Source organism: Beta vulgaris, chromosome 1 (genome assembly GCF_026745355.1).
Source record: "Beta vulgaris subsp. vulgaris cultivar EL10 chromosome 1, EL10.2, whole genome shotgun sequence".
In the NCBI taxonomy this organism is placed as follows: domain Eukaryota; kingdom Viridiplantae; phylum Streptophyta; class Magnoliopsida; order Caryophyllales; family Amaranthaceae; genus Beta; species Beta vulgaris.
Window position 1 is genome coordinate 19,058,565 of NC_079202.1, and position 72,089 is coordinate 19,130,653.

The following is a 72,089-nucleotide window of genomic DNA, read 5'->3' on the forward strand; positions in this document are numbered from 1 at the left end:
TTGGTGAAAAAACCGCATATTTGTTGGACATGAAGGTTACACATAACTTATAGGGGCATGTATAGATGCTAGACATGAAGGTTACCTCGTGTGCTATTCCTTTTCTTACTCCTTAAGTATCATCATAACTTAGCCTCCAAGAATCGTCATACATATATCCTCCTCAAAACATAATCAATGATTAGGAGATTATCTACTACAAACATTCCTTACTTAATTATCCATAAATTATTATCATTAATCTAATGACCACTAATATATTATGACACTTATAAACTAAATATAAAGTTATTTTTACAAACTAAAGTGTTCCTAGTATTCAATTATAAAATTAAAATTATATGAACTAGGAGTTAATTTAATTAACATAACATTTTAACTAATGCTCAACATAATAATCAACCCAGCTAGTTAAAGGTTTAATCTAAACCAAGTGATTTAATTAAATCCAACAAAACAGTCCACTTAAGCACAATATATCAAAGCAACTAAATTAAGTTAGATGACTTAACTTAACAAATCAGTTTCTAAGCCCAACAATTATGTTTAACTTAATAAAATAAACTAACATGGCTTAACAAAGTACTAAATCAGCTTTAAGTTAACTCCATTAGGCCATCTAATATTAAGTATCTTAACTAACACTATAAAAAGTCAGATTTGAGCCAATTAATAAATATACAACCATTGAATTGGTTTAACTAAACAAATTTGGGATAATCTAACTAGTTTACAATAGTGAATTTGGGCTAAAATTCAAAGTTGAGAGTTCAGAATTCTAAGGAGAGAAAACTAATTTATAAATGGGTGGGTTTCTTTTACCTCTGCTTCAAGAGCAGGGAAGAAAACAGAGGCGGCAAGGAAGGAGAGAGGTGCTCTGGCGAGCAGTTAGGCGACACATAGGAGGTCGGCGGCGGGAAACCGCCCAGATTCGACCGTCGGTCCTCGGAACTCCGGCAGCGGCAGAAGGCAGGAGCAACTGCAGCGAGCGACGTAGAGGAGTGAGCGAAGGAAAGAGGAAAGAGGAAAGAGAGTAGCGACGACGGGCTGCAGGTGCGACGTGGGTCGCCGGCGAGGGATTGACGTGATTTCATCGGTCAGACCGTGGTGGCGCGCAGAAAGTGGTGCGCGCACTGGTGGTGGCTCGATGGTGTCGAGAAGAGGAATGATAGAAGAAGAAATTTTGTGATTTTTGTGGTTTGAATTTTTGATTCATGGCTCATTTCCTCTGTGCATTTATAGGCAAAGGTTTGGAGATAAAAATGAAGGTGGTAGATGATGAATGGTGATTCACCATAGGGGAGGTTAGAGTAAGGAACAAGGAGGGAAGTAGGGGGAGGTCGTGGTCGGGTGACCGGGGTGTGAGGGAGGGATTTTGCCTCTCTCTCTCTCTTTTTTGTTTAGTATTCTAATTTCTCTTGGTGACTAAATGACAAGCTTTGAGTCAATAACAAGGATTGAGTTTTAAAAATCTTCAACTCAAAAATCATACAGGAAAAATTAATAGGATTTTCTTATTAAAATTCATAAACTATATTATAAAATCATTTATCATAATAAATATATATTTTTTGTAATGTTAAGATAAATAAGTTTACTTTAGGAAATAATCTTAACCATAATTATTTAGGAAAAAATATAGGACGTAATTACGCTAATAAACATAATTTGTAATTAATAAAGCGAGTTTAAGGTTCGGGGTATTACATCAACTCGTGCCTCCACATATTCTACTAACTCGTGCCTCCACATATTTGTTAATATGCCATGTATTTGTTAATATTCTACTAACTCGTGCCTCCACATATTTGTTAATATGCCATGTACAAAGAAGGTGAGTAGAATTTGGAAAAACCTGACTAATGGGTCTAATCAAACCCAACTCACAATATGTAAATATGACATGCATGATGGCCAAGTAGATCATGTAGGCACTCAAACACCCAAAGATAACTCTATGCAGTCTCATCCTTCAGTATGGCATATGTGATGAGGAATTTCATATTTGTCGGTGCCACCCCCACCAACTCAATGCAACGCATACCGTGTCGATTCGTTTTATACGTTGAATCGATGCCAACTACCCAAGGATATGTAAGAAATGCGTTCGTACCAACAGGATGAGACATGAATGCATGAGTAATATCATCTCGCAATGACTATGACACATAGTTTTTCAACCTAGCAAGGTGCATAAAATTTTCAGTTGAAATCCGCTTTACACCCTTCCATCTTGTAAAAATAACTCTCGTTGTATATATGTTTTCGTTTGGTGAAGATGCGGGTATGCCTCTATTATAGCAACTTGAATGTTTCTGGGTGCCGTCTCATCATCAGTCATTTGTCGAACCATCCGCCTAGCATCATCATCGATCCCACTGGTCCATTTCTTGCCCTCTGGGTATACTATATTTACTATTTGGAATAAACACATATCATTGGTCCCTCAAAATCAAGTTAATCGTAAATGGACATCCACAAAACTTTGTCGATGCATTAGGCCGTTTCACCTTTCTCGGGTCTACCTTATCCCCCTTGTATCTCGTTCTCCAGAAACATTTCAAATGGCAAATGCAGGGACCATTCGCATTCTGCTTATACGAGTGAATAACCAATTCAAATCCTATGGAAACTGCGATTTCATTAAGATGATCAGACGCCTCTTAAACCGTCGTGAATCCATCACTTACCCTAAATCTACTATGACAACGAACCTCGCCCCCCATCATTGCTTGAGTATGGAACCTATTAAAGACTATACAAGTAATATAAATTGTTTAATATTATATTAAAATTACAAAGTTAAAATCCAGCGATAAATTAAAAAATAAACATGAGAAAAAAACTTGCACATGCATCTAAATTAGGCGCCTGCACCATAGGCCAGACGTCTATGTTAGGCGCCTTCCCAATGGTGCAGGAGTCTAATTTAGACGCCTGATTTGTGGTGCACGCGTCTAATTTAAACGCTTGACAAGTGGTGTAGGCGCCTTTATTAGATGCCTGTAGCATGGAATAGACGTCTAAACGAGGCGCCTAGAAATATTTTTAAGCGAAAAAAATAAAGTCCATATTTTTATGCATTTCAATTTAATGTGAGCTTAAAACCTATTCTAATATGCAAAATAATATTATTTACTTATAGTTTTCACTATTTAAATAGTTTATGTCTATTATATTACTCTAATATGTTAAAATGTAAATATATCTATCATTATATGCTAAAAATTTACATATAGTACATCATGTAAATTCTACATTTAATATCTTAAAAATGTAAATATAATTATTATAATATGCTAAAAATCTACATATAATTCTACATTTCTTCTTAAACATTGTAAATTCTATCATATAAAGATATTATTCTACTAGATATTCCAAATTTTAAGCTTAAACTGATATTTTAAGCGCCTAAGCTAGATCATGCTTTTACAAAAGAAAATTATCAGATCCACTGGTCAGACACCTAAGATAGGCGTCTAACCAACCGATCAGGTGTCTAAAATAGGGGTCTAACCATCTGGTAAGGCGCCTAAATTAGGCGTTTAACCAGCTGGTTGGGCGACTAAATTAGGCGCTTAACCAGAGTTCAGGCGGCTAAGTTAGACGCCTGACCTCAGGATTAGGCGTCTAACTTAGGTGCCTGACCAGCTGGCCAAACATCCCAGTCGAAAAAAAACTCACATTGTTTGCCATGATGTTGGAGTTGATTCTTCTTGATTGGTCAATGCTGACAAACACCTTAGCTTGGTCAATGCCGAAAATCTTTTTTTTGACCCATATGAGCCACGAAGGCGATACAAAGTACAAAGAAGAGGAGAGGGATTCGAACCTGTGACCTATCATTCACAGTACCTCAATCTTAACCATTAGGCCAAGACATCTTTGGTTCAATGCCGGAAATTTTGATAGAAAATGAATAAAGAAAGTTTGGTAGTGGTTTGTGTGAAAAACATGAAAAATATGGTGATTGAAATAAAGAAAGGAAAAGAGAAAAGGAGGGAATGCCATGTATTAAATATAACTCATATATTTATATACAAAAATACAGAACATTAGTAGGAAATTTCAGGACGAAATTTAACAAAACCCTTAGTTTTTTAAGGGAAAAATTACCAAAATTTGAGTTACGGGCAATTGCAAATAGCAAAGCAACGGCATGCACTCTTCTAACAAAAATAATTATGCTCAAATCTGCCTACACCGCCTTCGTCCTAGCTGTGCACTTTTCTCTCAACACCCGCACACACATACACCCCTTCTTCATTCCCTCATTTTCTTCAACTCTTTTAACAGTCCCTCTCTCTGATCTGGTTTAGCGCATACACAAAAGGGTGTAACTCAAAAATTAACCCTTGAAAATTCATAAATTTGTGTATCATCAAATGCCGAGATTATTTTGAGATACAAAAGAATTGGTTCAACGAGATTTCTGGGTTTTTTGAGGCATTTAAAATGGCGGGTCAGAATCAAGGAGGAAATTTGGATCAATTTGAGTCGTTTTTTAAAAGGGCAGATTTGGATCAAGATGGTCGGATTAGTGGTGCTGAAGCCGTCGCTTTTTTTCAAGGATCTGGTTTGAATAAACAAGTTCTTGCCCAGGTTACTTTTATTCATTTTACTATAATGTTTCATAATTTGAACTTATACTGTTTGTATTGATTCTAGGGAATTTTTTGTGAAGTGGGTTTAATTGTTATGGACTTATGGTAGTAGTTAATTTCTTGATAATGTAATGTGAATTAATGAATTATGGTTGTTTTGTTCATATTTTGATTAGCAAGAGATTGTGGCTAAGGATTTAATATCTCAGTAATTCTCAAATGGGAGATTAATTTTAAAAATTAGTTTAAAATTTGTTCGTTTGTGATTTCGGGTTTGCAATGTTTCTCCTTGATCCGCTGCTCTTGGAATGAAGCCATCAATGTGCAGAATTTCGGGTTAATGCATATATCTGTAATTCTAGTCTAAAATCTTAAGTGGGTTAGGAAAGTTGCAATTATACCGAAATCTGATAATCAATCGATTTTTTTTGCTTATTTGATGTGCTCTTTCTATTATAGGCAGCTGTAGTTGTTTCGTTGTTAAAAGAGTGCAATTTATCTCAGAAATCTGGGTATGCTTGTCTATGAGTGAAAATCATTTTGCCACATCAGATATTTTAGCTTTCAAGAGGTCATTATTTGAGAGAGAACTGATATAGAGCAGGTATTTTCATTTAGGCTCCGTTTGGTAGGGTGTAAAATATTTTCCATGAAAATGAGTTTTCCTTTTCCTTTTATTTTCCGTTGTTTGGTTTAATAAGGGGTGTAAAACAAGATTTCCATCAAGGGAGCTTTAGGTGAAAATCATTTTCCTTTCAAAATGAAGGGAAAACACATATTCCTCCCTCTTCCTTAGCAACCTTTTACTATCCTCTTATCCATCCTCTCCCTTCCCCTTCCATTTTTCTCTTTTCCATAACTTTTTTTACATTGAACCAAACAAAGGAAAATTAGCTTTACATTTGAATTTTCCATTGTAAAATGTTTTACATGAAAAATCATTTTACATTGAAAATGTTTTACATCCAACCAAACGGAGCCTAATGTGAACACGTATAATCAGGCTGGTCTTCTCCTGTATTGATATGGAGGTTGGAGAGTTCACTTCATCATACTTCAATAGTTGGCGACTGATATAAATCATTGACTCTGGTTGCAGATATGGATGCATGCTGATGAGAAGCGTGCTGGTTTCCTTGGCCGTCAAGAATTCTATAATGCCCTCAAGCTGGTAACAGTGGCACAGTCTAAGCGAGAATTGACTCCAGAGATTGTCAAGTCTGCACTGTATGGACCAGCATCATCGAGGATCCCTCCCCCACAAATAAATCTTCCACCCGCCCCTACATCGCAGCCATCTTCCGTGTCTAGTTCACCTGCAATGCAGATGGGTGCTGTGACACCTACAGCGTCACAAAATCTAGGTTATAGAGGACCTGTACCTCCTAACCAAAACATGCAGCAGCAATATTTCCCATCTCCAGGGAATCAGTCAATGAGGCCTTCTCAAGCTCTGCCAGCTAGTTCTGCTTCACTTCCTTATCAAAGTGGTCCTGGTCTTCCCAATTTGGGCGTCTCACCTACTGGGCTCCCAAGCTCTGGATTTTCAATTCCTAGTCGTCCAAGCTTAGGCATGTCGACACATGGTTTTCCAGGTTCGGGAATGTCGAGTCCTGGCCTTCCGAGCTCAGGCATGTCGACACCTGGTGTTCCAAATTCAGGGATGTCTCCTACTGCCGTTCCAGGTTCAGGAATGTCAGCTACTGGTCTTCCAAACTCTGGTGTGTCAAACAATTGGATGGGTGGAAACATGAGCGGAGCTCCATATGGACACATGTCTCAGATCCCTAATAAGGGGACTATTCCATCTACACCACAAAATACAATAGTGGTCTCCCAAGCTGCAAACAACAATTTTAAAGCAACTAATACTTCCGTGGATGGGTTTTCTTCCAATTCAGTAGCTGGAAGTGACCCTTTTTCTGCTTTTTCAATGACTAAATCAGGTGCTTCTCCAGCGACATCTTCAGTGGCAACTTTACCGACCTCCTCCGCTATTGTTCCTGTTTCTGCTTCATCTCCAGCATCCTCTGTTCCAACTTCATCGGCTATTGTTCCTGTAACTGTGTCTCAGCCTCCATTAAGATCAAGCTCTCTTGACTCGCTACAAAGTGCCTTTGTGAAGCAACCTCTGGGTGGTCAGACACAGCAGCCACATGGTTTCTCAAATCTGTCTCAGTCTGTACCTCAAGTCTCTTCTTCCGGTGTTTCACCTGGACCTGGTGATTCTACATTAGAACAATCCCAGCCATCATGGCCAAAAATGACAACTCCTGGTATACAGAAGTATACCAAGGTATTCATGGAGGTGGACACTGATCGAGATGGAAAAATCACTGGTGAGCAGGCACGCAATCTATTCCTGAGCTGGAGACTACCAAGAGGTAGGAAGTTGTTCCTCTGATTCTTGTGATTGAGATTTCCAAATTTAGGTGATTAGTTGTTATTTTAATGTCTTTCTTTTTGCTCTGTGTTGCGGTCCTTGTCTTCCAGACTTCGAGTTTTTAGATTGTGAAAAGTCATTTTCAGCGCATGGTCGTCATACTTATGCGTAAAATATCCTAGTGGAGTAATAGGTTTCAATATCCTTGGAACCGCTGTGCCACTAACTTATTTTATCTGGGCGCTCCTTATCTGAATACTTAACACTGAGATTATAAGATTTGGGTTCTGGTTTTAATGGTTTCAGGGAATAATGCTTGTCTATTTTCTCCATCTATCAAGTTGATGTGGTTTCTCTTCTTCTATTAGATTATTCTCTTTTGGGAATGAGGGTGTTTTGTCCTAATTGTAATTCATTTTTTTTTGGGTGTTGGCATTACAGTAAAGCAAAGTTTTATCCAGTTTGTTTTGATGTGTTAAAAGTGTCTTCTTAATGTTTTCACGGGGTTGATGTTTGGGAACATATCATGGCAGTGCTAGTGGCACGTAAGCGCTTGTGGCATTTAGTGTGGAAGGTCAATGTGCTGCTTTAAAATGATGTATGGTGCAGTCTACGCTCGAACTTTGAAATTAGGGGATCTGTTACTTTAGGCAAGGGAACGAGTGTCTCTTTATTGGAACAAGGTCATATCCCAGTGTAAATACTTAGGGCTCAGTACCACGAGGACATAGTGTAAAGTTGCACATTGGCTGGGGACATGGCATGATGGCATGAAACATAATCTTGATAAGAAGGCATTTGGATGTGCTGCTCTCTTTTAAATGATGTTTTTACATATTTCAACTGACCTATTTGGTAGTTCCTGTTAAAATTCTGATCATTAACCTATTGTGAGCATATATATTATATTTTCTACTTTCCTCTTCCTAAGGCTTTTTGGATGTGCTGCTCACATTTCAAATGCATATTTACATATTTCAACTGACCTATTTGTTAGTTCTTGTTAAAATTCTGATCATTAACCTATTTTGAGCATATGTATTATATATTTTACTTTCCTCTTCCTCTATTTAGACTCTTTTTCTATATATGAATTTGTGGTTCAATCGGGGTGTAAATTGATGTGCTGAACGAAATGAAGAGCTGAAGTAATATAGAAAAGGGGTCGTAATGAACTAATTCAATATGGGATACGACCTTGCAATTGGGGAAAGGAAGGGATGGACTGACACTTGGACTCATGCTGCTGTGAATTAATAAGGAAGTCGATGACAGTGAATATATATCTTGTGGAGATGAGAGAGAATGAGTGTGCGTGGAGGGAGATGCTTTATAATGGGGGTGGGGAGAGGTGAAGGGCTGTTTTATATATGGAAAAATTCACATGAATATTCCCAACTTTCACCCTTCTCAAAATAATCCCAACTTTATATTATTCCAAAATAATCCATACTTTCGAGGGGACTTTCTCAAAATAGGCCAAACTCTCTCTCTTTTTCCTTGCCTGCACTAATCCATTTTAGGTCTATAATATGTTGAAAATTAATAGTTCGGATTATTTGAGAAGGTACACCAACCTAAAGTTGGGATTATCCTAAAATAATTCAAAGATGGGATTATATTTAGAAGCCGATGAAAGTTGGGATTATTCATGTCAATTTTTCCTTTATATATTCTATCCTCTTTGGAATTGTTTTTTTTATCTTTATTTTATGTAAGATAGTCTGTTTTCTTTTATCCTCTGTTTCAACGTGTTGCGGTGGTGGTATGTTCTTTCTTTGTTTGTAAGATAGTCTGTTTTCTCATAGTTGATTGAAATAGATTTCCAGATTATGCTCTTTTGGTCTTAGCTGAACCTTGAAATTTATTATACGTAACAAAGATAACTCAAAGTTGGTAAGTTGCGTGTTATTGTAGATTGCTAAGGATTATAAATATATGCTATATAACTGCATCATCTCTTTGTGAAGGCCATGATAGTTTTTGAATTTTTTGACCAAGCCATGTCTTTAAGCGAAGTCCTTGTACAGTTGTACCTTGATTCTTTTTCATGCAGCAGATTGGATACTTAGATCTACATCCTTGTCCTATGCGTAACCCCAAGTCATTTTGAAATTGGCGCGGGATTGTGTATTAAAAGTTGATTACCGGTTTTGTTTAGGGTAGCAACTGTATACCTTAACCGTGAGATGCATGGAGTTGAATAGATGCAGTTATACTTTTTTCATTAGTCTGTTTAGCATGCTTGTAGGGGTTGAAACTTTCAAATTTTCGTGTAATACAATTAACACTGTTAGATGCAGTATTTGTGAATTGTGAGCATGAAGAAGAAATAGGAATTACAACTCTCCCCTTCCGTTAGAAAACAGTCGTTCTTATGAAATCCCGTTATAGAACGCCATAATAATAATCACATACATATCATTGCATTGTTCGTTCCGTAATGTGAACTCGTTGCATCATAACATTTTATCCCCGTTACATCCGTTCTTTTCAAACATTAGCCAAAAATATTTTATGAATTAATTATATAGTTGATGAAACATGATATTCTAACTTTTTGAAAAAATTTACGCCACATCGGCTGCGACCCGTTCTATTCATTTGTTACAAGCTGCTTCCACGACAACGCAAGCGTTACCGCGGTTATGATTGCATCCGCGATTTTCTCCCTTGGCTTGGTGCACTGTGGGGGGTGAGGGGTATTATAATATGTAATGTATTTTGAGTTTTCTTGAAGATCTTCAATTCAATGTAGCCTATAGGCAAAGTTAAAATAGATCAAAATTTTGATAGTGAATTTGCTTTGTAAATTGAATATCAAAATGTTTAAGCTATTATAATGGAAATAAGGATAAAAAGATTGAGAAAGCTCCACGTACATTATGTGGATCAAATTTATGAATAAATTTCCTTAATATAAGATCTTAACCTGATTGTAAAGAATTAAGTTCCTAGTGTATTAGATCTCAGCTTCAGTTGTTCCATTCAGTGTTACCTAATTCGTTATCTAATTTGCCTAAAATGGACCAAAAATGAACTGAATCGACCGTAATTCGCTTTTCTCAATTTGAAATTCATGGGGGAGTTAGGGAATTAGGTAATATTGGTTCCATTGTACATGGTGGACTAATGTTTAGCATATCTGCAAATGTTGAAAATTCCCATTATTAAAACTATAAAACGAAGCAATGGCACTGTACAACTACAACCACCACATCCCCTCCTCCATCCAGTTCTACTCCTAGCTTGGAGAAGGTTTAAGGATAAATATTAATCGATCATGGATCGTGCATTGGGATACGAACCACTATGTCAAACCTAGTGATTGTATACTATTATCCATGAAATTCTAGCCAGTTTAGTCTTGATAAGCAGGATTAATTTCGGATCTAGGGGTTAGATGGAAAACTAATCCAGATATGAAAAATCAAAGCATCTATTGAAGGATTAAAATGCTTATAGTATAAGGATTCTTCAAAAAGTCAAACTCATTAGCTCATAACAGGGCATTTCTTCACTCTCTTTGTAGTTCGGAGGAAACTGAGTAGATCATTTACTTCACCAAGTTCACTCACATGGCATTAGAAGAGAGGGAGTATGTACCTTATCGAGGTGTTCTAGGGGGTGGGGGTGAGGTAAGCATTTCTTTTACCCTTGCATACATTTACAGATTGCTACTCTCTCCTTTACAAAGATACCGATTATCCTCTTTAGTTTATAAATATTTCCTCCAAGTTTCAGAATAGTATATTATTTTATTTTTCGTTTTTCATCTTTTGCTATCTATAGTATAGTGTGTGTTTGTACCTAATTCACCAGAGGAAGCGTTTTGGCGGTTCCCATATACTATGTCGAGTTGAATCCCTTGCCATTTAACACCGTTCAATTCTAAGAAGACTCCAAAAGGTCCTCATAAAGTAGCATGAGAAAGAAGCAAGAGAAACAGCTGTCCCACCTTATATTCTGGTTACTTGGTATTGTGGCATTCTTGTTAGAGAACTGGATTGGTAAATGGGTTGGGTTCAAAATGACATCTCTCAAAGTGTTGCATGGTGCTCAAAAAATTATTGAAGCTGCATTTGGGAGTAAAGCAACGCAACCTGTTATCCTTGAAATATACTTCTTTGTCAAACATTCCTCAGTGAAAGTGCTTTGTTTTCCGCATTCCATTCTAATGTGTGTAGGTTAACTTCACTGATGCCTAGTTCTTGCTCTTTGGTTCTTCAATTAAGTCTATAGTATGGTCACTCTTGGTTCTCCATCTTCATATTCATCCAACCTGAAATGGTAATAGTGCAGTTCTTTCATTTTGCCGTCGTTTTTCAAATTTTTTCCCCCTTAGAGATCAGGTATTTTGAAAGTAGACAATTATTTTGGTTAATAGTTATTTGTGATCATTGAAAGAATCCATAGAATTTATGCTTTATGTGCTAACAAAGTAACACAACTTCATTGATATGAATATAAAGAGAATATGTTACCAAGATCTTATAACCACTAGTGACTCTGAATCATATTCTCGCTCTGTGCCAAATTACTTGCTACACTAGCTTTTGGCACAAATATTTATAGAAGTAGAGAGAATTTAGTGAGTAGGTGGGTGTAAGGTCCAACTTCTGTGATCTGTCAAAAGGTAGAGTTTAAACCTTGCCGAGAAAAGGATGCAGCAAGTAATTTGTGACATCCAGACAAGGAATATGTAGCAAGTAATTTGGGATGGAGGGGAGAACATTATGCAATAAGATTGAGAAAAGTGATTACTTTTTATAAATCCTTATAGTGATGCCTTGATGGTGATGTTTTTAATGATAGAGGGACTAATATTAATGTTAGCCTTTTGTGGTAGGATAAGTTTTTGATATTTCGGAGTTAGGGTAGGGTAATAACTTTTGATGCAAGGATAGTGGGATTGTTGATTGAAGGCTTTTTGGGGGTAATTATGAAAATTTTATTAATCCTAAAAGGGATGTTTTATACTTAATAAAGGCAAATAAGGGCTAACTTGCCTTTGTGCCCATACACATTTGCTATAAACCAATGATTAGTAGTTTTGGACTAGAATATGTATGAATTAAGATAGATAAAAGAAGAAGAGGAAGATAGAGGAGGTAGAGAGAACTCAGAGAAGAAGGTAGATATAGTAGAGAGAGAAGAAGATATGTATTTATGTTGCTCAGTTCAAAATGATCCTTTTCTTACAAGCTGCCCACATTCGAGAGGTGGGTAAACTCTCCGAATTCATCTAAGAGTAAGATTAATTTCTGGTTATCTTCCTATTCCTTCTTCACTGTCTCAAATTCATTCTGTCACTTTCCCCCCAAGTAACTGGGTCAGCTGAGAATCAGGCTTCCTTCCTGCTATCAGTCACTAGCTATTGACTGGATTCCCCTTGTAAATTCTTCTCTCATATGCAATTAAGGCTTTGGCCTGTGTTGATTCCGTGCAGCGTACTATGTATATCCATCAATACAATTCCCGTGAATTCGAGACAGAAAAGGGCCGCTTATAACATCAGGGTCCAAATCACAAAGACTCATCATGTGCGCAGGTCAAAAATTGCCGGAAACAAAGTGATACCAGATAAAAATTCAGAAATATGAAGGTACTGACCCCTGAGATACTGGCAGCTGTGGGAAATATTTCGTCTCTCAATCCTAGAAGTTGTTAAAGAAATTGTTCTTCCTGACCATTCAAAGTGCACAGCTTTGTTTCGATTCCCAAACAAAGTGAATTAGCCAAAGGGTCCTAAAGTACTTGCTTTGAGCTGCTTCTAGGTTAAATCTCCTCCACTGCCAGTTACCATTCATGTTTTGCAAAGACCTGGCTGTCAACTGATGTTCAGCAATGTCAACATTTATTGCCGAACTGAAGTATGAAAATCACTATAGAACACAACGCTCTGGATACTCTCATCATTGCACAAAGGAAAGAATGAATTCCACCTCAATTAGATAAAGGTGGCAAGTTTATTGTAAGCAACACAAGAAACTATCTGTTGCATGTAAAAATTTCTATCTGATGTGTCAGTGCAAAATAGGCCAGTAGTCGAAGTTAGAAAAATTTATAGATTTGTTATGTGTGTGTTACTGGCCTGATCATCAGCATAATTCTCCCTCTCTTTTCTTGTCTTATTTCCTTCATTTTAGAGACAACAATCTTTGTGATCTACACTTATGCTCTGCTCATTTTTTAATTCAATTTTGTTTCTCAGAGGTTTTAAAGCAGGTGTGGGACTTAGCTGACCAGGACAACGACAGCATGCTTTCACTAAGAGAGTTCTGTATTGCCCTATATTTAATGGAGCGATATAGAGAAGGGCGTTCTCTTCCGACTTCACTTCCCAATAGCATTATGTTTGATGAAACTCTCATGCGGATGACAGGTATTCCAAATTCATCGCATGGTAATGCAGGATGGGGAGCAACATCTGGTACTGGTATGGTTAACTCTGTAATACTCTAACCTTGTCCTTTCCTCCTCTTTGTGACATTTCTCTTAGCAGTCTTCCTTTTTAAAAAATTAGGTTACAGGCCAGTGCATGGAATTCCAGGTTCCCAACCTGTGGCTCCTACAGCTGGTCCAAGACCAGTCATGCAGTCAGCACCCCAGCCCAATGCAAAAATACAATTCCAGCAGCCAAAATCAAAAACATCTGTCTTAGATAATTCCCAAGCATTTCAACTCACTGACGGCGAGCAGAATGTGCTGCAATCAAGTCCTCCGGGAATCATTGATGCAGAAAATAAGGTATTGGCAACATGCAAATTACACACCAATAAATCGCTAAATAAGTAAATATTGATAGTTTCTTTAAATGCTTTCTCGTGCACTCATGGGCAGCTCCCTTGGAGTACTCCATTTCATGTGGCAACAAACTGTAGTACTAAGGAATCGTCCTTTGTAACAGATTGTTTATCATCTGACCTCTAGTATTGCTTAGAAGTTAGACATTGCCATTTGCAGTTTTGCTTTGATGGCAGACCATGTTTTTCTTGTCAATGGAATAATTTGTGGCCCTTGCTGGACCCTGGGGATGTTTAATATAGCTAGGCATTAGATTGGGGAGGAGACACCTTTGAAGTTACAGCAAGCATGCATGAGCTAGATTCTTTTCATACTGTACCTCAGACACCCTCATGCGCAAAACATAGTTTGCATGCATAATGAGCTGGAATGCCTGTATCTCCAAGTAGCTATCTAAAGTACTTCCTTTTGCAATATGAGTTTTTAATTCATATGCTTTTGGTAGAGATGCACTTGACGATACGTTTTTGGTGGAGGATTTTGAATGCAGTGTGATTCACATGTGACGATGTCTTCTTCAGTCTCTGTTTTTTCAGCACCTTTTTTCCTGTCAAAAGATTGTTGCATAAAGTTTACCCTGATTTTTTAATTGTAATTTGTGAAATTTAAAAAAATGGCATGGAATTTCTTCGCGTATGATTTTGGATCAACCTGGATTTGAGTCACAAAGTAATGAATCCTACTAGGCTTAGAGAATTTGGTTTTAAAGGTAGTAGAAAAATAATACTTCGACCAAGAATGTCTTCGCTTAGTGATTAAGGAGAATGTCTTCGCTTAGTGATTAAGATTGAGATATTATGGACACATTAAGATTGAGATATTATGAACAATAGGACACAGGTTCGAATCCCCTATTAATCCTTTGAACTGCCTTCGACAAGAAAATATTTTAAAATACTTTGCCGGTCATTCTCTTTTTTTTGCAGGTTTCTAAATGTAGGGGTGCGGTCCCCTCCTTTACCTTATTTTGTATTATTTCTTTCTTTTTCTTTTACCCTTATTTTCTTAACTTCTCCTTACTTTACCCTTCTTTGAGGTAGGTAATCAACTCAAAGAAAAAAAAACTTGAGGGTAAAAGAGAGAAAAGATAAGAGAAATGGAAAAGAACTGATGGAAAATAAGTTAAAAAGGGGAAACACATACCTGAAAGTTTATTTTGGCGATGAGAAGACCCTAATTGACCGCTAGACCTTTCCAAAGTATTCTGTTGTCACCCATAAGGGGATATTTTAAAGTATCTATTTTGTTATTTGGCCGAAATGGAATCGCTTCTTTTAAACTGGACTAAAGTTACCAAATTCGCTCTAGTTTTTAGATTAGACATACCTATTCCCAGTTTGCCAGTGCTTCTAGTGGCTTGAGTATGCAATATGGATTTTTGAAAGGAGTCAAAATTGATCTTTGGACCATTGGACATCTGTTGGTTGGTGAAGGTTGAATTTGTTGGTTCTTTTTTTGTTCGACTTTAAGGAGAGGAGCTTAGATGAAGAATGTTGCATCTCTAGGCTTTAAGTATTAGAACCCTTGATCTGCCAGTTGACAGTGCTGTTCACTAATCTGAGGGATTATAGAAACAGAAACTGGGGTTCCTTCTTCTTTTTCTTCTTCTAGATTCATATTCTTCCCTTCCTCTTCCTCTTCCTCTCTGTTTTCAGAGGTTCGGAGTAGATGGGGGAAGTAATGTGAATTTCTGATTTGTTCCGCATTCTTTTCGCCCTTTTCCCCCTTTCAGCTGCCTATGACTTTTCGTCTTTTGCTGAAAATCATCTCTATGCAACCAATTTACCTGAATTACTAATGAACAGTGAAGAATGAGTGCAAATTTCTTTTTTACAGCTCTTAATGTGGCTGTAAATTTATATGGGAAACCATATCTATTAGCGGTAATACGTTGTTTTATCTGTACATCTAAATTTCATTAGGTTGGAAGGGATAAACACAATTTTATAAAGCTTTAAGCAGCACACTTATTTTATGTGGAACTCCAAGTTGAGACCCCAGCATAGCAAATTCACTCTGAGAAGTGAACTGCGTACCTGTACAATGCTAGCCAACTGAATGTATCACGAATTAGGTAACCCTATACTAGACTTTTTTTTCTTTTTTTCTCCCTATACTAGACATATTCCTATTATTTTTGCTAAAGTAGAGGAAAAGCGTTGCTGGATGACTGGATCTAGATGAAGAGGTGCTTTTTAGTACATTTTCTGCAATCATATTTTCTAGTCTGCAGTCAATTTTCTTGGGAATAGATTGTTTTCACATTTGAGGCTGCATAAATTGTGGGGGTAATAATGGTATTTGTGGTTGAAGTGGTTTTTAGCTCATAAAGAGATTATAATATATGAATCTCTTGAGAAGCTTAAAGTAAAGGGGGACTTTCATGGAGCCAGGGGCCAAGAAAAAGGAGATGCTAAGCTCTATATGATGGTGCATGGATGATTACAAGCTCTTTAGTAAAGACTTTAGTGCAGAATAGTTTAGAGGAGCTTATCCTTTGTGAACAGTGTTGTAAGCTGAAGATGAAGGTGAAGTGGGAAAGGAGGGGGTTGTAATTCTAAGGAGGGCAAATAAGCTATGGGGAGATGTTTGTGGTTGAAGTGCCTTCCACTTCATAAAGGGATAGGAGTTCTCGAGAACTGTGAAGTCAAGAAGAGACTTCGACGAAGTCGGAGGCCAAATTAAAAAGAGATGTTAAGATCTTAATGATAGTGCATGGATGAATACTTTGTAGGAGCTTATACTTTTAGAAACAGTGTTATTAGGTGAAGACAAAGGTAAAGTGGAAAGAGGGGTTTGTAATTCTAAGCTACTTCATCCGTTTTCTTCTAGTTGTATCCAATGACACACATATGTAGAGTAATATAAATGTATGTTGAAAATTAAAAAAGAGATGTTAAGATCTTAATGATAGTGCGTGGATGAATTCTTTGTAGGAGCTTATACTTTGAGAAACAGTGTTATAAGGTGAAGATAAAGGTAAAATGGAAAGAGGCGGTTGTAATTCTAAATTACTTCCTCTATTTTCTTTTAGTGGTACCCAAAGTTAATGGCACGCATATTTAGAGTAGTTGTGTAAATGTATGTTGAAAATATTAAACAAAGCACATTTGAGGAGAAAACCTTTCCCAACAAGGAAATGGTACAATTAATTTTAAAGCATCCCAAAAAGGAATATGGTACAGATATTAAAAAGACGGAGGTAGTATTAAAAAAGCTACTTATGCAAATGAATTTTAAGAGTCATGCTTGACAAATAGCACATGTCAGCTCGGCATTACAAGCACTCAAATAATTTCTGCAGATTTGTTTACAGTTTGGTAGTCTCTTCCATTGTGCTCTCATTGCTGATGAACTTGTTGAACTCCGTAAGCATTTTTATAAGTGGATAGTTTTAGCAAAGGACAACTCACTAAGAAATGGAGGGAATACGTTGCCATTTTCTTAAGTTGAGGAGCTTCAATTCAGCTCTTTACTTATGCTTGACGCCTTCATCTACGACCCCCTGATTTCATGAGAATAGTGTCTGGATTATGTGTCCATAAATATGGCTAAAGTTTATCTTTATGTACTTCCTCCATTTCTACGTAAATGCAAACATTTGACTTCAACGTGCCAACACAGATTTTTGACAATTTATATCATTAATTATCAATTAGTAAATATCATAAAAAGTAAATATTATGAAAAGTTGGTATTATGAGAATATACATTGACACTAATGGAACAATAGTTTACACAATGATACTTATTTCTATAGATTCGTAAAAAATATGGTCAAAGTTGGTATATGAAAAGTGCAAAAGTCAAAATATTGCATTTATTTAGAAACAATATAAGTATATGTCTATGCCTAAAAGGAAATTTTTGTAAAGGAAGTCCCAACTATGGGCTCCCATGCAAAAACATTCGCAACTTCAAATTAATATTGTTCACTCTCAACTTTGGGGGTATTTTACAATGGTGGTCCCAATTTCTAACTTGTGTAGCAGGCAAACTTTGTTAAAGAAATTTTCTTATTTCTTTTCTTTCTCCTTCCTCTCCTGCTCCCTCCTCCTCTTCCCTTCCCCACTACCCCCTCCCCCAACTGAATCTCCTGTCTCCCCTGCCACCCTACGTTCCCCACCACCTCCCCCGCCACCCTATGCCCTGTCCTTGAACTCCCCTCCCTTGTTCCTCTAACCCTTTAATGCCCCTAAAACTCCCTCCCCTGCCCTTGCCACCACTCCCTCCCTTCCCCCACCACCACCTGAAACTCCTTCCACGACCCCTAAAACCTTATCCCTTCCCCCGCCCCTAAAACTGCCTCTCCTCCCCAGAAACTCTTCTCTTCCCCCCGCCACCACTCCCTCCCCTGCCCCGCCACCTGAAACTCCTTCCCTGGCCCCCGAAACCCCTCCCTACCCCGCCATGCCTCACCTGCCCCTGAAACTCCCTCCCTCATCCCCGAAAATCTCTCTCCTACCCTGCCACCCCTTTATAATTGCAACATATATTGTCGTGGCACACTTAAGAGAAAATGAAGGAGTGTTAACACAATTACAATTCCAAATAAATAAGGTTGCAATTATTTTGAGACTTGCACAAAAGAAATATGTTGTAATCATGTTGGATGGAAGGAGTAATTATTACAGGATCATAGTATAGCATTAGCACGTTAAAATCTATGACAACTCCATTGTGGTTGTATTTCTTATATCTAGTTCGGATTAGATCTTTTAATTCAAGTACTTGCTTGATTACAATCTCATAAAAAACTTTGTATGACCACTGTAATTCTGTGTATAACTCAAATATGTGTAAAGTATATAGGTCACTTGTGTTTTTAGCTTAGTCGCGTTTACATGCCCAAACAATGCTCATATATTGTCGATTTTAGAATCTTCTTTGCTTTTACTCTTTTTGCCAACTATTTTAGAATCTTTATAAATTCTGTTATTGAAGGTTGGAAAGGTGGAGAAGGTAATTTTGGATTCTAGGGAAAAGCTCGAGTTCTATCGTACAAAAATGCAGGAACTTGTGAGTAGCTTCTCTCTATTCTTAATTTTACCAACACTTTGAGGATTTATATTGGCTCAACATACTGGATATTTATCTCCTCTATGTGCATTTGTATATTCTTTCCTTTAAGCAGAACCTTAGTAATAACTTGTTTACCCTGGGCTACATGAATTGAAGCTTAGTAAAAGTATAAACAATTCATTGGATTATCTATATCCTACAACAGCTTATTATTTTTTGTGTCTATATCTATTTTTTCCTATGTTTTTCTCTTTCTGTTGTTAGTATTTGATGTTGTCTTAAATTGAGTTTTGTCTCAGAGTTTATTTCGTTCGATCATCACTTGACATGATATAGAATCCTCGAGGGGTAAAATTCCTGAAATTATGTTGGAATTGTTGGAATCGCTTATTGATTCGTTTATTCTTAAGATCTGATGAGTATTTAGGTAAGTGATGACTGTTACAGTTACCAATGGCCAAGAGAAAATATTATACCATCATCCCAGTTCCCAATGCTGAATCTTTTTTTGTGGGAGACAGAGGGGGGGGGGGATGTATGCAGTCTTACCTGTACAATCTAGAAAGAGGATCTACCCCTACCATCTAAAATAGATGGTTTCAGATTGACTCTTCATTCAGAAGGCAACTGATTAGCTTACTACTTCAGACCAATAAGTAAAGAATAGTCTAGTAAGATATTTGACATAGTCGATAATTGATTATAGTCCAGAGTTTTGAAAGTTGCCTTTAGAGAATCTTTCAACTTTGTTGAAATTGGAGGTAGAAATCCACAAAGCTCTCCAAGAAAAATTGTTGTCATTGCTGTTACACAATCTAGGGAATTTACTCCAGTTTTGCTGTATCAAGGATAGGGCTTGCAGTTAACATCTTGTAGGGTCAATTAATATTGCCAGTGATATTATCGAAAGCCTTTGATTTGTTTCGTTTAATAGGAAGCAGACGGAGAAGAGAAAAGTGTCTTGTCAGTGCTAAATAATCTGATGTCCATATCGATCTCTATTAAGGCTTTAAGTATCTAGTTCATTGGATATATATTACTGATTATGGGGGGCAGTTGTCTTCCTGCATGTGAGCTGACATATCCTGATAAGAGGCTTTTGGAGGCACAACATACCCCCTCTGGCAGGCCGTAGGACATGCTTGGCCCCGTTGGCACTTGGCAGAGACTGGCATGGCACTGTATGCTGTACGAGGCATGAATGCATGATGGTCAGCTGGTGAACCGCCATATCAATCTATAACTACAAAAGAATAAGAAGATAAGGTGGAAAATAGTGGGCATGACCCAGCATGCTCTGCCATGGGGCCTAGCCTTGGGATGCCAGCCCGGCACGGCCCACTATCACCTTTTGAATCCTAACTCTTTATTGAGCAGTCATAAAGCTGCCGGCTCTGTTTCTGATGTCTAGTATCTTTAGATTGTGGTTGGGAATTTATTTTTGTCCATAATATGTACACTTAAAATGCCGTTGTATCTTTATCAACTTTAATATATTTGTTATTATAAATATTGATCTTGTATCATTATCTAGGTTTTATACAAAAGCCGATGTGATAATCGACTGAATGAGATAATTGAGAGGGCATCTGCAGACAAGCGTGAGGTATAACATGTGTATGGAGAATCCCTTCTTGCATTGCACTGTCATATAACTCTCATGGATTTAACAGATTGATTATTCCAGGCTGATCTACTGGGTAAAAAATATGAAGAAAAATATAAGCAAGTAGCAGAAATAGCCTCAAAGTTAACTATTGAAGAGGCTAAATTTCGAGAATATCAGGTAATGCCATCTTACAATTGACATATTAGTGGTAACTTAGCCACTTATGGAAGTAATTATCAAATATTTACTATGAGGTGTTCAAGATTGGTGGTTTTATATGGCTTTTTGTGCAAGGCTTACTGAATCTGTTACTTACCATCGTTGCCTTCTGGAGGGTTTTTTGCGCCTTTGGTAGTCTGGCAGCATAAAATATCAGTAAATAACTTGTTGTGTGGTTAGTGTCTCATTGTGTAAATTCTGTAAACCTTTCTGTCACGTGCTGTTGAAGCATTAGGTTTACTTGACTATTATATGGCATGGGGTCATTTTCTTAGTGATTTCTATATTGCCGTAAGTCCTGCTATTCCTTTCTTCCTTTTTTTTTCTCACCTCTGCTTTACAGAGAATTTTACTCTCTTCTCTATCACTCTTCTTTCACAATGTTCAGTTTACTTTCTTCTGAACTGCGAGTTGCCTGTTTAACATAATGCTTCTTCTGTTTTAACCTGTTTGTTTAGTCATGCTTGCCAATGCAGAATTTATATAATTTATATCTTTCATTTATTAAAAAGCAAAAACTATAAAAAGATGATATTTGGAAATACATTGAAACAAATCCAACAAGATTCCACATGACTATATTTTTCTTGAGTATAAATAAAAAAAGATAGTCAGCGCATGAATAGTGACAAAGTCAAAACATGTCAACTAAAAAGAAATGAAGTATGATTTTACTGCTACTGTTCTGTGAATCATTGTTGTATATAGCCTTTTGGCAGCGCTGTTAGGAATATGGTAGGCTGTGTAGCCACAAAAGAATCACTGAGTCTTCAAGGCTCAATCATATTCTTTTTGAACGGTTGTCTTTATTCTGTTCATATGGCAGGAGCGAAAAACAGAGTTACAGCAAGCAATTCTTAACATGGAACAAGGTGGAAGTGTCGACGGTATTCTTCAGGTAGACTTCAACATTTATTCTATGATGATTAAGATAATAGGTCATGCCTATGATTTTTGATTTGTATCCTTGAGTTGCGGCTTTTACAGGTCCGTGCTGATAGAATACAGTCAGATTTTGAGGAGCTCCTGAAGGCTTTGTCTGAACGCTGCAAGAAACATGGAATAGAAATTAAGTCAGCAGCATTAATGGAGCTTCCTAAAGGTATTTTAATAGTCTCTTTCTTCTCTGTTAACCTCATGCTTTCATATTGCTTCAGGAAACTTTCGTAATATATTTTTCTGAATCATATCCTAAAATTGTGGAACGCGTAGCTGTCTTTAATTAGATGACAAAAGTACTGTCAGTTTGGCTGAATCAAGCTGTTAATTGACCTGGATGTTTTGATAATCTTAAGGCTGGCAACCTGGGATTCAAGAAGGAGCTTCTGTCTGGGATGAAGAATGGGACAAGTTTGATGATGAAGGTATGCTGTGCAGGACTTCTGATGGTCACCTTTTGCAGAAGGGACCCCTTGTATTGCAAAATTCTTTACTGAACGCTTGACCCTCCTTCCATTCTGGGCAAGAGAAAGGTAGAAACTTATCATTTTGATTATTTTTTCAGGACTCCTATTCGATAAGGAAGTTGGTACAAATGCACAAAATGGCAAGCCTTCATTGTTCGAGAATGGAACATACTCTCATGATGATGTACTCAGTCCTGATTCCTCATCAAATGTGGATGCCAAGTCCGAATTGCAATCCAGTAAAGGTGAACGTGCACTTGATAGTGAATCTGGATACGCCTATAGTGAAGATGATTCTGCAAGAAGCCCACATGGAAGCCCAGCACACCGTGCCACACTGGAAAGCCCGTCACAGGATTTTTCAGATATTTTTGCAAGGAGCGAGGCAGATACAGATTTCCATCGGTATGATGCTATAATATGCTTATTGTTCGTTCTCTCGCTTGGCATAGTTCCTCTGATGTCATAAATCTAAAATATCCTTTGTCCTCCACAGAAGCTTTGATGACCAGGGTTGGGGAAATTTTGATGGTACCGATGATGCCGACTCAGTTTGGGGATTTAATTCTAAGGTAGGCCAGTTGTATCTTTGAGAACTATGGATTTAAATATTCTACTCCTGGAATTAATTGTCACATTGTCCAACACCACATAATAAATGAAGGCTTTTGTAAATAGTTGAATAGTTCTCAATTTTATCTCCCTCATCACTTCATTTGAGTATTGACGTGCTGGAAATCTGATCATAAACCACTGCAATAGTAATAAAAGTTATTTTTTCTTTTTTAATTTGGACATCTTGCATTAGTAGATCTAATTAGCATGTGACAATTGATTCTGGGACTACAGATTGTATTTCTGAATTTATCTTCATGCATGGATTTGCTTCCTTGCAGGACCAGCATGGTGACCGCATGTTTGAATCCAGTGGCTTCGGTTTAAGTCCTAGAACAGATTCACCACAAGGAGACAGCAGTTACGACAAACGAAGTCCATTCAATTTTGCAGACTCTGTGCCAGGAACACCATCATTTTCCAAGTCTGGTAACTCTCCAAGATATAGTGAGGCAGGGGACGGCTTCTTTGACAATTATTCGAGGTTTGATTCCTTCAGCGTGAATGAAAGTAACAGATTTTCTCCACCACACGAGACCCTTACGAGGTTTGACTCCATAAGTAGCAGCCGAAGTGGGTTTGGTGGCCATAATAGAGGATTCACTTCTTTTGATGATGCAGATCCCTTTGGGTCCTCCGGGCCCTTTAAGGTCTCCTCTGAAACACCAAAAAAAAGTTCTGATAATTGGAGTTCATTCTAGTTCCATCTTCCATCAGGTTACTACAATCATCTCTCTTCTCGGAGTAAAGTGATAATATATAGTCCATTTTCTCGTGTGCTTGTATAGCAAAAAGATTAATATGGTGTTGTAAATTGTTTATTTTCGTATTTGTTCCTTTGTAATTGCATTGTAGACTCGAGCAATTTTTGTTTTCTCCTGCCAAACGAGCGGAAAACATTGTGCATGTTTGAATTTGTGAATTATGTGTGCTCTCTCCCTCTTTGTAAAGAAGTGAGAGTATAGGATCATAGGTAAGGTAGATAAAGAAACACCATTGGATTTATTTGGTCCGTGATACATCTTCGAAAAGCTGAATGTATTGAATTCTTTGCTTTAGATGATTTAGTTCTTATATCGTAAAATGATTGTTTTTTTTTTATATATTTTCGGGGAAACACGATATGAAGATTGGGGGTTTATTGTGTCTTTTTAACCTGGAAAGATACAAGAAATAAATTTGGATCTTCCTTCTCACAAGTACCAACTTATCAAAATTATAGAGATTGCGAAAGGTATCATTAGAATCAATGTTTGTCGCCTTGGATTGGCCTGGAAAGACCCAGTTCTGAAAGATAGTTGGCTTGATTAGCCTTTTGGAATATGCACACAAATTGACTCTAGTGGAGGTGTTGGATGAGGCTCTTGATGTCCGCAATGATGGTACTTATTTCGGTCTAGAAATTGAGAATTGCTGAGTAGGAGTGAGCCCCAAGAAAATGAGGCCCATACCGCCCGAGTGGATGCCAATGAGTACTTAGCCATATTTGGGCACTATAGAAGCGACTTCTCCTATTGGTTGAGTGGGGTGGAAGCCACTCGAATGAGGGGCAAATGAGCCCCAAGATGTTCGAGTGGGTATCAATTGATACTTAGCCGTATTTGGCTAGGTATGGAAGTGACTCGGCCAAGGAGAGGAGATCTCCCATTGGCCGAGTGGGGTGGACGCCACTCGGATGAGGGGCTATTGAGCCCCGACCGTACGAGTGCGTACAAGTTGATATTTAGCCTAATTGGCTAAGTATGGAAACCACTTGATAAAAGAGAGGGGATCTCCCATTGGTCGAGTGGGGTGGACGCCACTCGGATGAGGGCTAATGAGCCCTATGCAGTACGAGTGGGTACCAGTTGATATTTAGCCATATTTGACTAAGTATAGAAACCACTCGGCAAAGGAGAGGGGATTTCCTATTCATCGATTAGGGTGGACGCCACTCGGATGAGGGGTTAATGAGCTCCGGGCTGTCCGAGTGCGTACCAGTTGATTCTTAGCCATATTTGGCTAAGTATGGAAGCCAATCGTCAAAGGAAAGGGGATCTCCTATTGGCCGAGTGGGGTGGACGCCGCTTGGATGAGGGGCTAATGAGCCCCATGCTATACGAGTGGGTACCAGTTGATACTTAGCCATATTTGGCTATGTATGAAAGCCACTCGGCGAAGGAGAGGGGATCTCCTATTAGCCGAATGGGATGGATGCCGCTCGAATGAGGGGCCAATGAGCCCCAGATGTCCGAGTGGGTACCAGTTGATACTCAGCCATATTTGACTAAGTATGGAAGCCACTCGGCGAAAGAGAGGGGATCTCCTAGTAGCTGAGTGGGGTGGACGCCACTCGAACGAGGGGCTAATGAGCCCCACACTGTCCGAGTGGGTATCAGATGATACTTAGCCATATTAGGTTAAGTATGGATGTGACTTCGGCAAAGGGGAATGTGTCTGCTGTTGGCCGAGTGGAGCATACGCCACTTGGATGAGGGGCTAATGAGCCCCAAGCTGTCCGAGTGAGTTCCAATTGGTAATTAGCTGTATTTGGCTAAGTATGGATGTGATTTCGGCAAACGAGAAGAGGTCTCCTGTTGGCTGAGTGAGGTGGACACCATTCAGATTTGGGGCTAATGAGCCCCAAGCTATCCAAGTGGGTGCAGATGGATATTTTGTCAAATGAAGAAACAACGCTTATTTGGTCCGAGCAAGTGTATCCGACTCCAAGTGGCACATGACAATCTTGGATACTTGGGAATTTGGGGTCCCTCCTTTGGGTTGAGCTGACTGGACATTTATGGAGAATTTTGACGTTTCGGCTTCCTTGGACTATGGCCTTTGCATTGAGTTGGTCCATTTGAGACGCCTAAAAAGCCCATTAAGACGACGCGGACACTTCCCCTGAGGAGTGTTTATATCGCAAATAAGTACATGCACCCAAGTGCATGTAGAGCATGGTGCACCCTTTTCTAAACTACGCCGTTTTATCATTTTTAGAATTTATAATTTTAAAAAATTATTGTTATTTGCTTCCGTAAATTTTGCAACTAAAGATTCCTTTTTCGAATTTAAATTTAGAAGGTATATGTTCTTTTACCTTAAGTGTATATGTTCATTTACCATATGTTCTTTTCATTATAACCTTTTCTCTTTTATAAATATAAATTTACACGTTCTTTCTTTTAAGTCGTGTGTTCTTTTTTAAAGTAGAAAAGTTGTTGAGAAAAGTTCATGTTCTTTTATATAAATGATATGTTCTTTTTGGGTACACAATGAGCATTGTGCACCCTAGTGCATAATCCACGCTTTGGTGTTTATATAATGAGGGAGGAGAGAGAAATCTGGATCATTTTCTTATTTCTCAAATTCTCCTCTCTCAAAAATCTCTAACTACTCTCAACTTCTAAGTCCATTTTTTTCAGTTTTCTCTGTCCGACCAAGTATGATCCTGATTTCTTTTTAAGTTTCTTTTTCTTTCAAATAAACTCGACCAACTCCCTTGTCCATAAATAATGGTAGATTCGTCCGAGTTAGTGACACCAACGACCTCACCTCCTTATAAATTGTCCGAGTAGGTGAGGAGGATGGGAATAACGGTAGTGTCGACTGTAATAAGTTGTCCTGACCCCTTGGCTGTCCTCTACACAATCTCTCTTCCGAGTCCCTCGTTGTTAGTGGAGGAGGAGGCTGAGGGCATCGTTCCCTATCCTTGGGAGGTGTCCCTAGCATTTCTTTCCTCGAGTAGTTACTTATATAAGTATATTTCCAATGGTGTATTAAAGATTGCTATGTCGAGTGACGAGGAAGGGTGTCAACCTCAGGCCGATTGGAGTACTCCGACCTAGATCTGAAAGGGGGTCCAGGTTCACAATTCCCCCTCCCTTCCCTGATTAATGGGTTGATGGAGGATCCTCGGAGGCAAGCAGCTAGATTTAAAATAAGAGACTCGTATAATTATCTGGTCCGACCAGAGGCCTTTTACACAATTTTAACTCCTCCTCCCGCATGTACTACCGCGGTGTACTACAAGGCCATGGATATGGGGCTCCGTCTCCCTTTGACTCCCTTTGTCAAGGAGCTCTTGAATGTCTACAACGTGACACTTACCCAAATTTCTCCCAACTCTTGGGGAGGGATAGTAGCAGTTCAAGTTCTTTGTGAGATGTTTAGTGCCCAACCGGCTCTCACTCTTTGGCGTCATATGTACAGATTGATAGAGATGATGGCAGGGGAATGGTCCTAGATGGTGGTGCTTCCAAGTCCGGCAGGGGTACCAGACTGTGCTTGACCTTTCTTCTTCTCGGAAAGGTTTTCAAAGGGAGTTCGCCTTCGTGTATTTTGGCAGAGAATGGGAGATTCCAACGGTACGACCAGATGTCGAGCCTAACTTCAGACTTAACTTTCGAGTTCCTGAACTCTCAAAGGACTATCTTGTTGGCCGACTTGGCCTGTCCATTACTTTGTGGTATGTGGTCTGGATACGACAGAAAACTTGGTCTGTATTCCAAATTGAGAGCAATACTCCTGAGTAGGACCACTGTTGAACTGTCGTCCATTGTCGAATATCAATGTCCTTGGCACTCCAAACCTAGTGATGATATTCCTCAAAATGAAAGCCTGAACTTGCTTATCCGTTATTGAGGCGAGTGGCTCAACCTCTGTCCACTTGGTGAATTAGTACATTGCCACTATAAGAAACTAGAGTTGGCCTGAAGTTGGGGGGAATGGTCCGAGTTGGTCCATACCCCATTTGTCGAATGGTAAAACTGTCTGGATGGTTGTCAAAGGAGAGGCTGGTGCTCTAGGTATGTCTGAGTGGATCTGGCATGGTGGACACCTCTTGACCAGTTCTTGGCGTCTGACTCAGAATAGCCCAGTAGTAACCAACTTTGAGAGTTTTTCTAGCTGTGGTCCTTCCCCCTTGGCTTCCACTGGCGCATTGATGGATTTCCTGTTATGATTTAGTCTCCTTCTTCAAGAGTTACACATTTGAGTAGAGGGTGGGTGAAGGACTTCTTGTAAAGCTAGCTTTCGTGCCAATAAAACCAATTTGCTTTGTGCTTAACTCACTCGGCTTCTTTGTGGTCCTTGGGTAGCATCCCACCTCTCAGATACTTGACCACCTGTTCCATATTTTCATCCATGTGGATGTCCGATTCAATACCAACTGTACCTTGGCGTTAATGTAATACCCCATATTTTTATACAAGGTTAGTATTTATGTACATTAAATTATTTTAACAAAATTATTTAAAATATTATTTTATTAATTTTTCCTACACTTTGAATTTATCTTAGAAATTGCCCAAAATCTATTCATAGTTTGACTAGATTAAGTACCATTAGGTTTAGCTAAATCAAGTTATAAAAGAAAAGAGAAGGGAAGAAAAAAAAAGGCTAAACAAATAAAAAAAGGAAAATGATATACATAGCCCTTAGGGCTATTAAAATTGAAATAAAATATTAAATCAAGCATTTATTATCTCAATTGATGTGAAAATGCATCTTGAATTCTTAAACTATTTCCATTTAAAGAAATGTATTTAATACTTATATATAGCCCTAAGGGCTACATATAACATATAAAAAGCAAAAAAAAGTAAACAAACAACAAAGTTACCATCTCCACCAGTAACATTACTCTTCGACGCCAACCAACCATGCCTCTTCTAATCTTTATCCTCCTTCATCGTTCTTGCTTCATCACCATTAAAAAGCTTCAGATTTTTTTTTAGCCATTGTCACACATCTTCAAGCCTACACCCATCACCATTATCATCACTCGTATTTTGGGCATCGAAGAGGGGAAGAGGGATCGTTGTGGCTTGCGTTTTCGAGTCAAAGAAGACGAAATATTGGGTATTTATTCTTTAGTCTACCTTCCAATTACTTCAATTTATCAAGTAAGATTTATTTTCATGTTTTAATTTCAATATGTGTTGATTTTCGGATTAGGATTTTTTTCTGAAATTAGGGATATTGAGTAAGATCAAATTGGGGAACTTTATGTCACATTGTATAATGTTTAATTCGACTTGATTAACATGTTTTCGAGTTTAGATTTCAAAGTTTATTACTTTTAAAACTTTATATGAATTATTAGTCATATATTATAGTTGTTTGATAAATAAAAGATGCATCTTTTAAAATTTGCTTAGAGTTCTGATTATAATTGATAGTTACTTTCTTAGTTTGATTAGGCAAGGTATTGATAATTAGTTTTCTGATTTGGTTATTAGGCAAAGTATATGATGAGTTCACGTTTATGGTCTGAGTTTGTTGTTTGAGTCGAACGTAAAGGTTTTGTTTAAGAGTGTACAACTGCTGTCAGAGAGTTGTTAGTGCAAATTGTGGTTGTTGGTGGTGTAGGTTGTTGTGGTTGTTAATAATCTAAGATGGATGATAAGGTTTTCATATAGTTAGGCTATGTTCAGTTCACCTTATTTTTGCTTATTTCAGATCTAATCAGATCAGATCAGATCAGATCAGATCAGATCAGAAAAAATAAGTTCAGATCAGATCAGATCAGAAAAAATAAGTTCAGATCAATCAGATCAGACAGATCAGATCAGATCAGATCAATAGACCAGATCAGATCAGATCAGTTCAGATCATATCATGCTTATATTTAAAAACTCATTATTATTAAATATCTTTCACTACATATTAATAAAAATTATAATAATTGAATATTAATAAAGTACTCATTGAGACGAATCAAACAAGACCCAACATGACTATATTTTTTCTTATATATTGAGAAAAATCTAAAAGATTATCTCTAATTGTGAATAGTGTCAAGATTCTAAGTGAAAGATAAAAATACAAAGGGAGTATTATTATTTACTAGTACATTTGTTCAAAAGAATTATTATTGTTGTTGTTGTTGTACTTATTAATTATTAATATTGGTAATTATTATTAATCTTGTTGTTACCATTATAAATGTCATTGTTATTATTATATTAAGTTATTTTGTTGTTATTAAATAATAGAAAATTAAAAGCCACGTGTTAAGAACATAAGATTGACGCAAAAATAAGAAATATATATAAAATATGATATCTCAAATTCATGACAACGAAACTACTAAGTTCGGATTACATTTCAAAATAAGCTAAGTGTGAGATACAAATTATAAATTTAGATTCGGTATACCTTTCCTACCGAATTCCAAATCTCTCTAGCTATTTGAAGTTGCACGATTTATATTTATTTTTTGCTCAAGTCATAGTTGTTTGTATATCTTATTCTATTTTATATGGAAAAAAAGAGTTGAGTTTGCCGACTTCTCAAGTGTGAAACTTTTTTTTAAGGGAAAGTGTGAAATAACATTGTATAAGTGCTCTTATAAAATAATGACTTGAGTTATATAATTATTTTTAGTAATAATATAATTATGATTATAATTTATTTTGTGCTTATAATATGATAATAATAATAATTATTATTAATAATAAAAGTTGTGTAAAAGTTGTAATAGAAATAAAATGATAATAATAGTAATACTATAAAGAAGATCTTATAATGTATTGCATAATAATGATTTACAAAGTAATAATATAATAGTAATAATATATTTTACATAAGATAAGTTCAGATCAGATCAGATAAGTTCAGATCAGATCAGATCAGTTCAGATCAGATCAGATCAGATCAGATCAGATCAGATCAGATCAGATCAGAAAAAATAAGTTCAGATCAGATCAGAAAAAATAAGTTCAGATCAGATCAGATCAGATCAGATCAGATAAGTTCAGATCAGAAAATTTCAGGTGAACTGAACATAGCCTTAGTAGTCTTTATAGTTTGACTTTTGTTGACTAATTTGACTAGTTTGACTTATGTTGATTTTTGTATTCTTTTTACGTTGAGCCATTTCCAAAACTAGTTTTCTCATTAATAATGTAAGATGGATACTGTTATTATGTTGTAGATTGCAGGTTCGTAGAGGAACCTTTTTGACTTGAGATTGAGATTTATTGACCGTGGTTGCTGATAAGGTAATATTTTTTACTTTGCTAGTACATATGAGTTTGGAGATTAGTTTACATTATTTGGATATTTATTTTAACAACAAGATTGCTTTATGAAGCTTATACCTTGACATTTATATTGTTTTCGATATTTATAGCGAAAGAGTTTATGAGATTATTTATGAATTTATATTTAAAAGGAGGAAGTTCCTCATTTGGGTTGCCGATATGCGGTATTCCTCGAGTATGGAAGTATGTTGAGTTAATAGTGTCTCAACAATTTGATTTAATATGGAAGTATGTTTAGTAGTTGGGAGTATATTGATCAATACTCTTGCCATTTGTCTTCCTTCTTGGTACGTTATCAAATTAGGGGTATGCATACTAGGGACTTTGATGTTTACCTTGTCTAGTGAGCTTAGCTAGATCATTGGATTTATATTATTTCCTACTCACAGATTACGAAAGGTTATATTTGAAAGTTTTATAGAATAGTTCAGAAAGAAAGAAAAATTATTGGATTTGAGGTTTTTAGAAAGTTGATATATTATATATATAATATGTACAACTTTTGAATGAATTTGTAAGATATTCCTATATATCTTACCTGCATATTGATATAGTTGTTTTATTACAGCATTAAATCTTGCTCAACCTTTGATAGATATTACAATGTTTAATGTGCAGGGACTTGAAGATAGTTATTAGCTTCTGGTTGGGTAAAAGAGTTCGTTGGATCTCTTTGTGATAATAATTTAATAATATTTTCACTGTTATTTATTTGGCAATAGGATTTATATTCTGGTTTGTAATAGTTAATTACTATCTATCAGTTGGTGTGTAATAATTATTTAGAACTTATTATTTATTATAATTTTTAATTAGAATCATTAGCCTTGCAGTTATTATTATTAATTATCGCGGCGTAGCACCTCTGGATTTCCGAGTTTATTTATGTTAAGTTGTTTATTAATTATAGAGGGTTTTCTTTGTGAAAAAGAAGGATGTGAGTCTCTATCTGTGTATTGACTACAGAGAGCTCAACAATGTTACAGTGAGAAATAAGTACCCCTTGCCAAGAATAGATGATTTGTTCGATCAGTTGGTGGGAGCTGGAGTTTTCTCGAAGATTGATCTAAGATCTGGATACCATCAACTTCATATTGCAGAGAATGATATAATTTGTAGTTACTTTCTTTGTTTGATTAGGCAGAGAATGATATAAATTGTGGGGTTATCGGTAAGCGATATTCCTCGAGTATGGAAGTATGTTGAGTTAACAATGTCTTAACAATTTATTTTAGTAGTTGGGAGTATATTGATCAATATTCTTGTCATTTGTCTTCTTTCTTGGTACGTTATCAAGTTAGGGGTATGCATACTAGGGACTTTGGTGTTTACCTTATCTAGTGAGCCTAGCTAGCTCATTGGATTTTTATTACTTCCTATTTATAGATTACGAAAGGTTATATTTGAAAGTTTTACAGGATAATTCAGAAAGAAACATTGGATTTGAGGTTGTTAGAAAGTTAATATATTATATATCTAATCTATCAACTTTTAAATGAATTTGTGAGACATTCCTATATATATTACCTACACATTGAGTAGTTTGATTTTATTACAATATTAAATCTTGCTCAGTCTTTGGCTGATATTACAGTGTTTAATGTGCAGGTACTTGAAGATAGTTAGCTTTCGGTTGGGTTAAAGAGTGTGTTGGATCTCTTGTAATCTAATAAGACTTTAATAAGACTCCCGCTGTTATTTATTTGATTATAGGATTTATATTCTGGTTTGTAATAATTAATTACTTTCTATCTAGTTGGTCTGTAATAATTATTTAGAACTTATTGTTTATTATTATTTTTAATTTGAATCATTAGCCTTGTGGTTATTATTATTAATTATCGCGACTTAGCAACTTTGGATTTTCGAGTTTATTTGTGTTAGTTGTTTTTAGAAGTATTGAAAATTCAAGGTTGTTACAATTAATGCTTAGCTGATGTAGTACCTCCCATATGATGGTCCGAGGAGCTAACCCCTCTGCGGAACTAGTCATCCGAGCAAAGACATCAGCTTGTTGGTAATCTGATCATGGGATCTGAGTGATGTTGAATTGAGACAACTTCTTGACCAAGTACATTCTAATGTTATCCTCTTTGGCCTCATATTCGCCTGATAATTGACCCACTATGAGTTGTGAGTCAGATTTTGCTCTGACAGATGTAGCCCTGCCAGGATGCAGAGTTCGAGCCCAAGTATGAGAGTTTCGTATTCCGCTTCGTTGTTAGATCCCAAGAAATCAAACTTGATGTTATACTCCATTTTTTTCTCCGACCAGAGGCTTTTTTTTACCAGACCGACTCCACATCCTGTTTTAGTGGACGACCCATCCACTTGCGGCTCCCATTATACCTGCTCGCCGACCATGGGTCTGGTGGTGCACTCGGTGATAAATCTGCCAATGCTTGGGCCTTGATCGCCCTCCATGGCTCATACTCTAGCCTGAACTCAGCGACTTAATCAGCCCAATAGGTCATCCGATTGGAGTGATTTTGGCTTTCGATGACCTTCCTCAGGGGCTGTCCGGTAAGGACCTTGATTTGTTGGGCTTAGAAGTAGGGTTTGAGATTCCTGCTAGCCATTATTACCAAGGCAAATACCATCTACTATATCTTGTTTTACTTGGCTTCTTCCCCTCGGAAGACGTGACTTATAAATTAGATCGGGTGCTGCTTTTCTTCTCTCACAACTATAAGATTAACATTGAGTGTGTATTCTGATACAACTAAGTAAATGAACAATGTTTCCGCCGACAAGGGAAAGATCAATTTTAGGAGAGTTGATAGGTGCGTTTCGAGGGATCAGACGAAGGCTTATTCAGCCTTGTCGTCCCAAGTGAACTCTTTCTAGTTCAGACTTCAGAGATTTGAAAAAATACAAGCTCTTGTCTGCTGACCAAGCGAGGAAACGTCCAAGGGCCACCAAGCAGCCGGTTAGGCGCTGTACAAATCGTACATTTCGAGGGGATTTCTTCTCCACTATAGCTTTAATCTTGATGGGATTCGCCTCGATTCCTCTCATATCCACCAGGAATACGAGGCACTTCCTTCCTTTCACTTCGAAGACACACTTCTTCGGATTCAACATCATGCGAAACTGTCATAATGTCCTGAGTGTTTCTCTTAAGTTTGAGGGGTGATCCCCATGGGCTTTGCTTTTGACAATCATGTAGTCAACATAGACCTCAATGTTCCGACCCAGCTGGTTGCTGAAGATCTTGTTAACTGTTTGCTGATATGTAATCCCTGCATTCTTAAATTTGAATGACATCATCTTGTAGAAGTACTCCCCTTGATTCGTGACAAAGGCAATGTGGACTCGGCCGTGCTAAACCATTGGGATTTGGTGGTACCCTGCGTTTGCATACATGAAGCTCAATAGTGAATGCGCGACAGTTGAGTCAACCAACTTGTCAATTTTAGGGAGATGGTGGTTATCTTTTGGATAGGCCTTGTTCAAAATCCATGCACATCCTACATGCCCCACTCGACTTTTTGACCAATACCACGTTGGCCAACCATTATGAGTACTGACATTCTTCTATGAAGCCTGCCTCAAGCAATATTTTTAACTTACACAGCTGCTGCGGCGTTCCTCTCGGGGCCCTGGTGTATCAACTTTTCTTGATTGGCCTAAACCCCTCTCGATGTTGAGATCATGGCACATGATTTTGGGATCTTCTCTTATTTGAGGGTCCATGGCCTTGCCTACCCTTAGAGTATGGCCAAGCTCCTTGTCGATAACTACTATTTCATCATCCTCAGCTGGCTGAGGGTACTCGTACTGCTTGGGGTTTCAGTGATGCAGACCCCGAGGCCACTTGAGGGTCGACTTTGTTCTCGCTTTCTGTTTTTCGAGTCCTCTTGGACGTCATTCTTGCTTTTGAGACTGTTTACATAACACTCTCTTGCTGCTTGCTGATCTCCTTGGATCTTTCCAACCTTACCCTCGTCGGTTTCAAACTGCATGAGGAGCTGATAGATGGAGATTGCGGCTTTGACCTTGTTCGTAGTTGGTCTTCCCATTATGATGTTGTATAAACAGAGAGATGTCCACTATTAGAAAGTCAATCAGTAGTCTTCTCCCCTTGTCTTTTTTCTCCCATTCGAGTGGGTAGCTTTATCGAGCCGACTGGAAGTAACGAGTTTCCCCCGAAGCCTATAAGTGGCTGATTGACGGGGGGTGACATCCCTTTCGATGTATTTCAACTTCTTGAGGCGCTCTAGTGTGATTATGTCGGTCGACGATCTAGTATCCACAAATACTCTCTCGACTCTGGTATTTGATACTTTCAGCTCGATCGATGACCAAGGAGTCATCGCGGGTGTGTGAAGGGTCCGATTCGACTCCCCAAAATTCATGATAGGATAGTCAGGTCGAGGATGGTGGACTTCAAGCAATTGGTGGTTGAGACTCTGTAGGTGGGATTTTCGTGATCGATCGGTCCGGACTCTCGACGCGAAGCCACCTACTATAATCCCAATGAAGCTTTTTGTATCGTCGTTGTTCGACTGACCTACCTTATGTTTGCCTTTCTCCTTGCTTTTGTGCTTGCGGTAGCGGTTTAGCTTGCCTTGATCTGCCAGATTATCGAGGGATTTCTTGAGGTACCTGCAATCCTTAGTGATATGTCCATGTTATTTGTGGTACTCACTTCACTGACTCTTCCGAGCGAATGATATTCTGATGGGAGGTGGGCGGGGAAGCATGGACTTGTCTTTTATGTCCAAGTAGATTTCTCTCTTGTTTTTGCTGAACAGGGGGTTGTGTCGATGGTAACTGAACCTGTCTCACTAACAACCCATTTTTCGCTGTTTCGATTGGTCCTTGTGATTTCCTTCTTCCTTTTCTTGCTCCCATCATCCGAGTGGCGACATATGTATATCGCCTGGATGAATTTTTTAGCCTTGCTCATTGCCTCGGAGAAGGTTTTTACCTCGTCTTCGGCCATATACCATCTCAACCGACCAGGTCGGAGTCCTGACATCAGGTCGACGAATGCTACTGCATCCTCCAAGTCTGAAACTTTCAGTGACCCTTCATTCAATCTTTTGATGTAGTCGGCCAGGTTTTCATTCTTCTCCTGTCTGACCGCCTTCAGATGGAGGCTCGTCTTTTTCTGCCTTTTGCCTGCGACGAACTAATAGAGGAATAGGTCTTCCAGTACCGAAAAATCACTTATGATTCCATCGGGTAGTTCTTGGAACCAATCCATGGCAAGGCCCTTAAGTGTCGTCGGGAAGAAACGACACCAAGTGGTCTCGTAGCTGGTTTGAACGCTCATATGAGCTTTCTACATGGCCATGTGATCATCTGGGTCAGTTAGTCCCGCAAATGGTTTAATGGTTGGCGTTCTGATTTTCCCTGGACTTAGGTGCTTCTAGGATTTCTTGGCTGAATGGGATCATGAACTTAAGTGCCCCACTGTTGATCCAAGGGGGTCTAGACTGGGCTGAGTCCCCCTACCCCTCTCGTTGAGCGACTTTCTTATTCAGTAGATATGTGACGTCATACCCCTGGCTGAGCCGGTCCTGTTGAGGAAGTGTCGGGCGTTTTTGGGTTTGTGTCTGACTTCGCCTCTAGGAGACTTGGAGACATGGGTCTCTTCCCCACGCCGAGTAGATTTCTCTTTAGGTGGGTGTCCCTCGTCTTCTCCCTACCTAGATCTCTATCGATCATGTTGGCTGGGTTCCATCGCTCCAGATTGTTGTCGGCTAGGCTGACCATGGATTGAGCGAGGGTCCTGCTCTTCCCTTTGGGAACGTACCATGGCTTATTCCTTAGGGTTGGGTAGGGAACGAGGGTCGGGCAAAGGTAATTGGGACCATAAACGTAACTTTGTTTGTAACTTCATGACAGGCGGTGCCAAATTGTTTCGGTCTAGAAATTGAGGATTGCTGAGGTGTGCTCAGTAGGAGTGATCCCCAATAACGTGTGCCTGAGCTGACAGTCTGTACGCCGGAAACCTAAAAGACAAGGTTAGACTACCCCGAAGTTGTTCTGCGATCGCCTCTCTGACGCTCAAGTCAATTGAGGTAGAGAGAGATGCTCTAGTTTGTTAGGTTAGAATCGAATACCCCTTTATTGATGAAACTAATGGTATTTATAGCATTGGGAATTCCTAGATAGGTAATATGGATGGGATGGGATTTCTTGGGATCAATGGCTAAGTTGCTTTTTCAGGCAATTGGCCTTTTGATCCCCATATGTGAATCCCCAAACAACATGTAGTTAGGTCAACTAACAAGTGAGACCCACTGTGTCACCTGTCTAGTAGCTGCTGATGACGAGGCATAGACATTGGGTAGACCCTTTATTGAGCCCAAACAGTACTAATGCACCATGGGAATTTGTAAACTTCTTTAATGATGATGATTACCGCAATGTTCTCTCTTCCAATGAGGAGGTTCCTTGATTCCCATATGCTTCAATTTAATCACACTGTTTCGAAGGGTGAAGAGGTATGATAAAATGATAATAGTTGGTGGACAACTTGTCTACTAACAAAAAATAATTTTATTCTAATTTTTAAAAAGTTACCATTTGTAAAAATTATTTTTTGTTAAAACAAAAATTTATAAAAAAGTTACTTTTTGTCAAAAAAGTAAACACGTGACCTCTACATAAAGCAAGAAGTTGCATTAATTTGCATACCCCATTCAATATTTCCACCAAAAGTCTAATTGGTTATTGATAAAAATCCCTATTTGTGTGTTTGAAACCCTAGTTATTGTTATATTAACCCCTGTTTGTGTTTTTGAAACCTTTGTTTTTATTAAACCAACCCATGTATGTGTATGTAAAAAAGGTTGAAATTTACTTTTTGTCAAAAACTAAACATGCGCTCTCTGTCATAAAGCAAAAAGTTACATTGATTTGCACGTCTCGATAAGCTTTTCCCTCAAAAGTACAATTGATTTTGATAAGAACCCCTGTTTGTGTATTTTAAATCAATTATTATTAAATCAACCCCTATTTGTGTGTTTGAAGCCCTTGTTTTTGTTAAACCAACCCATGTTTGTGTATGTAAATATGTTGAAATGACAATACTATCCTTGTTAGTAGGTAAGTTGTCCACTAACTATTAGCGCTTTATCACCTCTCAAGGGTGACTGTTTCAGTTAGTGATGGCCACTGGTGCGGGCTGGGCGGGCCGGACCGTGGGCCGAAGCGGGCTGGGCTGAGATTTCACGGCCCAGGACCGGACCGTGAAATTCATGGGTTGTGTGGGCTGGTCCGCGGGCTGAAAAGTCTTGGCCCACACCGGTCTGTTACCGGTTTTCACGGTTCGATAAGCGGTTCTGGCGGTTCGTGGTCTAGTGGGCTGGACAAGGCTAGCGGGCTGGCATGAGATATTTTTTTTCAAAATTATTTAATCATTGAAATTATTCATTTTTGTTATATAAAATCTTTGTAATGAATAAAAATATATACAATTATTAAAATTAATGAATAATTTCATTATTTTAAAATTTGATTGAATTATAATATATGCAATTTGATTAAAATATATACAATTTGATTAAAATATACACAATTTGGTTCAATAATAACTTGGACTGGGCTGGTCTGGTTCATGGGTTGGGCTGGACCGGTTTCGTGGTCCGGGCTGGGCGGTTGTAGTAGCGGACTCTAGTGGGTTGGGCTCAAGAAATCTGGCCCACGGCCCATCCACCAATTTCACGGTTCGAGCTGGGCTGGACCGGGCTTTTTGCAAGCCCGACCCACACGGTCCACGAGGTGGGCTGGGTTGGATGGGCTGGATTGGCCCGCACTGTTGGCCATCTCTAGTTTCAGTTATCAAAAGGAGATGAAGGGCCTAGAAGAACGAGGTGGCTTTGACGGCATGGCTGTAGGAGTTGTGGACCGTGAATCATGTGTTTAAGAACTTTTTTGTACAACTCCGGTTCTCGTTGTTCATCTGGAATTTCTGCTCTGACAATTATATCGTAGTCATCCGGAGTGGTTAGCTTGTCAGTTTGTTCGAGGATCAACAACATATGTACATGCGGAAGACCCCTCTTTTGGAATTCAACTACATATACATAAGCAACCACCTTTCCAAGGATTCCCCTTTCTAGAACATCTTTTTTTAACTCTTCAAATTTAGCATGAAACACCCTTGTTAGTAGATCTAGCCGATCATTTGGAACTTGTTTAGGCAATAGTTCTGATTGTATTTTCGACCAAGATGGATTGCATGTCATTGTCGGAAATATGTCTGGCTTGCCAAACTTCTGTATCATGGCCATGGCATCTTGGTACCTCTAGTGCAGATCTCGTGGGCTTCCTACGAAAGAAGACGGTAGTATCGTCCTTTGAGCAACCTTCTCTGTAGATGAAAAATAAAAATAAAAAATTAATGTTAATTGAAGGTATTTATTTCATAAAGCGACTATAAGAAGGTTAATCAATTTGAACCTGTGTTTTGCTCTCCAACATTTAGAGAATCCTCTAAACCCTTGTACAAATCAGCACGTATCTTGTCTTGATTGAGTGCAATCCATCTCAGCTTGGATGCTTGCATTTTGACACAGTTATCAACAATATATTGTTGGAGTAGACGACCACCTCTTAAGAGTAGAGAATCAAGATGTTGTCGCATCTAAGGAACATTTTTTTTTGTTGTTGTTAGAATGATATGAGTATGAAGCTGTAGGAAAATAGGACATACACATATAGAATTTCAAAACAACTTTCACCTGAAACATATATGCATAGAATTCTCGGCATGTCAGCTTCCTGCCAGTAGTAGTACAACTGTTTAAATCCCAACCATAAGGGCCATAAGGAAATAATAGAGGATATTGTAGTGGGTCGTAATAACCGACCGTATCTTTGATATACATTAGTTGCCCATTGACAGACTCTATCATAATATCTCTCTCTTTTAGATTAGCCATGTCATCCCCTCCAACGACGACGGCTGCCACCTGGGATGCTGAAGGCATTGAGTGTTGACGATTATTAGCAGGTTGCTCTTTGATGACAAACTTGCATTCGTGTATGTCCGTACGTTGTGCAAGATGGCGAAGATTATGAACAAAAGGATTATGGGCATTTAGAATATTCTTAATTCTGTCCATGATGTCGATCCGTAATGAAGAATTTTCAGCTACACGATTTTCATTTTCATGATCAGTGTCATAAATGTAGAGATGAAGGAACCGAGGACGATCATTTGAGTTCAAAGGCAGAAGAACGCATATGCGATGGTAAATATACATTTGAGCGCGATATGTGTACACCCCTTGACGTGCATTGGCCAATTCATCATCTATTTATACTCCCATTGAAGTGAACGCGAAGACATGATTATACTTACGGATCGTCTGTCTAAAGTGAATCCCGTTATTTGATTGATCAGAGAACATTTCAAGTAAATCAGTCGACAAAGGTAACTCAGGTAGATTGACCTTTCCATTTAAGCAGCAAAGTTCGGGAGATTCAGATCTAAACAGGCGTACTTGACAATGTGGATACGTTGTCATTGTAAGCAAATTGAATATAGGCACCCCCTGTGACTCGGTATAATTTCTTGCACAATTTCGATAACCATGTCTCCCCACTTTCCAAACCCTTACATCATCAGAGATCAGACTTGATATATTGTTCGCATGGGATCTCATGTTGTTATCAATTTCAAACAATGGATCAGGCAAACAACTGTCTCTTTCGGTCTCAACTAAGTGTGGAATGTCTATTGCATCGGTTATGGGTTCCAATATATCTGCATTTGTTCTACTACTTTCTCCTACACAAAAGAATGGATTGGGCAAGTTGCGGCCATCTTCGAAGTCCCCGTAATTTTGATTGGGCATTTGAATATGATTTTCAATGTTTGCGCGTGTGTCGAGTGAACGGAGTTCACCAATGGGGTGTGCTGTATGATATATTTTTATAAGTACATTAAATGGTGTTTCATATATTACTAATTTTTAATCTGTTTACTTTAAAACTCTTATAATTATGTATTTGTCGTCCATCTCCATTGACAATATGATCATAGTTAGTAATGTCCGTCATGGGTCTTCTAACTTGTGAAGAGTTGGAAGCATCATTACGATTTTGAATCATGCCGGCCATATCCTTGTCCAAAGGCTGTTTGAGGTCGAATTTCTTGAGAAGCATCGACATTTTCTCGGATTACACGGGCGTAATTAGATTGCCTTTTTGCTTTCTCATGTCCTCTTTGCTCAGGTGTTAGTGATTGCCTTTGACGTCTTTTCTTATCACTCCATTTCCTCCGTTGTTGTTCTAGCTTTTCTTTTTCATTTTCATCCATTATGAAACTACAAATACCAATCTTAACTTTGTTATTATAAGAGGAGTAGTGTGATGATATTTTATATGAATTCTTTTGTGTGTAAATTTTTATTCAAAAACTTATTTTCTTATTTTTATGTAATATGTATCTCTATTCTATCAATAGAATTTCAAGATATCAACGCATACAAATTTCTCTCTAAGTCTACTTTTGTTTCTAAGTTATTTAACATTAATTAGTGAGTACCCTTTGAATGGTAGTTCATAGAGATTTTATATTTTTTATTTAGCAATATTGAAAATGATTAATATGAGTAAGCTTTTACTTTTTTTTATGTAGTTCCTTTTGAATGGTAGTTCATAGATTTATGTATGACATGACAGTTAAATATAAATTCTTATATTTGCATGATGTATTATTACAGATACTTTTACAATAACAATGCTTACACATATATATAGCTGTGTATCACAATATAGCAACTTATTACATTTTACTTCTGTCTACATTAGAACAAAATATTGCGAGTGGTGAAATCAGAAATATAACCACTATAATTTGCAATACATTGTGTACTCAAATCTTTTTGAATCATAATATTCCCTAGTTTTGGTGATATGATATCATGATAAACATTACAATACTAAGCATAACAAAAAAACATTACAATACTATCATTAAGATAAGATTTTGTTTGTTTTTTAATAAATAAAAAGCCCATCCACAATGAAATAGTCCAAGCTTTGTTTAGTCAAGCGTTTATGCTCAAGAGTCAACACCTCCTCTCTATCTAAATCCCCCATGTATATAATCTCTATTCTATAGTAACTTTATTAAACATTGTTAATAATGCTCAAGAGTCAACACCTCCTCTCTCTAAACATGTCAAGGTTAATGCATACACCTCCTTCTAGCATATCTTTGCATTTCAATTAGAATAACCATAAAAATATTCTACATTTGACTTAAAAAATATTCGTGCAGCATTGCGGAAAAACATTTCAAGGTAAATTTTAGCCCATCTCCCTCTCTCTAAACATTTCAATTATATAATTTTTATATATCCAATTCAGCACATCTCCCTCTCTATCTAAATCCCCCATGTATCGCATCTACCACCACCGTATCACCACCGTACCACCACCATACAACCACCATCGATTATTCTTCTGCATCCCTCCGCTTTTAACCCCGTCGACCACCATGCCCCTATATCTTTTATCTCTCTAGCTCTTTAAATGGAAAATTCAAGTCTTCCCATATTTCTAGCTTGAAATGAAAATTAAGATTTTCTTTTGAAGAAATTTTTGGGTCAATTAAACCATCTTCTCTATTCTATAAGGCTAGTTGAGAGAATTGAAGATGGAGGAAGAAAAAATGGGAGAAGAAGTATAGATTTCGGATTGCATTTGAGGAGGTGAGTTTGAAGTATCTTCACTTAATTATTTGCATGCGAGAAAACCTCAAAAAATATATGTATTGAAGATTTGAAGTGTCCGTGTCTCATTCGAATCAATATTCCCTGTAAAGAATTTTTTAAAAAACAAAACACTATAAATAATCCATGGAAAGATATTTTTTTCAATTAGTATTCCATGAAAAAATTGAATTTTGTTTTGATAAATTAAAGTTTTGTATTGCAAATTTCGGGTGAAACGTTTTTTTTTTGGGAAATTTCCTCAGGTACCCCTGAGGTTTGACGTAATTCCCAAATTACCCCTCACATTTGGGGAATTCCTCAGATACCCCCGAGGTTTGTGTTTGGGTCTAAAATACCCTTACTCTTGACGGAACCCTAACGCCGTTAACTTTTTTTTCTCTCTTTCTTCAGTTTCTCCCCTTCCTCCCACCCTCCTCCATGGATGAACCTCCAAGCTTTCTCTCTCCATCCCCAATCCACTGCAACCACCACCCTTCTTCACCCACCACAGCCACCTTCATTCATCTTCACCACCACCCCTTTAATCCACTGCAACCACCCAAACCATTCAACCCACCCAACCCAGACTCTTCGACCCACCCAAACCCTTCGGACCATCGAACCCAAGCCTTCAAACCCCTGTAACCACCCAGACCTTTCAACCCACCCAACCCCTTCGAACCCAACCACCCAACCCTTCAATCCCTCTCTTCGAGTCGTAACCCCTTGGAACCCCTTCCCTTCGAACCGAACCACCCAAACCCTTTTGAACCGCCGTCAAACCTCCGTCGAAGCTCTACCCTACGAACCCTAACCCCCATCGAAGCCCAACCCTTCAAACGCTAACCCGCTGCGAACCCCAAACCCGTCGATTGATGTTGCTAGGGTGGCGAGAGTGGTTGTTCGAACCCAGCAACCCCCTTCAATTTGGGTTTCGATTAGGGTTGTTTGAGGGTGGGCGTCGAATGATGGTTGTTTGAGGGGTGGTTGTTCGACCCTTCGAAACACCCAAGCACCACCTTCTTCCTCGAATTGGGTCAATTTGGGTTATGGGGTTTATTAAGTTGTTCGATTGGGGTCGATTTGGATGGTGGGGGATGGAGAGAGAAAGCTTTGATGTTCATCCATGGAGGAGGGTGGGAGGAAGGAGAGAAACTGAAGAAAGAGAGAAAAAAAAGTTAACGGCGTTAGGGTTCCGTCAAGAGTAAGGCTATTTTAGACCCAAACACAAACCTCGGGGGTATCTGAGGAATTCCCCAAATGTGAGGGGTAATTTGGGAATTACGTCAAACCTCAGGGGTACCTGAGGAAATTTTTTTTTTTTTTCGAATTATTATTCCATGAAAAGATTGAATTTTTCTTTTGATAAATTAAAGTTTTGTATTGCAAATTTTGGGTGAAAACAATTTTTTTTCGAATTATTATTCCATGAAAAAATTGAATTTTGTCTTTTGATAAATTAAAGTTTTGTATTGCAAATTTCGGGTGAAAACAATTTTTTTTCTAATTATTATTCCATGAAAAGATTGAATTTTCTTTTGATAAATTAAAGTTTTGTATTGCAAATTTAAAATTATATGGAATTTTTCTTTTTTTTTTTGCAAATTATTATTCCATGAAAATATTGAATTTTTATTTTGAGAGATTGTAGTCCTGCATTGCAAGATTTGGTGATCGTTTTTGTCGAATTATTTGGGGATGCACTATATGCTTTCGAACGAATTATTTTATTGATTGTAAAAAATGTTTAAAATACTCTGTAATTAACCGAGAATGATTATTTATAGTTTCATTCGGAATTGCTATAAGTACCAAAAAAAAAATGTTTGTGGCGAAAAGATTATTGCAAAATCATTTTTTGCAATTATTATGTATATTTTGTAATGTTTCTTGCAACATAGTTACCCAGTTCTTTATTTTAGATATACTCAGTTCTTTTTTTATTTTAGATATACTCATCTCCCTTTGGTTCCTTACTAATTTCCAAAAAAAAAAAAACCATATGCAATTGTTGTACCTTTTTAACTTGTTTCTTGATTCACCTTGCAGGTGCTTTTTTTTTGTTGATATTTGCTTCACGAAACTTGGTAGATTGCACTGATTGTGAATGATATTTTTTCTCTCCTTCTGTTGTTAATAAAATTAGCACAAAAAAGGTTATCAAAATCATTATGGTACAATATTAATCAGATGAACAATAACACATAATTAGAAGTAAGAATTACCTTTTGTCACTTTTTTTTTGCTAATATTTGCTTGATGAAACTTGGTAGATTGTACTGATTGTGAATGATATTTTTCCTCTCCGTCTGTTGTTAATAAAATTAGCACCAAAAAGGTTATCAAAATCATGGTAACAATATTAATCAGATGAATAATGGAACATAATTAGAAGTAAGAATTACCTTTTGTCACTTCCTTTTTTTGCTTGTTACTTGGCTTGGTTTTTTTTGAACTTGTGGGTTTTGTTGAATTTACATGTAGTGTGTTTTTGGTTTCCGATTATGGAGAAGACAAAATAAAGAACAGTCAAAAATTCTGGAGAACACTTTTTGGAAGTTGGAGGTGGAAACTAATATCAGAGAGGCAGTTATTCATCTTTGGGAAATTTGGTTTTGATAATCTTTGGGAAGTAACTGATGTAAGTTGCCGGTGTAACTGCTGGTGTTGTATTTTTTTTTGTTTATAATTAATTAGGGTAGTTACTTACGTGTGAATATTGTTTTTGATTTTTTTATTAGATGTGTAATTTGTTGTATTTAGTGAGGGTAAAATGGGGCTTCCATTATTTTGGTGTCTCCCTTCTCTTCCCATATATAATAGAGATATTTTATCATGAACTTACCTCTAATTCTCTATTTCTTGTGCACATGCTTTTGATAAGATTTTTCGAGCTTTGACAACTTATGATTTGACACACTGATTTGGACGGAGCTAATATTACAATCAACTAGCAAGGATACCGATTCAGTTAGAGGATCACAATTCAAAGTGGATGGCATGAGCAAATGCTTAAACAATATCTCGAGTTGTCATACCAGAACAAGGAAGAAAATGTGGAGGGTTTGCTGCTTTACAAAGTTGAATATGATAACTGATTTTGCATGTGTTGCGTGGATGTACCTCAACATCCTCCCGGGTAAATTTATTCTTTGTTTATGCCTATTTAGTCTATTTTGGTTCTAATTATCAGGAATAAAGTCTATGACTACTTCGTGTGTTTTTATTTTCAACTTCTCTCTCTATGTTTAAGGCTTATATTGAGGCCAATGTAAGAAATAAGTGCGGGGAAGTGGCTATCACTTTTGCTAATTTTTGCTTGCTTTGATTGGATATATGCTTTGTTTGTGCCAATATATGGTGGGATTATCTTGGGTTATGTTGGTTATGTTAGTTGAAGATTATATACATGATTTATAGGTTATTTCAAAAATTGGATTAGTCATTTTTATAGGGAGGTGCTGCCGAAATTTCTCAAAATAGACTTGTTTATTACTTTGTCTAAGTGTAATTTACCATATATTATGGATGCTTGATGTTGTTGTCTTTTGTTACTAGTGTGCTGCAATTTCATTATACTTTATCCATTAGAAATATGAGTGCAAATAAGCATAGCCACCACAACACATTTTTTAGAAGAAACGCTCTTTGTAAGGGTACTAAGTGCTAATGTACAGGAAAAGTAAAGAAAGTCAACTTTAACAATAATCAAGTCCGACTAAAGTACCTCGTATTTGAATGTCAATACACTTGCACTTGAGCACCTAGATTACATGTGAGATCAAACAAATTATTAGATGTTGCCTGAGTGTAATAGCTCTATTGTGTTCATATCTTGCTAACCTAACGAAAACGTTTTCATGACTAACTTATGATTTCTCAAGTAAAAATGTTTTAGTCAATTGTCATGCTTATGAGTTTAGTTTCACTTAAGGTTGGGTGGTTAACTAATGTCTTGTTTTTATGATACACTTAGTTTCATATATTATTTTGCTCGAGATCGACCACAGACTAACTGTCGGGGAGTTTGACTAGCTTATTTTATTGCATATTTTTATCTCTATATTTTAGTTATTTGAATATATTTTATGTCTATATATGGGTTTTTCGGATGATTTAATTGTTGCGTACTTATTTATTTTAGTTATTAATTTTATCACCTATTGAGCTAAATTAGTGTTTTATTTTATGATAGGTGTTTGGTTTAGGAAAAGTAAGTACAAACCCAAATAACAAGCAACTAAAGCCAAGATACGATGAAATAAAAGTTCAAACCCACTCATTTACACAAGTCAAAAATACTAAGAAAGGTGAAAGATACTTCTAAGACTCAAGAGTCAAGGGTTACACCTCTCTACAAGCAAAATCTGAAAGATACGAAAAATCAAGCATATATTCAATCTCCCTAATTCCATTATACTAAGGGGGCGGAAACACAAACAAAACTTTTTAGGTTTACTTTTTGATTAAGATTTTGGTTGTTTGTCTATTCGTCGCCTCGTCGGTAACAGCAGCGGATGTACAAGTGGTTTGATTTACTGTTGTTCTTTATTATTCAATTAAATTGCAAGATTTCTATTGTTTTTGTTCCTTTCCTTTAATTAATCTTAGTCTAGTTTTGCTTTATCGTTTAGTTTGTTATTCTTAATTATTGGTAAAGCATTTTGGATTTTGGTAGTATTAAAGTTAACTTTTGATCTAGGTTTGTTCCTTCCTAATTTGTTTGTTGCGTCAATTGATCTCTATTTCATTCATCATAATCTTTGGCCTTATACTTGCATCTTAATTGGTTTATGATAGTTGGATTTTTGTCGGTTTTGTCTTATCTCAATTTACATGATGTTAATGTTTTTTAGTACGCATAAGTCTAGTTGCTAGTTTATTAGTTTAGTTCAGAGTAGTGTTCCATTATTAGTTGTTTCTCTTTGGATCGGATTTGATAGTTTCTTCAGCATTTGCTATATTTTTATTTTTACTTTTAGTATTAGTTAATTAGCTTAGTTAATTTTCTTGCTTTATTTCTAATAGATGATTTCTTGCTATAGTAATTGTAGTCGACTCTAAGTGGATAAATTCATATAATTGAGCGGGTAATACGATTTAATAACAATATCCTTGTGGATTAGATTCGATCCGTATTTGTTTTTTTCAGGATCCATATTTGCTAGTTGTGCTATATCGCACACCGTGCACTTGCGGTACTAGTTTTTATTCTTACATGTATCATCTTGTCTACACGATCCTTATCATCATCCTGCATATCCACCATCCCAATTCTCATCCCCGACCGCATCAACGAGCTTTAAATCCATTTTTCTTCACATACATCATTCATTACTCTAGAGCTTCCCATATATATTTCCCGTCCTCACCATGCCAAAACTCGTACGTGGTATTGAGACCTAAACCACGGCGAAAGACATGATCACTAAGCAAATGAATACTACTAACCTTGCTCACATTTCCACAATTGGTACAAGGACAATAAAAGTCGACTGCTCCAAATGATGCTTTACATTGTAATCCAAATTTACAGAATTCTGAGACACCATTCACAAACTCAATCGATTCACGACTACCATACATACAAGTACTATTTATCTCATTCAAGAAGACCTTTAATTAAACACAACCAATTATAATGTATCAATCATTATTTAAGTACATACACATGCGAGAAAGTCACATAAGTTAAATCACACACATACACATGCAAGCTAAGAGAGTGACATGTTCAAATGTATGCATGAAGCCGAAAGTCCTTATCACTCCAACCTAACCCATCCTTAGACATTTAATCTCACTAGTGAATATATGTCAACTTTTCAATTCTAAGGAAAGTGCGACAGAATTTCCTTACAGTTCTCCATGTACATAATGTTGATAATTTGCTTATCTATGTATGTACCCGGAGAACAATGTAGAGAAACGATAAGCCAAGACTTTTCTTAGACTTGAAATGAAGACACACATTCACCACTTAAGTGAAAGCAAACGTACAAGAACAACCCCAAATGGGGGACTATTCAAGACTTACTCATAATGAGTAAGTCTTGAACGAGTATCTAGGCATATGATGATGATTTATATAACTTATACATTTCATAGCTCAATTAGATTGTTTTCATCCAATCTCTTATCAAGAAATATACATACATTATAAGAAATATGTATATATATATATATATATATATATATATATATATATATATAATATATATATATATATAATATATATATATATACATTATCATAACTTATCAAATTGAAAAACATGATAACTTTGTCTCATCAACAAATCAAACAAAAAAACAAGGAAATTAAAGTAGTTACCTCTTAACACCAATTATGAGGAGCAATGAGGAGAAAAGAGATAGTTAGAACTTTATGTGCCGTCCTTTAGACTCTTTTCCTACAATTAACAAAACTCACATTGCACATTAATCATTTAATTCAATTAAGAAAAACAACACTAACTTAATAACAAGATTAATTCATACTTAACTAAGGAAAACTCGGTATAAGAAGAAAGAGTAGGGCAATGGTGGTGGTGGAGGTCGCTACTCTTCATGTAGAGGAGCTCCACACCTATCCCCACTCTCTTTCCTCTGCCCCACTGAAATCAGCAACCGGTGGAGTGAAGAACCCCCACTAAAATAAGCCCCCAACAACCGGTGGAGTAAAGAAGTTGATGAGGTCTCTTTGAGGAAACAACCCACTCGAATGAATGAAGGAGAAGAGAAGAAAGTGTGGGTAGTGGGTGCGCAATGCAGTGGCGTTGAGGGCGGTGGTGCGCAAGGCGGAGCACTGGTGGTGCGAGCAAATGGAATTAAGGGAGGGAACTAACGAGTATTAATGTTGTATGTGCACAAAAGCTTAACAAAAGTGTACAAAGGGATACAGTTTTTGGGCTAACCGCAACCCTTCACTATTAAGGGCTGCGTTTTTCAATAAACCGCAACGCTTGCAAAGCAGTCCTTGCATTTTTTTTCTAGGAATGAGAAGTATAAGAAGATACTTGAATATACATAAAATATCATCAGTTATATGTATTGACATCTTATGTTTAAGTTTGTTCTCTAAATGAAAAAACTTACTTCAGGTAATAAGAATTTCATCCTATGAAATACTCCATGCGTTTCAAAAAGTTTCCTATTTGAAATCATTATATGAGACAAAATGGTCAATAGAAAAAGAAGCAATCGATCTAATATAAATCTATCATCTTAACAGTAACAATCCGTCTTGCGTGGACCCGGTTCACATTAAAAATATTGTGGACCAAGCCAAGGCACATGCCCCGCTATAAACTAGTCACTCCCACTTTTCAAAATCTGCGATTTTCTCTAACTTCAATATGATTCTCTCGCTCTAAAATTTTAACAAAAACGGTTATTCAGAACAAACATACATTATATCATGTCGAAATACACTACCATGTCAACACTATAACGATCAATTGTGATAATTTTGTGTAATATACAAAGAAACTACACTATATCATTTCAAAATACACTATATCATGTCAAAATACACTATATCATGCCAAAAAACACAACAAAACACTATCATGTCAAATACACTATTCAAAATACACTATATCATGTCAATATACAATATATCATGTAAAACACTCGTGCCAAAAAACTCAACAAATCACTATCAAATCATAATACACTATATTATTTCAAAATACACTATCATGAGAGAGAAGTTATCAGAGGACAAAACTAAAAGTTGTAATCATTACCACTCACTGTGAGATGGATCAGGTATTCGGGTGCACAGTAAATTAGTATGCACCAGGTTCGTATTAGTTTTTTTTGTATGAAACTAAGTTATCGGTCACACATTTATAGTTAAAGATTATTTGGATTAATTTTTCGTTGCTACAAGTTTTAGTGTAACTTTGCCGTGAACCAGCACCCAAAAATTCCTACTATCAAATCAAACAGCAGTAACTACCAGAGTACGAGTAATGATAAAACCAACTTTGCCCATATCAAGGGTAAGTTTGTCAATTCAAGTGATTTAGTAAGATGGGATTGTAAAAGCATGGGAATGGAGTATTCGATCTCTTTCATTCCATAAGCTAGTTTAATAATAATTTTGAAAATTGTGTCATCCTCTCTCCAAACCTTACCCTTCAATAGGGATGGGCAAGGGTCGGGTCCAGCTGGACCCTAGACCTGGACCCTAAATTTTTTTTGCAGACCCGGACCCAGTCCCTAAGGGTCTGAAAAAATTGGACCCTGACCCAGACCCTTAGGGTCTGGATGGTCTAGAGGGTCTGGAGGGTCCAGGCCTAAATTCTTTATTTTACCAAATTTTCAGCATTATTAATATCAATAATCATCTGAAATTCGCATGAAACAAACACAAAAAATCGCATGAAACAAACGTATAAATTGAAAAAAACGAAACAAACACAAACTTATAAACTGAAAAAAAAAAGAAACAAACACAATTCACAAACATATAAACTGAAAAAAATGAAACAAAAACACAAACATACAAACTGAAAAAAAGAAACAAACACAACTTACATAAGAGTTCAGAATGGATGTTTTGGTGTTTTAGTTTAGGTTTTAGTCTTTTAGAACATCAGTTTGGTTTTTTAAAAAATAGTTAAAATGTATGTATTAAATAAGTTTAGGGTCTAAGGGTCGGGTCTGGGTCCAAAATTTTAAGACCTGAACCCGGACCCTAAAAATTCAATTGGACCCAGACCCGGACCCTTAGGGTCTGAAAAAGTTGGACCCAAACCCTTAAATTAGGGTCGGGTCCAATAGGGTCTGGGTAGGGTCCTGGACCCATGCCCATCCCTACCCTTCAACCTTGTTATTTCCCTAGGAACACTACAAGAGGGGGGGTGAATTGTAGGTGTAGAAATAAACGTAACTTTTTGCGGAAATTAAAACTTAAACGAATAAACAAGCTAAAGGAACACAAGGGATTTTTACGAGGAAAAACTTCTTGGGCCCAACAAGAAGAAACAACCTCGACCACTAGGGATTTTAAACTCAACACTTTCACTAATTAGGCCAAACAACTCTGTTACAACCTAATTCTAACTCGAGCCCTACCTTGAGTTCCTAAACTCAAGTTCCTGAACCACTGTTCCCTTAACAGCAGTTCCTCTCAACTTCACTCGAAGTTTTCTCACACATACAAGCTTCACTCAAAGCCTTTCTCTTACAGAACTTCACTCAAAGTTCCCTTACCCCAAAAACCAAAATACAATTGATCGAAATAAGCTTAGTGGAATTAGAGTAAGAAGGCAAAGAACAAATGGCTATTATGAGAGAATGAAGGCACTGACACTTAATAAGTTAAACTCACTTAATTACTTAGTCAGACACAATTTGGAACTTATCTAGACTTCTATATTTATAGTGTTAATCATGAAGAACGTGGGATTAATGTTAGAGTACACGTTTTAATCCATTTACCCATGATGTTCCTTCCCCTAAGGAACACGTTTTACATCATGTCCCATGATCCCATGAACTATAAATGAACGTGGATAAAATGCAGCCATTACTCCTAAATAATAGGAGTTCCTTGAGCATTATCCGAAAATCAGTTTTTATAAACTCTTTTTATCTTTAAATCTGAATTTCTAATCTTTAAGAAAAATATCTTTGAAATAAAATCTTTCTAACAACCGGATATTTATTTTCTTATTTTCCGAAAAATAAAATTTTTCCAAAACAGATTTTCTTTTTAAAACTGATTTTATCATTTGAAATTAGAAATAACTAATTTCCTATAATCTAGGCATGACTTACTCCATTATCTTTTAATCGTTACTAAGTACACGCCTAAGTCTAGTTCCTTATATTAGTTCAGTTCCTTTAACATATTTGCTAAGTGCCACTGAGTTTGTTCCTTACAGAGGAACAAACGCTTCATTCTCAAATATTCTGCCACAGTTCCTTACCATTCTTTCTTTGTTCCTTTACATTGGAACTAGAAAATAAAACGCCTAGCTTCTATTATTCTTGATCCAATGCTTGCTCCAGTATCAACATAGAAACTTCTTTACTTAGCCTTTGAAATCCTCTCTTGACTTCTTCATTGACTTTGTATTCTCCCAGTTCCTTGCATTGATACCTTAGACACCATACACTTAAATAATTCATTAGTTCACTACTTAGTTTGTTCCTTTGTTTCTTTGTCATTATCAAAACTAGGGTTCAACAATTTCCCCCTTTTTGATGATGACAACAAAGGTACAAACTAAGGAAAATAACAAATAATATAAGTGAATGAAAATAAAAACATAAAGAAGAAAATGAAAAATAAAACACAATTATGTAGTAACTGAAGTTTTGATTTTTCATTTACCTTAACCTATTTTTGATTTTTCATTTACCTTAATTTTTTAACTTTTTAATTTTTTATTTTTAAGTTTATGTACAGTTTGTTCCTTAAATCCTTTTCCCCCTTTGTCATCCTCAAAAAGAATAGACTCTGCATGAATTGATGAATTGATTTAACACCTTAAGACCAATATGCAAGCACCATTAGTGGTTAAGTTAGAAAATCAAAGAGTAAACTTGCTCAAACATCAATCACATAATACTAGCCATTCCAAGGAAGAAATTATGCAAAGCATTTAGAAACATAGACAATATAGCAAAAGTCATTGATTATATAGCACTTGTTCCATAACAAAACAAAGAAAGAAAAGAAAAAGGAAGAAACAAAAGTTGTGTTCCTTGATGAAAGAAACAGGAACAACAAAACAACAATAAAGAAACTAAGAAAGGGAAGGGGAATGGTGTTCCTCTACAACTTCTTCTTCAACCACATCCTCCAACTTTTTCATCACCACCCCATGATGTAGTTCAACCTGTTCCTTCAGCTCCTCCAAGGTACGAGCCATAGTCCATCTTCTTTTGCTGCGCAACCACGGTATCACTCAATTTCTTCATAAGACTTACATAGTATCAGTTTTGGCATCCAAAGTCCAATGAAGATGATTGTAAAATTTTATCATATGTTGTGCAGGAAGGCAGACTTCATTAACCCAGTTAGTGTCATCCGGATTTTCCTGTTCCTTACCCTTGGAACTAGAGGCAGATGGGGGATGTTGTGAAGGAACTGGGGAGGTTTGAGTGGAAGGCTCATCTGTTCCAGGAATGGAAACAGAAGGTGAAGGGTGATAAATGGGAGGAAGAAATGGTGGTGTGGGTGGAAGAGTTGTGGAGGTGGAAGCAAAAGGATTTGGTCCTTTTATTTCATCCTTCAACTGCTCAAAACTTGAAGGAACAGAGAAGGACGAAGGTGAAATGGAGGGTATTTTTGTGAAAGGAACAGAGAGTTTGGGAGATGGTGGAGGTATGGTTCCTTGAGAGTAGAGGGTACCTGTTCCTCATTATCCGAAAGGACTAAAGGAGAGTCCTCATTGGAAGGAACAGGAAGGAGCAATTTTTCGACGAGTGCTCTTTCTCACTCTCAAAGGAACAGAGGGTTTAGGCTTAGTGGCAATGTGTTTGCGCCTCTTAGGTTTCGGTTCCTCCGGCTTAGGAACAGGGTTATCCAAGATTACATCATTCATCTTCTTCTAAGTCCAGTTTGGGCATTTTCTTTTTCCTGAGGAACTGGAAGCCATTCTTCCTTGAATGAGAACACCTTCTTGGACAGACAACCAAGTCCATTTAGGGTCTTCTCATTCAAATGTTCCCTTGTTTGACCCTATGGTGGTCCAACCAGTAAGTCTTACTTCAAAATGATGAAGTAAGGAAGTTATCAAGGCACCGTACCAATAACACAATGATTTCAATCAGTGGGTTAAGTGTTGAATGAAGAGGGAAGGGAAATTATTTGTATGTGTGGTCCAAGCAAAACATGTAACACATATCCAAGAGACCCACTTCATTCCTCTTTTCAGTTCGAGGAATGAGTGCTCTCCAAACCAAGTTAAACAGTACTTTGTGAAGGGAGAGAGTAGTTATGGTTAAGTTTGTTTTGGCCAGCTGTTCCTCCAAAATATTCTAAGATTTTGTCTTGAGGAAAATTCGGAAAGGAAACAGTTCCTTTCCTTTTAAAATACAAATCAGTTCCTTTGCAAGGAACTTCCCATACTTTGCTTAAAGTTGCTTGATTAAACCTTATTTTCTTGCCTCTAACTTCAGTTGTGCAAGTTCCATTAGTATTAACAAAATTTGCACAAAATCGTCCATAGCTAGAGGAACAAGAGCATTATTAAAGGCGAATTCAAACAAGAATTCCATGCCTTGTTCCTTTAGAATGGAGGTTAATTCTAGAAATTCAATTTTATTGCCCATTCTAAATCGACGCAAAAGCCCAAGACATACCTAGATTCACTTCGTTCGACCCTTTTCTTGGAAGACGAAGAAACAGTTCCTTTGGAAGGAACAGGTGCAGTTTCTTCTTCTTCCCCCTGAGATTGTTCCGGGGTTTCTTCTTCATCGTCTTCCCCAATCAATTTTCTTCTTCTCATGCTCCTTCTAGGAGATTCTAATTGCTGTTCCTCTATGGGGTTTTCTTGAATTATGTCGGTTTCAAGGGTTTTAGTTGGAGATGAAGAAATTTCCATTTTTGAAGTGTCGGTTGTTTTTGGTGTTGGAAAAGGTGAGTTTCTTGAAGTTTTTGCCATGATTTATGAAGGTTTGGAGGTTTTTATGGAGTATCAAAGGGTGTGATGAGGTTTCGGATTTGGTGAAGATGAAGCGTTTGAGAGGAACACGGTTTCTTAGATGATTTGAAGAAGGAAGTTTTGCATGTAATAGTAATTATGACACGCGGGAAAGAAATAAGCAAAAGAAATAAAAATAAAATAAAAGAAAGAAAACGAAAAGATAAAAAGAACCAAGATTTAATTAAACTGGTTCCCCTTATTTTTGGGATTTTATCGGATTTTTCGGATTTTTATGAATTTTAATTTTTGAAAGAAAATAAATGCTAAGGAACTTGTGCTATAGGAACAACTAATGCTACATATCAATATCCTTCATACTATGCATGTTTCTTGACCTTAGGAACAGTAAGGGGAGTATTATGTGACATTTGTGAGTTGTTTAGTTTCTTTGACTTCATGGTTATGTTTTGCAACATTCCAATTTGCAATGGTCTTAGGCAATTAAACACAATTATTTTTAGCACACAAAGTCACTCAAATTGATTCAAACATGGGGGAATTGACATAGGAACAATCACTTAATTTTTATTAAGCCTAACTCAAGCCTTAATTTTCTCATATCTATCTCTTTGCAAAGGCTTAGTTAGGATATCAGCAATCTGATAATCAGTTTGACAAAACTCAAGTTTGATCAAACCTTTTTCGACATTTTCTCTTAAAAAGTGATGTCTAATATGTATATGCTTTACTCTAGAATGATGCACTGGATCTTTAGATATACTTATAGCACTTGTATTGTCACAATAAATAGGAACACATTCAAAGTTTATTCCATAGTCACTAAGTTGTTGTTTTATCCAAAGCATTTGAGAGCAACATGCAGCAGCAGCTACATATTCTGCTTCAGCAGTGGATAAAGCAACTGTGTTTTGTTTCTTGGTACTCCAAGAAACTAAACTATGACCAAGGAATTGTGCCATACCTGAGGTGCTTTTCCTATTAACAAGATCTCCAGCATAATCTGCATCTGCATATCCTTTTAGTTCGAATGTATCACTTCTTGGATAGTAGAGTCCAAGATCATCTGTTCCTTTAAGGTATCTAAGAATTCTCTTCACAGCAGTGAGGTGAGACTCCTTTGGATTTGCTTGAAATCTAGCACACAAACCAACACTGAAAGCTATGTCTGGACGACTAGCAGTTAGATACAAAAGTGAACCAATCATTCCTCTAATTTTGTTTGATCAACACTTGTTCCTATGGAGTCTTCATCTAATCTAGTTGAAGTTCCCATAGGAGTGTGATTTATCTTTGAATTTTCGAGGCCATATTTCTTTAATAGTTCCTTTATGTATTTTTGTTGGTGAACAATTATACCTTTTTCAGTTTGTTTGATTTGTAGTCCAAGAAAGAAATTTAACTCTCCCATCATACTCATTTCAAATTCATTGCTCATGAGATTGAGAATTCTTTGCACAATGTTTCATTAGTAGCTCCGAATATGATGTCATCAACATATATTTGAACAAGCAAAATATCAGTTCCTTTAGATTTTAGGAACAAGGTTTTATCAACCTTTCCTCTTTTAAAGTTTTTTTCTAAAAGGAACTTAGATAATCTCTCATACCATGATCTAGGTGCTTGTTTTAACCCATAAAGAGCTTTATCAAGCTTGTAGACATGATTTGGGAGATTGTTATTTTCGAAACCAGGGGGTTGTTCAACATATACATCTTCGTTTAGATAGCCATTTAAAAATGCACACTTAACATCCATTTGATATAATTTGAATCCCATGTAAGCAGCAAATGCAATTAAGATTCTAATGGCTTCTAATCTAGCTACAGGAGCAAAGGTTTCTTCATAATCAATTCCTTCTTGTTGGTTATAACCTTTTACTACAAGTCTAGCTTTGTTTCTTACAATGGTTCCATATTCATCTAGTTTGTTTCTAAACACCCATTTTAAGCCAATTACTTTTTGTTGTTTAGATGAAGGAACTAGATGCCATACCTTGTTTCTTTCAAACTCATTTAATTCAGCTTGCATTGCAATAATCCAATCAGAGTCAGTTAAGGCTTCTTCATGATTTCTTGGTTCCATCATTGATAGGAACGCATGAAATGCACAAAAGTTCCTTAACTGAGATCTAGTTTGCGTACCTTTGGATATGTCGCTGATTATGAGTTCCACAGGATGTGACTTTTGTAATCTCCAAGGTTTTGGTTGAAACTCTCTTATAGGAACATGTTGTTCCTCATGAGTTCCTTGAGTGGATGAGGAACTCTGCTCAGTTGTTCCTCTGTTAGCCTCGGTGGACTCAGTTCCTTCATTTAGAGGAACAGGAGCATCTTCTCCTCCTTGAGGAACAGGAATATCATTGATCTCATTATTTTCGAATTCCTCGTTCCTTTCCTCTTTCACTTCTTCTTCTTCTTGTGAATCTGTGTTCCTTGACTAGGTTGTGCTAACCCTATCTCATAGTCATCAACCTGTATGCTTGGATTATGTTTGTCAGATTCATCAAAGATTACATGAATGCTTTCTTCAACACACATAGTTCTCTTGTTATATACTCTATAAGCTTTACTATGTGAGGAGTATCCTAAAAATGTTGCTTCATCACTCCTTGCATCAAATTTTCCAAGATTATCTTTTCCATTATTATGCACATAACATTTGCATCCAAATGTTCTAAAATAGGTGATGTTTGGTTTCTTTCCAAAGTAAAGTTCATAAGGAGTTTTATTAATGATAGGTCTCATCATGGCACGATTAATTATGTGACAAGCAGTATTAACAGCTTCAGCCCAAAAGTTCCTTGGAAGTTCACTAGCAATTAACATGGTTCTAGACATTTCCTCCAAAGTTCTATTTTTCCTTTCTACAACACCATTTTGTTGTGGTGTTCTAGGGGCAGAAAAATTATGATCTAGGCCATTATCTCTGCTTAGGTCATCAAATTTATAATTTTCGAATTCCTTGCCATGATCTGATCTAATGTGCATTATTTTATGTCCACTTAGGTTTTGAACTCTTTTAGCAAAGACAAGGAACTCATCATAAGTTTCATCTTTACTAGAGAGAAAAATAACCCAAGTGTACCTAGAGTAGTCATCTACAATCACAAGTACATACCTCTTTCCACTTCTGCTTTGAATTCTCATGGGTCCACATAAGTCCATATGAATTAACTCTAATGGTTTAGTGGTACTTACAATCGTTTTAGATTTGAAAGAGGATCTTACTTGTTTACCTCGTGCACATGCATCACAAACTTGATCAATATGAAATTTTATAGATGGTAATCCTAAAACAAGGTCTTTTGATCTAAGTTTCTCAAGTAATGAAAAGCTAGCATGTCCTAGACGCTTGTGCCATAGAAGTGAATCATCTTCAATAACACTAAGACAAGTTAAATTGATTTGAGGAACAAGGTCTAGATCCACAATGTATGTGTTCCCTTTCCTTGTTCCTTCCAAATAACCTTCTTAGTTTTAATGTTGATGATTAAGCATTTTTCCTTATCAAATTTTACAGTATTTCCTTTGTCACAGAATTGAGAAATGCTTAATAGATTATGTTTTAGACCTTCAACTAAAAATACATTTTCAATGGAGTGTAATGGTGACTTACCGACCTTACCCATAGCAACAATGTTACCTTTCTTATTATCACCAAATGTTACACTGCCACCTTCATAGGTTGTGAGTGAGAGAAACTTCGTTTTGTCTCCTGTCATGTGCTTGGAACAACCACTATCGAGATACCAAGTGTTGTTCCCCCTCACTCCAACCTGCAAAAATCAACTAGTTGTTAGTTGAAGGAACCCCATCTTTCGTGGGTTCCTGTTCTTGACTAGGATTTGTTTTGACAACCCATTTTTTCTTACTTATTGTCACATTTTTCCCAATCATCTCAGATTTTAGTTGACATTGATTTATGTAATGACCTACCTTGCCACAATACATACAGAACTTATCACTAGGTAGATCAACATATTTCTTTGTCTTGTTCCTTTTCTTGTAGTTTTCAAAACCAAGACCTTCCTTCCTTTTGGTCTGTGGTTTCTCAATCCACTTAGGAACTTTCATGATTTTGCCTCTGTTCCTTGCGACAACCAGTTCCTTTTTAAGATTACAGATCTGTTCCTTTAAAATATTTTTCTCTTTATTTATTTTTTCAATCTCAGATCTGTATCCTTTCAAAGGGGTTGATCTTATATCAAAGGAACTCAGAACAGGGACAAATTCCTTCAAGTGTGAAATCTCTAAATTAATTAGATAATTTTCATTTTTCAAATCTCATAACATTCTTTGATTTTTAAGTTTTTATCAAACAAATCGAAAAATCTAGTTTCGACATCAGTTCTCATTTTCTTAAGCCATTCTATGTGTTCCTTGCAAACCTTTAAGGCTTGTTCCGTTTGTTCACGTTTTTCACGTTCATCTCTACATTCAAGAATTGCATCATAAAGAAGATCATATATTTCAGTCCTAGTTTTACCATCTAGTTCTGACTCAAGTCCATGTTGACTTACCTCAATTTTTTCTTCATCTTCTTTTTCGTCGATGTTTGCCATGAGGCAAAGGTTTGCTGTTTCTTCAGTTGGTTGTTCCTCTTCTTCTTCCGTCTCTGAATCTCCCCAAGCAGCTATCATAGCTTTGCGCACATTTGCCTTAGAGAAAGGTGCTTTTGATTCTTTGTTCCTTTCAGCAAAGCGTTCCTTGTTCCTTTCTTTGGTTTTGTCGTTTTCCCAAAGAGGACATTCTTTGATGAAGTGATCTGTACTTCCACATTTATGACAAGCAGCTTTGTTAGAAAATTTCTTAGTTTTACCTTTGAAGTTTCCATTCTTCATGTTCCTGTACATCTTTCGAAATTTTCGAACCATGAGGGCTGCTTCTTCTTCTTCAGAGTCCGAATCATCTTCATCATTTGCTTTGAGAGCAATTGATTTTGATTTGGAGCTTTCACCATATTCAGTATCAAGGTGAAGCTCATGAGTCATAAGTGACCCTGCCAGCTGTTCTAAGTTGAACTTAGTGAAGTCTTTTGTTTCTTGAAGAGCGTGACTTTAGCCATCCATCTGTCCTTAGGAAGACTCCTAAGAACCTTTCGAACCTGTTCCTCAGATGAAATAAACTTTCCAAGAGAAGCCAACTCATTTATAATGTTAGTAAAACGAGTAAACATGTCTCGGATGCTTTCTTTGGATTTCATGCAGAACAGTTCATATTGATTCATAAGTAAATCAATTTTCGATCTTTTAACTTCATTAGTTCCTTCGTGGGTTACTTCTAGTAAATCCCATATTTGCTTTGCGGATTTGCATCCCATGATCCTATTATGTTCATGGGGTCCAAGTCCACAATGCAATAGTTTAATAGCCATGGCATTTACTTCCATTTTTTCAAAATCAGATTTGTCATAATCAGAGAGGGGTTTAAGAGTTACCTCATTTTTGTCATTTGTAGTTGTGACTTCGAAATCACCAACTTCAATGACTCTCCATACCTGATAGTTTTCAGCCTTGATGAATATCTCCATGCGGTTCTTCCAATAGTTGTAGTACTTCCCATTGAATTTGAGTGGAATAACCTTCTTCAAGTTTCTCGGTGGTATTCATTGTTCCTTGGATCTTTTCCTCAATAGGGTTTCCTATCTTACGTGAGTTCTAGCTCTGATACCAATTGTTATTTCCCTAGGAACACTACAAGAGGGGGGGTGAATTGTAGGTGTAGAAATAAACGTAACTTTTTGCGGAAATTAAAACTTAAACGAATAAACAAGCTAAAGGAACACAAGGGATTTTTACGAGGAAAAACTTCTTGGGCCCAACAAGAAGAAACAACCTCGACCACTAGGGATTTTAAACTCAACACTTTCACTAATTAGGCCAAACAACTCTGTTACAACCTAATTCTAACTCGAGCCCTACCTTGAGTTCCTAAACTCAAGTTCCTGAACCACTGTTCCCTTAACAGCAGTTCCTCTCAACTTCACTCGAAGTTTTCTCACACATACAAGCTTCACTCAAAGCCTTTCTCTTACAGAACTTCACTCAAAGTTCCCTTACCCCAAAAACCAAAATACAATTGATCGAAATAAGCTTAGTGGAATTAGAGTAAGAAGGCAAAGAACAAATGGCTATTATGAGAGAATGAAGGCACTGACACTTAATAAGTTAAACTCACTTAATTACTTAGTCAGACACAATTTGGAACTTATCTAGACTTCTATATTTATAGTGTTAACATGAAGAACGTGGGATTAATGTTAGAGTACACGTTTTAATCCATTTACCCATGATGTTCCTTCCCCTAAGGAACACGTTTTACATCATGTCCCATGATCCCATGAACTATAAATGAACGTGGATAAAATGCAGCCATTACTCCTAAATAATAGGAGTTCCTTGAGCATTATCCGAAAATCAGTTTTTATAAACTCTTTTTCTTTAAATCTGAATTTTAATCTTTAAGAAAATAATATCTTTGAAATAAAATCTTTCTAACAACCGGATATTTATTTTCTTATTTTCCGAAAAATAAAATCTTTTCCAAAACAGATTTTCTTTTTAAAACTGATTTTATCATTTGAAATTAGAAATAACTAATTTCCTATAATCTAGGCATGACTTACTCCATTACTTTTAACGTTATACTAAGTACACGCCTAAGTCTAGTTCCTTATATTAGTTCAGTTCCTTTAACATATTTGTTAAGTGCCACTGAGTTTGTTCCTTACAGAGGAACAAACGCTTCATTCTCAAATATTCTGCCACAGTTCCTTACCATTCTTTCTTTGTTCCTTTACATTGGAACTAGAAAATAAAACGCCTAGCTTCTATTATTCTTGATCCAATGCTTGCTCCAGTATCAACATAGAAACTTCTTTACTTAGCCTTTGAAATCCTCTCTTGACTTCTTCATTGACTTGTATTCTCCCAGTTCCTTGCATTGATACCTTAGACACCATACACTTAAATAATTCATTAGTTCACTACTTAGTTTGTTCCTTTGTTTCTTTGTCATTATCAAAACTAGGGTTCAACAAACCTCACTCCCCACCCACCGGAGCTGTAACTTAACGTTTGATGCCGGAAAATTCACCGGAAAGAGGCACGAATTAACTGTGTTTTTCGTGAATTGAAGGTATGTGGAGTACATACAAATGCAAATTTCTGTATTGGAGGAAATTACTTTATTAATATTGGAAGGAAAAAACCTTAACACATATTTTAATGTGATATTAATAAGTAATTTACCACGTGTTTTGTTAAAAAAAAAAGACATGACTTTAAAAATAAAAATAAAAGAATGAGTGGCGGTGTTCACATGAACACCATTTCTATCATTTTGACAATATATGGCAACGCAGGAACGCAATATGTTACTACATTGTACATAACATTTTCGAACTTATAAAGTAAAACCACCTTAACACCATCACATATATTGTTCTGAATATAGCATAACTGATAAACACAAGACCATGCCTTCATTTTCATTAGTTGATAATGTAGGAAATAACAAGTATGATTGAAATATTCATGAAGAGCAAATTAATAAACAATATTGACAAATAATAATAAGTAAAACTTATCTGCAGATATCTATCAACTGAACTTGCTATGTTCTTGTACTAAGAATTGTTGCACCGTGGTATGGAGGCCACTGCCTTAAAAGCGATTTTGCCACCATACCGGTGTAGGCTTCCAATGACGAACGCCCCCCAAGGTTAACACAACACCCTAACGCCCCCAAGGTTAACACAACACCCTAAAGTTCTACACTCTGAACTCTAGGGTTGGAATTTCTCAAGAACTGCTCAGATCTTAGAAGGAAAAATTGGCTTTGTGTTTTTGAGGTTAATGAATAATTAACTCAGAGAGAAAAAGGGCAAGAATGTATTTATATAGGGGTTAAAAAATAAGCTCGAACAATAAACCGCAAGGGAAAATAAGCCCGCCCAAAACTTTCGCATTCAACTTGGATAAAATCCAACAGATAAATCGATACTAATAACATTAAGGTACTAAACATATGAATTAAAAAAAATAATTAACGTTTGTTAGTTTTTTATACAACAAAACCATCATTTTTTCAAGAAAACAATATCTACTAGTGTATAATCTTAATTTGTGTGATTTATCATCCAATAAAATCATATATATACTAATAAACCTTATAACAAGTATAAATTACCCAAAACGAATATTATATTGAACGTTAATGGGGAAAAAAAAAAGTTAACGCATATTAGTTCTTTTTCCACATCTAAATGATTGACTACTAATAACACTATTTTAATGTCACATTAATAAGTAATTTACGACGTGGTTTATTAAGAAAAAAAAGCATGCATGGAAAATGTTCACATGAACACCATTTCTATCAATTTTGACAATACATGACAATGCAAAAACAAAATATGTTGCTTTGTTGGACATAAGTTTTTTGAAATTATAACGTAAAGCCCCCTTAACATGACATTAAAATGATGTTGACAAACACAATACGATGCCTTCATTAGTTAACAAACCGATACTAATTACACTAAACATATGCATGAGAAAACATAATTAATGGTTGTCAGTTTTTTATACACCAAAACCATCATTTCTTCAAGAAAAACAATATCTATTAGTGTATACTCTTAAGTTGTGTGACTTATCAACCAATTAATAAAATCATTTATATACTAATAAACCTTATAACAAGTATAAATTACCCAAAACAAATGAAGAATTTTGGAAAATTTTAAAGAATTTTCATAAATATATTAAAGTATTTATGTAGTTATATTTAAATCCAAATGAGTTTGGAAAATGATTTGACTTTTAAAAAGGGTTGACTATTTGTAAAAGTCAACTAAAAATATTTTTCATAGCTTAATAAAATTTGTAATATTTTAATTAAGCATGTTTTAATAAGAGTTTTAATTATTAAAAGCATATTTGAAAAGAAAGCTTAATGGAATCGAAAGCCCAAAAGTAATAAAAAGGGAAAGGATTATTTGATGACTAAAGTCCTAATAAGCCCATCTTGTTAGTCATCAAAGTTTTAATTATTGAAATCTCTTTTCCTAAGCCCAAAAGGATTAGCCTCTATTTAAATATCCTAAAAACCCAAATTTTTACCCTACACTCTACTTTCTCTCTCCTCCCTTGCACGTGACTTTTTCTTTTCCTCTCTCTACCCGGCGCCTCTTGTTCTCTCTCCTCTTTGAGCGTGACTTTCATATTTTCTCTCAAAAGCTTGTTTCTTCTTCGCTAAGTAACGTTTCTTGTTGAACAAGAAACGTCACAAATCTTTTCAAGAATCAAAGTAGTGTTGCCGCCGCCCCCTTGCTGCTGTCACAGCCTGCCGGCGCCCTTTCTTCCTCTTGTTGTGGTTGTTTTTCTTTTCTTCTTCTCTAAGATTCCATTAAAGTATTAGTTTTTATATTATTTTATTGTTTATTAGCATGTTTATGATTTAAATTATTATTTTATATGGAAAATATATTTCGGCTGTCATATATATAAAAATAATAAATGTCAGATTTATTATTTTCAGTTTTTATTATGAAAGATATAGTTTTTAGGGTTTTTAATCACTAGAAACTATATATTTAAAGTATAAATATGAGTTTTGGTTAGAATATGATTTTATATGTATTAAATATATTTTCAGAAGAGTTATAAATTGTTATAAGTGCTGGAATTTCAGAAAGTATGTATTTTAAGGGTTTTTAATGATTTTTAATCACTAGAATAGTTGTACTATACTAGGGATTAAAAATAACGAAAGTTTAATACATAAAAACGATTTTAAAGATGTTTAAAAGGGTTTGGAACGTTTTTAAAGTTGCTGTAAATTTTTAGTTCAAGGTATTTATTTCATTATTTCATTTTCTAGGCAGAGAATTCGTAGTAGGAGACTTTTAGAGCGTAAAAGTGGCCTACAGATTCGTTTATACAAGGTACGTACATAGTCTACGTGCTACATGATTTAGAAACATGCTTTAGGGATGTTTTATTTATTAGTATCATGTATAGGACTCTGTTGTTCATATATATGATTTACTGGAATTGTTTTACATGTTATTTTGCCTGTGTGCTACATGTAAACTAGAAGTATTTATGAGTATGTATGGTTGTATGGAAGTTTTATGCAAGCAGATAAGTCGTGTTCATGTATTAATTCGTGAGTGAATTAATGTAAGTAAGTTTGAATCATGTGCTACATAGATTCGTGAGTATTATTTATTTATCTTATAAGAACCGTGGATCTTATTTGGTAAGTATGAGTTATATCTATATAAAGGTACAGTTTACTGTTGGCTAGGTTCAACAGGCAAGTTAGTAAAGAATAAAAAGAAGTTAAAGGAGTCTTGAATGATAAGTTGTGAACACTTGTTAATTCTAAGATAAAAAGGAGTTTTGTGATGATTATGTGATTATTAGTTATGTGTTATGTGCTTGGTTGGTGTCAGCACAAGTATTAAAATGTATACAACATAAAGTGAAACGAGAGTAGGTTATAGACTTTAGACTGGTGCACGTCTAGAGTTGGACACCAAGGGTTGGGATACAAGGTGAGCATGCCATGTATTTTCCTAGGATTGGATTGATCACCTTTCCTTTTTAGTTCAAAGGTTCCTCGATATCGCAGGTCATTTGGAATATGTGGTACTCCCATATTTCCTACTTCAGTATAGACAACTCGTCCCATAACTATTCCATTTAAAGAAGAAATAAAAGTTTAGAGTCTAGTTCAGTAAGAGTCGTTTGCAGATTATTATATGTATTATTATTATTTATTCCTGCAAGTTATATTTTTGTAGTATTGCATGTTTAGGGTTATGTATGTCTGATATGTAGTACTCAGCTTTGCTGATTACGTGCTTGTCTGTGTTTGTGATCATGGCTTTGCCTATTGATCCTGTGGTGATCCTTCGGGGGAGCAGAGTCAAGACATCATTGACATTACAGGTTCGAAGATGCATATCATTGGGGAATCTGGAATGGAGAGGCTCTTGTAACATTAGTTTTATTTAAGTTGTTTTCTAGGAGTTTATGTTTTCAGACAATAGTTTAAGTTGGTGTGTTTAGTTCTGACATTGTCTTTTGGTTTCATAAGTTTTAATAAATTTGTTTTTAATAAGTTTTCCGCTGCAACATTCTGAGTAAGCCGAAACGTTATCACATGCGCGATAATGTCTGGGTAATTCTCTAGGTTGTTATAAAAGTATTTTCTAGAAAGAGAGAATTATCGGGGTGTTACAGAACGTTAATGGAAAAAAAAGTTGACGCGTATTAGTTCTTTCGATTTTTTCACCTGATACCCCCGAGTCCATGTTTTCAAAAATCACCCCTCACTTTCGAACTAATAATGACTAACGGCGGTTAACGCTGTTAGCCTTAAACCTCATTAAATCCTAATTAGGCCTAGTTAACCTAACTAACCTAACTAAACCCTAATTAGGCCAAATTAACCTAACCTTAACCCCTAATTTCAAACCCTAACCATAACCCCACTATCACCCAACCACCACCCCCTCCCCTCCACCACCCCACCCCCTTCAGCCACAACCCCCACCGCAACCCCCACACCCACCGCAGCCCCCACCATCCCTCCCCTACTCCCCGCAACCACCGCAGCCCCCGAAATCTCACCCCTCCCCCACAGCAAACCCCCACCCCCGCGCCACAACAACACCACCTCGCTTCCATTTTTGCAACCCTCCCCCACCCCCGTTGCACCACCCTCCTCCAAATTTCGCAAAACACAAAGTACCCCCACAGCGAAAAAAAAGAGGGAAGAAGAAGGGGTTGCGAGCGGCGCGGGCGTGGGGTGCGAAAATGGAAGGGGGTGGTGCTGGGGGGGCGGGGGGTGGGGGAGGGTTGGGGCCGTGCGATAGGGAGGAAGGGGTGGGGGCTGCTAAACTGAACTGAGTGGGGAGGAGGGCTGCTGCGTGGGGATGGGGGAGGGGTTGGCTGATGCGGGGGTGGGGGAGGGGTTGGGCTGCTGGCCAGGGATGGGGAGGTGGTCAGGCTGCTGTGGGGTAGGGAGGGGAGGGGGCTGTGTGGTGGTGGGGGGGTGGTGGTGGAGGGGGGCTGGGTGGTGGTTAGGGTTAGGGTAGGGTTAGTTAGGTTTTAGGATTTAGGGTTTATTAGGTTAATTAGAGTTTATTTAGGTTAATTAGCGGAAATTAGAGGTTAATTAGAGTTAATGACTAACGGTGGTTAACGCCGTTAGTCATTAAGGGTATCTAGGTGTATTTACACAAAACTGAGGGGTACCTTGTGAATTTTGATAACTTGGAGGGTACCAGGTGAATTTTTTGAAAACTCGGGGGTACTTGGTGAAAAAATCGTAGTTCTTTTTTCACATCTAAATGATTGACTACTAATAATACAATTTTAATTTCACATTAATAAGTAATTACGACGTGGTTTATTAAGAAAATGTTCACATGAACATCAATTCTATCACATGACGATGCAAAAACACAATATGTAAGTTTTTTGAACTTATAACGTAAAGCCACCATAACACCATTACATATGTGTTGTTGACAATATAGTGGAAACAATAAACACAAGGAAAAATTGATATAAAAAGGCTAAAGTATTGCTCATCTTCCATAAAAGGTCCAAACAATTGATTATTATTCGAAGGTACCAACTTTTAATACCATTTGACAAAACAAGTTCCCTTAACCTGTTTACCTTCTACTGCAGGTAAAACTAATATCATATGATATTCATGTGCTTTTTAATGAATCAATTTTCTAAATTTTTTTTCTACCTTTAATTCTCACTAATCCCTCCTTTATTTTTCTATGTCCAGATTCACTTCTTGTTCTATCCTACCTCTTTCTCTCTCTTAACATTTCTTCCACCATTCATTCTACCAAGATCTTGAAGCGTTGAAGATGGCGAATCCGCAAGGGTCATGAGCTTCATCTTCAAGTGTTGGGGAAACAACTGTACAATGTGGGTATGGGATGCCTAGCAAAATTCGAACTGTGACCAAAGATAACCGAAATTTTGGGAAAAAATTTCGTGGTTGTGGGAAGTATCTGGTGAGTAAATTTCATTTTTTTCGTTGAATTTAGGTAAAATCTAAAAGCTTAATCTGTTTTGAAGTACAATTACTTTCGATTTAAGGTTTAATTGGGTATGTTTTTTGATTTATATTGAAATTCATCTGAGTTAGGTGCGAATTAGGGCTTCGAATTAGTTTAATTTGTTTTGATATTATTGGTTCTTATTAATTATCAATTAGGTCAAATTCTTCTTGTTTGATTGGATTGGAAGCGCAATGGAGTGATTATCCAATTGTAAGTACTGATTGTGAATTGGACTTGTTATAATGTCTACTAATTGCAGGCTTTCTGTAGTGTTTTTTTTACTGGGTTTATGAAGAAGGTGAATGTGTTGGTTATGGCAATGTAACACAGAGATTAGATACATTAGAGAAGGACGTGGAAGCAATGTCAGATAAGCTGAAAAGGGCCACTGCCAAGAAGAATACACTAAAAAAGTCTAATGAAGAACTGACCATGGACAGATTCAAGAACTGTATGCAGAAGATAATGGATTTGGCTGCTTTAGTCTTGACTCGGGCTTTGATTGTCATAAATTGGTATGCTTAGTATATGATTATGGTGTATAGTTTAGGGATTGTTTTAGATGGTAGATTTGGATAGAATAAGAATTTTTGAAGCAGTTAAACTTATGTCTTTTGGCAATAAGAGTTAAGAGCTTTTATATGTTTTGCAGATTGAATCATTTTGTATGGTTTTGAAATGAAAAGATCAATGATATTGCTCACATTTGGAGAATCTCTTGTGCAATTTAGATTTGAGAAAAACACATTAATTAATTATCTTAAGTAACCAAGTATGTAGACTGAATACATATTGTCAATAAGAATCAAGCAGTACAAGCTTGCCCAAAAGAGTGCACACATGTGTCCAATAACCATAAAAGTACCAGCTTACCCAAGAAATTTACTATTCAGTTTTATAATCACCCAAAAAACACCCCTAAAGGGAATATCTACATTTGTTTTGATCAAAATAAGCCATTGCCAGGAGTAACTACAAAAATATTCCTAGCTTGCAATTGAGTCTTGTGTTCCAATTGGACATCCAACATTGGTGTTACTGGATTGTATCACTGGTACAAGTCTTGACATTGCTGGTGTCTGCCAAAAAAAATACAGACACACCATTTGTGTTAGTGTAAACAAAGGCAACAATGGAAACCTTAAGCATACATGCTTAAACAGTTGCTCACATTGAAAATTGCACTTCCATTAGAGCCAATGTAAATACCAATTCCTTGTGTTGAACCCTAGTTTTGATGCTGACAAAGAAACAAAGATGCAAACTAAGTAGTGAACTAATGAGTTATTTAAGTGTATGATGTTTAAGGTATCAATGAAAGGAACTGGGAGAATACGAAGTCAAGGAAGAAGTCAAGAGAGGATTTCAAAGGCTAAGTAAAGAAGTTTCTATAAGTTGATACTGGAGCAAGCATTGGATCAAGAAGAATAGAAGCTAGGCGTTTTATTTTCTAGTTCCAGTGTAAAGGAACAAAGTAAGAATGGTAAGGAACAGTGGCAGTTGTATTTGAGAATGAGAGTTTGTTCCTTTCTAAGGAACAAACTAAGTGGCACTAAACGAATCTGTTAAAAGAACTTGGTTTATAAAAGGAACTAGACTTAGGCGTGCAAAAGTATAACGGTATAATTATGCAATTGAGTAAGTCATGCCTAAATTATAGGAAATTAGTTTTATCTAATTTCAAATCAGTTTAAATGATAAAATCAGTTTTAAAAAGAAAATCTGTTTTAGGAAAAGATTTTGTTTTTCGGAAAATATATATAGAAAATAATTATCTGCTTTTATAAAGAATTTGTTTAAAAGATATTATTTTCTTAAAGATTAAAAATTCAGTTTTAATGATAAAAGCTGTTTTTATAACTAACTGATTTTCGGATAAAGCTCAAGGAACTCCTATTACTTAGGAGTTGTGGCTAAAAATATCCACGTTCATATTGAGATCATGGGATCATGGGACATGATGAGAAACGTGTTCCTTAGGAGAAGGAACATCATGGGTTAATGGACTTAACATGTAATCGAATTTTACTCTCACGTTCTTTGTGATTATCACTATAAATATTGAAGTCTAAATGAGTTCCAAAGTGTGTCTGACTAAGTAATTAAGTGAGTTTAACTAATTAAGTGTAAATGCCTTCATTCTCTCATAATAGCCATTTGTTCTTTGCTTTCTTACTCTAATTCCACTAAGCTTATTTCGATCAATTGTATTTTGGTTTTTGGGGTAAGGGAACTTTGAGTGAAGTTCTGTAGGAGAGAGGCTTTGAGTAAAGCTTGTATGAGTGAGAAAACTTCGAGTGAAGTTGAGAGGAACTGCTGTTAAGGGAACAGTGGCTCAGGAACTTGAGTTTAGGAACTCAAGGTGTGGCTCGAGTTAGAATTAGGTTGTAACAAAGTTGTTTGGCCTAATTAGTGAAAGAGTTGAGTTTAAAATCCCTAGTGGTCGAGGTTGTTTCTTCTTGTTGGGCCCAAGAAGTTTTTCCTCGTAAAAATCCCTTGTGTTCCTCTAGCTTGTTTATTCGTTAAAGTTTTAATTTTCGCAAAAAGTTACGTTTATTTCTACACCTACAATTCACCCCCCCTTGTAGTGTTCCTAGGGAAATAACACCTTGGTACCTATTTTGAATACAATAAAATTATTAAAATTCAAAATCTGAGCAAGTTTGGCAAAGCTAGAAATAGTTTAAAAAGATACATGATGCCCTCTGCCCCCTGCCATTTCTTCCACCTCCTCTTGCACCACCTCCTCTTCCACCTCCCCTTCCCTTGCCAGAGGTGTTTGCGGCCTTTCCTCTCCCTCTACCACCCCTAGAGCCCCTACCTCCTCTTATCACTCTTCCACCTCTGCTAGTCCTTGTAGGTTGTGCTGTGGCATTGAGAACATCATTGGAGTCACCTATTTGACTCCCTTGACCCACAGTTACACCAGTTGTCCTTTTTTTTCTTGGCCGAGGACCATCACCCAACTGTGGAGGAATATTGTCTTTGTTTGGACATTTTCTTTTCTTGTGGTTTGGTTCTTTGCATATTGAACAAGTCATTTGTAATCCATGCCTAGTCAACCTACCAGGTTTTTTAGGATCCTCAAAAGGATCCTTTATCCTATTTTTTCTTGGTCTTCCGGGGCCAATCTTTATTGGTGGAGGATTCAAAGGCAGATCTACCTTAGGCCAGTGCCTCTCACCAACACAAGGTGGGATTGATGATACATAAGAGAGGTTATAAGTTTCTTTTGTGTACCAGTGAGCTACAAAATCCTCTGCATTCCTACGACAAATGAAAATACTAGTAACTGCATGTTGGCAAGGAATTCCAGTCAAGGCCCACACCCCACAAGTACAATTCCTAGCATCTAAATCAACATTTAGGACATCCATTTTTTCTGTAACTTGAAAAAGAGTAGCAATTGATGGCACCACTACACAATTAGCAGCTTCTGCCTTAGCTTTGTCTAATTTTAATTGGATCCTAGGACATATAGAACCAGGACTCTTTGCCATTTCATCCCTTTTTAGTGGTAACCTTTGCATTAGTGCAGTTCTAATCTCCTCAAGCATGTATAGAAGATGTTTAGTTCTTGCATTTATTATGTATCCATTGAAAGTTTCTGCTAGGTTGTTTACAATCACATCTACTTTAGTGTCAGTGTTCATGAAACGCCGACAAAACAACCTAGGATTGTAACTTTTGAAGGCATCCACACTATCAGGGTTTACCTTCTTCATTTCCTCCAATGCATCATTGTAATATGCTTCATTATATGCCTTTGCAGCCCTCCGGAAAAGTTGTTTGAATTCATCTCCTCTAAACATCTTGTGCCAGTGTGCATAGATGTGTCTTGCACAATGAAGATGTTCTGCATTAGGCAAAATTTTCTTGACAGCAGCAAGGATGGACTACATACACAAATGCCAAATAACAAAGTTAGAAGGATAATATAGGAGGGAAATGAAGAATAAAATCAAGCTTCAAAAA

The 72,089-nt window shown here is 36.7% G+C and overlaps 3 protein-coding genes and 2 long non-coding RNA genes across 6 annotated transcripts in view; 3 read left to right on the forward strand and 2 right to left on the reverse strand.

Moving 5' to 3' along the window:
• Positions 1 to 4,166: 4,166 nt before the first annotated feature.
• On the forward strand, positions 4,167 to 23,726 carry LOC104901112 (uncharacterized). Its single transcript, XM_010688658.4, has 13 exons — positions 4,167 to 4,605; positions 5,707 to 6,991; positions 13,205 to 13,429; positions 13,517 to 13,740; positions 18,742 to 18,816; positions 20,354 to 20,425; positions 20,507 to 20,605; positions 21,474 to 21,545; positions 21,635 to 21,749; positions 21,943 to 22,011; positions 22,152 to 22,458; positions 22,550 to 22,625; positions 22,950 to 23,726. The coding sequence occupies exons 1-13, from the start codon at positions 4,459 to 4,461 to the stop codon at positions 23,367 to 23,369; spliced, it is 3,186 nt and encodes a 1,061-aa protein (XP_010686960.1). The 5' UTR covers positions 4,167 to 4,458; the 3' UTR covers positions 23,370 to 23,726.
• A 4,520-nt stretch (positions 23,727 to 28,246) lies between these two features.
• LOC104901101 (uncharacterized) lies at positions 28,247 to 32,505 on the forward strand. 2 transcript variants are annotated; one of them, XR_791154.4, is made up of 4 exons: positions 28,247 to 28,553; positions 30,587 to 30,653; positions 31,314 to 31,866; positions 32,304 to 32,505. It is a non-coding gene; the product is annotated as an uncharacterized LOC104901101 (long non-coding RNA). The 2 variants fall into 2 exon arrangements; XR_791151.3 differs by lacking the exon at positions 32,304 to 32,505 and having other exon boundaries at positions 28,247 to 28,509; positions 31,314 to 31,516.
• A 5,980-nt stretch (positions 32,506 to 38,485) lies between these two features.
• On the reverse strand, positions 38,486 to 38,944 carry LOC130589758 (uncharacterized). The gene has a single exon (XM_057391293.1). The coding sequence runs from the start codon at positions 38,942 to 38,944 to the stop codon at positions 38,486 to 38,488; it is 459 nt and encodes a 152-aa protein (XP_057247276.1).
• A 28,637-nt stretch (positions 38,945 to 67,581) lies between these two features.
• Positions 67,582 to 68,828, forward strand: LOC104901093 (uncharacterized). Its single transcript, XR_007274755.1, has 2 exons — positions 67,582 to 67,722; positions 67,832 to 68,828. It is a non-coding gene; the product is annotated as an uncharacterized LOC104901093 (long non-coding RNA).
• Positions 68,829 to 70,786: 1,958 nt separating this feature from the next.
• LOC104901579 (uncharacterized) overlaps positions 70,787 to 72,089 on the reverse strand; it is a 1,627-nt gene continuing 324 nt past the window's right edge. The window contains exon 2 of the mRNA XM_010689173.1: positions 70,787 to 72,010. Coding sequence (XP_010687475.1) covers positions 70,787 to 72,010 — 1,224 coding nt within the window. The remainder of the gene's footprint in view (positions 72,011 to 72,089) is intronic.

Excerpts from the sequence above, each read along its gene's own strand:
- LOC104901112 (XM_010688658.4), top strand. The coding sequence starts at position 4,459 with ATGGCGGGTCAGAATCAAGGAGGAAATTTGGATCAATTTGAGTCGTTT. Across the intron at positions 18,817-20,353 it reads GTACAAAAATGCAGGAACTT|GTTTTATACAAAAGCCGATG; the intron begins GTGAGTAGCTTC and ends ATCATTATCTAG. Across the intron at positions 21,546-21,634 it reads GTGTCGACGGTATTCTTCAG|GTCCGTGCTGATAGAATACA; the intron begins GTAGACTTCAAC and ends CGGCTTTTACAG.
- LOC130589758 (XM_057391293.1), bottom strand. The coding sequence starts at position 38,944 with ATGGCCATGATACAGAAGTTTGGCAAGCCAGACATATTTCCGACAATG.